The sequence below is a fragment of the Tasmannia lanceolata genome, unplaced genomic scaffold (assembly GCF_043159265.1).
Source record: "Tasmannia lanceolata isolate RefF3 unplaced genomic scaffold, GAP_Taslan_0.1 ptg000007l, whole genome shotgun sequence".
NCBI classification, from domain to species: domain Eukaryota; kingdom Viridiplantae; phylum Streptophyta; class Magnoliopsida; order Canellales; family Winteraceae; genus Tasmannia; species Tasmannia lanceolata.
In genome coordinates, this window is record NW_027518684.1 from 12,208,455 (window position 1) to 12,269,402 (window position 60,948).

Below are 60,948 nucleotides of genomic sequence, written 5' to 3' on the forward strand. Positions count from 1 at the left end.
AAACGCTCTTTATCTTTCTCCAATCACTGTCAAATCTATTCTCTGGCAATGGGAAATTCTAGGTGGGGGTCATTTTTTTTTTTGAAATGGCAAATTTTATAAAAGAAACAGAAGAGACACCCGAAAGGGAATATCCAAATTACAGAACAAAAAATAAAAACTAATTACACAATGAATATGACATCAAATAGGAAATTGATCAGACCAACTACGCCGAACTAGGTTCTTCAATTCTTATCTATCACAAGTACACATTTCAAAAGCTTTGAGATAAACACTAGTTTGCAGTAAGTCAATCAAACTGGTGGAGAGTGAAACCCGGAAAATAATGCGATTCCATATGTGTACACAATAGGCCATTGAGTAGATTAAGAGCTAGTTTCTCTAATTTCACTATTCAAGAGCTCCATAAGTCAGATTTTAAAAACTTAACTCCAACTCTCACTTTGCCAATGTGAAACAACCAACTATTAGAAAAGCTTAAGATGTTAGAGTTGGTGTTATTTAGTCATCTGTACTTCTTTTGGATTGGCTGTACACGTGGTTTTTTTTTTTTTTTTTTTTTAAGTTGTTGGGTTTTGAGCCGGAGGCAGTAGCTTTGCTACCCTGTGAAACAACTAATTAATCCAAAAGCTTACGATGTTGGGGCTGGTGTGATTTATTCATTCATACTTCAACAGCCAATAGCAAAAGCTTAAGTTAAGGCTTCATCATTACTGCTCACTGATTTCCAAGAACAAAAGCAGGTCTGACCGACCAAAGTTGACCATCTAATTGACATAGGTAATTGAAGAGAAACGTAAGTAGAAATTCAATACTCGACACCAAACCAAATCAAATCAAATCAAAGCATTGAAAGGAGAACAAAAGACAGAAGTAAAATTGGGTTTTGCTACCTTGTTAAGGTGCTTTGGAAAAGAAATTTTACACATGTTTTAATAGAAAACCTAAAAACATTTGAACAAGTCTCAAACAGTAGTGAAAATTGATTGTGAAATTTCTTTTCCAGAGCACCTTAGCTCGTTAGCAAAACCCAATAAAATTTTATCACAGTGCAAAGAAATCTTAAAATGAAAATTAACATTCTGTGAAAATTCAGCAGTAAACAACAACAAATAGGACGTAAATTCCTATTTTGACTCTAAGCATCCTCAACCCTTGATTCTTTCTAATCCAAAACATTAAACACAAACAAAGCTGAGAAAAGGTGGATGGGGAGGCATATAACTGACTTTCTAAAATTCCAACTTTACCCTTTGCTCTTCCTTAATTTCTCATCTGTCCTGAGGGGAAATTGCCATTCAGCTTATAGATTATGTTCATTTTCAAACCTTAATTACACTTTATAGTATTTCCATAGGGATTTTTTAGACAATTTTGCCGCTCACTTTTGTAGGTGAGAACAGCCACCTTAGATGTATAAAATGAATAAGACAAAATCAGCTAAAAACGTGAGCCTGTGTGGGTGTTCTCTCATGCATTCAAAGTGAGCCACAAAATGGCTTTCCGTGAAATTTCGTAGCAAATACCATTTCCAAAACTAAGGCAGTTTTAGTTTGAGAGTATTTCCACATATTTTCACTAAACCATCTTGTCTTTTCAATTTAAAGAGCTGTCAAAAAGTTTATTACATTTCCCAGAAAGCTCCCATGAGCCAATTAAGGAAGAAAAGACAACTGGGTTTGTGCAAACTATTATATCGGTTCTCTCTCTCTCTCTCTCTCTCTCTCTCTCTCTCTCTCTCTCTCAAAATAGGTGTTGCCAATTGTCAAAGCACCGTTTCTCTCTCTCAAGTTTTCCTCTCAACTATCAGAGCCTGAGGCTCTGTTCACTTGTTTTCCCGGGAAAGGAAATGAAAAGGTTTCCCGGAAATCTGACGTGGCATTAGGAAAAGAAATCCAGGGAAACTGTGGAGGAAAAGGTTTCCTGAGCCTGTTACTTGCACATGAACTGTGCAGGAAAAGGTTTCCCGAGAAACTGCTTGCCCACCTTTTTTCACTAGTTTTCCTGGGAAAGCAAATCCCACCAAAATAAAGGAAAAAGGAATCTCATACTTGTGAGAAAAGACTCATTTCCACATCATTTTTCCCAATTTTCATGTCAGATGTGACATTTTCCACTAAGCTCCTTCAAGATCCCGGAAGACAAGTGAACATGCGAATTTTAGCTTTCTCAGGAAAAAATGGGGTGTTTTCCCGGAATTTGGTCTCCTGGGAATGCGAGTGAACAGAGCCTCACAGCCCTTTTCTTGATTGCAAACAAATGTCTTTTTCTCTTCCCACCCTGTGCGGTTTCCTTTTGTAAGGTAATTTGTTCTTAAGCAAATCCTATAGCTCTTTATTAAGTGTAGCCTTTTGATTTGATAAAAGAAAAAAGGCACTGACAATGGTATGTTTTTCTTTTTTGGATCTTTTCATTTGTCGTTTCATTTCAGCGATCATCAGATTTCTGTTTCTGTAGAAACTGGATATGGTAGCACAAACTGATTTAAGGGACTGTCGGATTAGATGTAAAAGAATTTTACAAGCTAATGAATAAGTCAGTGTAAGTGTGTAACTATGATGCATGTGTTACCCTACAATCCATAATCACCATGTGTATTATAGAAAGACTTTCCCCTGGTTATTATTGATATAGATCCACGTAGACCTGCTACCTTATCTCTTGCAACTGTTGATAAAGCTCAATACCTGAAATCCCAAAAATCTTGTAACTATTGATATCACTTGAGACACTATTGAATTCACTTGAGACGCTGATAAGGACTTGATGTAATCTGTTGTAATCTCCTAAGATTTCAATCTGTTTACATTGTATCAGTGGCAGACTTGACTTCTTCGTCTGCTACTTGTTCCTAGCCTGCGGGCCCCTCATCAAGATTCAATCTCTGCGAGAACCCTTTACTAGACAACTTCATTTCTACTGTATCTTCTCTCTTCATTTATTTCTCACAAGTCCCCACCAGACCTTTATCTCACCCATCACATCAGATATAGTTTCAGCCAAACTCTCTTCTACCCACCCTACGTTTATTTCTCATAACTCCCCTTTGTTGGTAACTACACTCCATTTCTTTAACTCCTCTTATCTTTTCCATCACAAGTGCCCATCACACTTTTTCTCACTCCTCTCATCAGATCTTATTTTGAGATCACTTCTCTTCTCTCTACTAGTGTTTGCCACCTAGCCCTTGATTTTTTATCTCAAGGGCTAGGTGGTTTGCCCTTGCTATTTTGACGGTCATGCATCATATAAATTCTCAGACTATAAATACTGCTTTTCTATTCTTCCCTTTTGTCTTTCTCTTGGTAACCTATTCGTCTTCTCTCCATAGCACATCAACATTCTAGCTTTAATCTCAAATATATTCTCATGGCCTCCACAACTCCTGTCTCCTCTTCAATGTCCGCTCCACTCGCCATTGCTTCCGAGTCATCAGTTCTACCTCTCCCTCAATATGGATTGCTCACTAACATTTCCCAAATCTGTTTACAATTATTTATAACTATTCAATTGTTAAAATATTACATTACCAGGTGTTAAGATTGTATGATTTTTAGTTGGTATGAGATCTCAAGCGAGGCATATCAGATGGACGGTTCAGATCAGTCAATAATGTGCTCTCTTTTTTCTTAGATTATTTTTTAAAAGTAATGAAAACAAGAGAAATTATATGATGGGCGGCTGTACAAACCTGATATGATGGGTGGCTGTACAAACCTGAATCTTTCAATAAAGTACAGTACAGCCCACTCCATAAGATGATCCAAGCCGTCCATTTGTTGGGCCACGAAGTTGTGCCCCAAAAATCATTTAGATAGGACGAACATAACCCTCTCATCTATTGAAGTTTTCATAATGTGTAGTCCCTCTATAGATCTGAATGTTAGGATCATCCTAAGGAAATTATTTTTGGGGCACAACCTATTTACATAGTGGCCCAACAAATGGACGATTTGGACCTTGTAGTGTGCTGTGTACTTTTTGAAAACATACGGGTTTGTATGGCCACCCATCATATAATTTGTCTGAAAACATACGGGTTTGTACGGCCACCCATCATATAATTTCTTTGAAAGTAAAAGGCCGATCCACTAACTTATCTACTCTATCGGCTTAAAATACACGGAGGCCCACATGTTTGGTGATGCAAACCTTTCATTTGATAGGCTCTAACATAGATAGGGTGTGCTAAAAAAATCAGCTCCATAGAATTATCCAAACCCTTTGATTTGTGGAGGTTAAAATGGACGGGCATAAACAAATCTGTCCATTTTTACCTCCACGGTTCAAAAGGTTTGGATGATCCTATGGAGCTGATTTTTTTAGGACACCCTATCTATGTGAGGCATATCAAATGAATGATTTGGATCATCCATACAATGTAGGATGCTTCTGGCTAACGGAGTAGATTAGTTATCTACTTGATCGAGTAGATACACTTTTCTCATATATATATATATAGGGAAATGTTATCAACACTAGTATATTTTGATGAGGGCTGATCTGAATGTTAGAGGGCTGATCCGACCCCTCTATAGATCAGAGGGTTAGGATCAACCTATGGAAATGATTTTTGGGGCACAACCAATTTAGGCTGTGGCCCATCTAATGGATGGTTTGGATCATCCTATGGTGCGTGCCATACTCTACTTTTAATAAAGTGAGGAGTGCCCTCATAAAAATACATTTCCTATATTTATGAGATGTTCGGAAGGAAATAAATGATAACCATACCGTGCAAGAGAGAGGGTTTCCGAGATCAAAAGTACCTTACATAAGAGAAAAGAACACGCTCTGTTTCTCTTGAACAGAGGCATTTCCCGGAGCGGTCTAAGCCTATTTGGCTGCTCTCTCATGCAACAACCGCTCCACGAAATGCCTCCCCTGCGATGGTCCCAAGCAAATCCCAGTAAAAAATTATAGTATATACATATACAAAATCTCTACAAATACACAGTATATGCACATTTTAGAAAAATATTGAATCCTTTAAAAATTTATTTTTAAGCTACTGATATTGGCACTACCATATTTTGATAGTGGTACAGACTCTTCTTGTCTTTTATTATTTAAATAGCTGTCAAATGTCCAAAAAGTTTTCAGAAGCCAATTGGAATGGAAAAGACAACTTAAGTTTGTGCAATTATGAAAATGGCAGTGCCAATATCAATAGCCTATTTTAATATCCAAATGATACATGACACCTAGGCTTCCTTGCAACAACCCAGCTGCAAGGGCAGCCATTGGATCATGTCACCTGACCATATTTATCATTTCTTAAAGTTTGTTTTTCAGAGATATTGATATTTATGGACTACCATGTTTTGATAATGAGAGACACTCATCTTGTATTTTCCCATTTAATCAGCTGCTAAGCCTTTTGGGAATTCTAATAGCTTTCGATAACTAGTTAAATAATAAAAGACAAGGTGAGTTTGTCTCATTATCAAAACAAGGTAGTGCAAATATCAACAACCATTTTCAATGTTGTTATAAATGATGTTGGGTGATGTGGACCAAATGGGGCGCCCCTCCGGCTATGTTTTTTAAAGGCGCCCTTTAGTTTTCTCAAATCATAATATACAAGACCCAGTTTTACCACATTTAGGCCGTGTTTGTTTTGGATTTTTAGAACCGATTGTGAGTCCGAAACTGATTATTGAACTCAAAATTAAATGTAAAATTGAGTTCAATAGTCAGTTTTGGGTTGACCTGTGTGCATCAGTCCACGGATGCAGTTGGCCATCATAAATCTGGTCGATTGCTCTTATATATATATATATATATATATATATATATATATATATATATATATATATATATATATATATATATATATTTGGCCAATCGCCGTTGATCTCAATCTCATCAGATGATTCTATGCCATTGACCAAGCATGCTAAAAAATACATCTTATATCATTAAGTTATTGAATTTTGCACATCTCAATCTTGCTAATTAGACAACCATTCTGCATCAGATGTAGACCCACTTTGTCTACCTGTCATGACTTATCCGATCTCCCTGCTATGACCTATCCTAACAACGGTCCTGATTGTTAAAGATATGACATGTTTGCTTCAAATAATTTCGTTTGCAAATAAAGATGAATTTTAATTGCATTGGGAATATGAACTAAGGCCTTTAATGATATGCCTGCATGGTTTAAAATTTCGGTTTCGGTAACCGTTTCGGACCCCACCAAAAACCGAAATTTGGTAATTTGGTTTCAAATTCCGGACCCAAATTCTGAAATTTCGGCCGAAATTTTGTAACACTTTTTTTCTTAAAATAAATAATGTCATTAAATCGAAATTTCGGACCAAAATTTGGTAAATGGCGAAAAATTGAATTTCGGAAAATTTCGGATTTCGGTCGAAATTTTAAACCATGTATGACTGCAGTAATCTTCTTTTCTTTTTTTTTCTTTTTTCAAGTGAAGAATAGTATGAGCTTTGGGTGTAATGAATATGATGTCATATTTTTTTATACAGGGTCATAATTTGGAACAGTATCCATCGAAGCTTCTCTTCATTGTGATGCAGTGCTTTCTCAGCACCATCCAGTCATTTGTTTTTGCCGTCGCCTTTGAGCACAACTTTGCTCGATGGAAGCTCAGTTTCAACGTTGGGCTTCTCGCCGTCGCATATTGTGTAAGTCACTAACTCACTATAATAAACCAATTATAGATTTCTCTTAAGAAGTTGGCTGTTGGCATCTCCTCCCTGAATGCTAAACTGAAGGATGCCATTATAAAAAAAAACCATTGACAAGGGCATCCCCATTGAACAATCTAAGCAAAGTGCATTCGAGGGCGCCCTTGTAGCTGGTTTTTATTAGGATGCCCTTCAATTTACCATTTCTCCTTATGTTGATATTTGAACTCCTTTTCTGTATCTTAAACATGTCAATAGACATTGTGATAGGTCTCCGATGAGTAAAAGGGTGTGAATACTAGTCTTAGGAGAACACCTGAAATCTATCTAACTTGCAACTTATTCATGAAACTCTAATATCCTGATAGTCATTGTAAAATAGAAAATTCTCAGTACTTTCAGCGCTACTAGACCCGAAACACTATATAAATCCGAAACAATATATAAAGCTCTAGCTCGTAAGTTTGCCACTTCTTATAATCATAATTCAACTTATCGTGGTAAAAATGTAACTGGTCTTCCATCTTAGGATACCACAAGCCCTCTGTCGACACATGAAACATTACATTCCACTATAAGTAATTTTTCAAAGGGTAAAAATTCTAAGAGATGTTTTTTATGAATGCAATGGTTGTCTCACCTTCCTCTAGTCAATGAAAATTTTCTTTCTTGATACATTTTATAATGAGGACTACTACATAATGAGGACTTTTATAATGTTGAAATTTCTAATAAGTCTCATTTCAAAGGTCGTCATCCCATGAAAACTTTTTACCTCTCTAATAGTCTTATGTGTCAACTACTCTCTGGTGGCCCTTGCTTTCTCCTTGTCTGCATTAATGCCTAGGTTCTCACAATAAAACTAAAAATGCAAGACTCTCTACCATAAAACTTCATGTCTTCACATTTATGATGAGTGTTATTATTCTTCAATATCATCTCTTCACATTTATACTCAACTCAACTCAACTCAACAAAGCCTTTGTCCCAAACTAGTTGGGGTCGGCTAAATGAATTCTTTAGAAAAAATCATGAAGAAGATAAAATGAATCTACCCGGCTCTAATCCTAGTTCTAATTGGGTTCTTCTACGTGGATCATGTTCTTCGATTCTATCCTATCTAAGGTCATGTTCTATGTTATGTTCCTAGCTATCAAGTCTTTCGGTCTGCCCCTACCTCTTTTTACTCCATCAATTTGGCACGAGTTGCCTCTTCTCACTGGAGCATCCAAAGGCCTACGTTGGATATGTCCAAACCATCTTAAGCGGTGGTCTCTCATCTTCGGGTCAATTGGAGTCACCCCCACCTTTTTACGAATATCTTCATTTTTAATTCTATCTAGCCTTGTGTGGCCGCATATACATCTAAGTATTCGCATCTCCGCTACACTCATCTTATGCACATGCTGCTTCTTGGTGACCATTATTATTTTTCAATATAGTAAGCACCTCTCTCAGGTGAATGACATGTGCTTCGATCCTAGACAATACTAAAAGTCAGCATGTTGTCAAAGTCTATCATTATGCATCAACTAATGAGAATTTTATTACTTATATGGCTTTTGTTTCATCACCCTCTTGAAAGTACATAGGGTAGGTTTGACGCCCACTAGCTACTCATATGGCTTTTGTTTAGTCTTAAAGGTTATTTTTACTACCCTCTGATCTAATCTTGATTCAATGATACCCGCTCCTTAGATAAAGTTTAGAAAACATGTTGGAGGGATCCAACTTGTCGCCTAGTTCTGTATTTCAAAATAATAAAACTTAAAGCCCGATTGCCAACTAACATGCGCCAAACTCCCATCATTATTTGGTGTTAATAGTACGGAACAATACATGGGTTCATACTCTCTCGGATCATTCTCTTTCAAATCAACTATTTCATCGGGGAGTGATAAATCAACTCCCCATGTGTCTTTCTCTCTCCTCTAGGTTAGAGAGAGAAAGAGGAGAGAGATAGACACATGGGGAGTCGATTTATCCATTAGGGGAGTCGATTTATCCCTGCCCATTTCATCTTACCCTACAAGCTTTCATTTTACTTTGGACTCATGTGGTAATATAGGAAGTTAGGAAAACTAGCAACTGAGGTTAAATCAATATGGTGTTGGATGTCCCTCAGTAAATCTCTTTAAATTCTCTCTTCAATATGGTGTTATTCTACATGATCTCTTTAAATTCTCTCATCAAAGGATCTAGTTTTCTTAAGGCACTCTTATAGCCACAGCATACCCATCTTTTAGTCACTAGGGCAGAAATTTCTCATGTCCATTCATTCTTTTACAAAATTACTGTCCGCTTTAGAAGCATTGAGTTGGTTATCTCCTCTCATTGGTTTTGGGTGAATTTTTTCTGTTACTTCTGACAAAGAGGTAAATATTATCCTTACCTCCGTGAAGTGAAAATTATAAGCCATATTGTAAGTACCTCCTAAGTTGGATCTGATAGACATCCATGTTGATCTCATCACACATGAATTGAATTTATCATTATAATATTTTCCAATTAAAAAAGAAATTTTACATTTCTCAGATACCATTATTTCGTCATTATCCTATGCAAAAATAGTAATTATAGTAGTTTTATATTTAAATCTAAGTTAATGGCTTCCAATGTGACCTTAGTGTCCCATTTACAAAACAACAATCACCCAGGAAGTGACTTTTACTATGGTAAAAGCAATTTTTCAGCCCTAGAAGGAGGCATATGGGGCATGTATGTGAAATCAAGATCGTTGATCTTCCTACATAGCTTGGTTTGATCCCTGATAGACAACCTATGTATGTTAAATGCAACCATCTAACTTTTCTTGAAAAGACCCTAAACTAGCAATTGCCTTTTAGGAAGGAGCATAAAAGTAACTTTCATTTTATCATGTAAAATGTAAAACAACCTTATTTACAAATAAGAACGGATTTTGCTATTATGGCAGTGACTAACCTACAATCAATCTATAAGAGATTGAAGATAATTTCATTTGATATCAATGCTTAACAAAGTTATTTAGGCAAAAAATAATGTAATGGTTGATGACAGGGGATCGTTGTTACCAGCATAACCTTCTATTTACAAATATGGGTCATTGAAAAGAAGGGTGCACTTTTCTTGGCGATGTTTACTCCATTGTCCTTGGTGATTAACGTCATTTGCTCCATGCTTCTCTTAGGAGATGTGATTGTAAAACAGGAACTGAGGAGTAGGGAGGGATACGAGTGGAGAGAGCACGAGAAATCCCTAAAAACAGTGGAAAAATTTACTCTACTTCAAATTTGTTTTTGTCCCTGTTTTTCAGGCGACTTTCATGCTCCTCTCACTCCACCCTCTCAACCCACATCTCACAAGTGACCACACTAATATTCCATGAAATATTATTTCATGGTTACCAAATATGCCTTAAAAAACCATCACAAATCCTTTAAATAATTTGGTTGTTGTTTTAGCAGCGTTTGTGGGGCTGTGATGTTAGTTGGTGGCCTCTACCAAGGTTTTAAATTTTTCGGCCAAAATCACGAAATTTCGGTCGAAATTGGGTACTGGCCCACAAAATACCGGTTTTACAGCTGAAATTTTGGTAATTTCGGTCGAAATTTGGTAAAGTAATAAAATAATCAAAATAAAGCATTTATTTTGCCTAAATTTCCAAAATTTTGTAATTTCGGAAATTTCGGTTTCGTACCCATTTCGTTTCGGTCCCGACCGAAATCCAAAATTTCGGATTTCGGTAGAAATTTAAAACCATGGCCTCTACCTTGTCCTATATAGAGTAAGAATAAGGAAGAAGGCAGAAGTGAAACAGATCAACAAAGGCATGAGTCAAATGAAGAGGTGGTGACGGTACTAGAGTGACATTTGAGATGTGGTAGCATTTTAGCACGATTTTGTCATGGTGAAGTACTATTGATTAATGTATTGGATTGATTTGAGAAGAGGGACGTCTGGCTGCTACTGCAGCAAGGTCGAGGAGTAGGGAGGATGAAGGTAATTGCCACAAATATTGATTTCCAATTAATGTCTTGCAGACCAGATTTGAAAATCCAATTTTTTTTCACTATTGTAGCTGATTTGGAAATCTAAGGATCCAGTTCCAAATCTCAACTGCAAATGTGAGAAATCCAAATCTAAATCTTGTGGGTATCCAAACGTGGCCTAAATGTTTTGTACGATTAATCTCGATAAATTCATGATTTTGCCACCGCTATGATTTTCTCTTGTTATCCTTTTGTTTTTGGGTGCCAATGGATCCGAACATTAATGGATAGGATTTAGGCATAGCACTTAGATTCAAATTGTGCCTAATGGATCCATATCCTAAGATCTAAAATTATTTTGGATCATGACGTAGTCACAAAACCATTGGAGCATCTTGGAATGAAGAGTGCCAATATGCTAAAATACATGTGCTTTTTGTTCATATATGTCGATTAATGAAGGGTATTTTTATAATTTTTAAAAACCTTACTCAAAATGGCAAACAACGTTTGATTTGCTTGCTTTCGTTTCGATGATGATTTTCTCTCTTGATCGTCTTCCCACTTTCCTACCTTAAATCTACATCCTAACTGTGTACAACATAAATAAGACATGGGACACTCTAATGGACCCTTTGATTTGAAGTAGATAATGACCAAAACTCAGAAGGTAGGATTTGAATAGTACTATGAAAAGGATTCTATAAGGTCTGAACAAATTGTGACCAAGACATAGGCAGGGGTGTCAAAGGATCCATACACCCTCTGTCTTGGTCACGATCGTTTTTTGAGTGGGTTTGGATCCTAATTTCGAGTTCGGACTCACGATGAGTGTCCTAGGTTCTACTTAAGTTCTAGACAATTAGAGCTTAGGGTTCAAGAGTGAGAGAGAGAGAGAGAGAGAGAGCACTCCCCCTTGGGACCATCTCTTCACTCTGAAAATGGTCCAGTGGGCTGCCCTTGTTATTTGTTGTTTTAAGTAGAGTTTCTTAATGCCTACTAAGGATGGTAATACCATGTTTTAATCATTGAACTAATTCATCTTGTCTTTTATTATTTGAACAGCTGTCATGGTTATTACGGCTCAACTTATGCTATGAAAAGCCCTTTAAAAACAAGATGAGTTTTTGCAATTATTAAAACATGGTATTGCCAATAGCCTTTTTTAATGTTATATTGCAAGAAATAATTTTAGGGCAATTATAAATTTGCAGGATAATTCACTCCCCTTGTAACATAAATTGTTAGTGGTGCAACTTGGGTCGGGTCGGGTTGGGTTGGGTCAAGAGCAACCCTAACCCAACCTGAGATAGCATTCCCTCAACCCTAACCCGACCCAACCCAAGCCTCGGGTTGAGGATGGTCAACCCTAACCCAACCCGTCTACAAATCAGGCTGGGTTGGGTAAGGGTTGAGTCAGGTTGGGATTGGGTTCCTCTACGGCGAAAACAAAAAAATACAAGAAAGAAAAACATAATCCCGAGAAAATAATGATAAAATTAGAGGACGGAGGTAAAGTTTGAGTTAGGTTGCGAAGGCCTCAACCCTAGCCCAATCTGAATTTAAATTGGGTTGGTTTTTCCCAAACCAACCCGAGCGCAAATCGGGATGAACCCATTGGGTTTGGGTTGAGCCCAACCCAAGTTGCACCCCTATAAAGGGAGATGATATTTTCACTCCCCTTCATTAGGCATGCGCCCCCTTATAACGTGATTTGACGTCAAAAAGAGTTAAAGTTGCCCACAAATCACGTTATATGTGGGGCGCATGCCTAATGCAGGGGGAGTGAAAATATCATCGCCCCCAATAAATTGTGGCAGACTTTAACGCTTTTTAAGGCCAATTCACATTAGAGGGGTGCGAATTATCCTACAGGGGGTGCGAATTTTTCATTGCCCTAATTTTAAGCCATGTATGTGAATCATTTGACAACCCCTCGTTTAAAACCATGTCCATGAATCATTTGACACACTAGTATGTCGATTTCGAGATAAGGGTATTTCTAGTCATTCTCCACCCACCACAAGTTCATGATCCAAGCGTAACCACTGTCATAATTTCCCCATATCAACACACGCATCATGTGACCGAGTGAGGTAAAGTAAAAAAAAAAAAAAACCACCAGCAATCAGAAATTCCTCATCTTAAGACATCCTCTCTCCATATTCAGTTGCAGAGAGACTAAGAGGAGATTCGAATTAAAAAACGATAAGTGTTTCGTTTCATGGGAGTTTCTCGCGCGTTTCGTTTCACGGAAGCTTCTCGCGTAGCCACTAAAAACTAGAATGCATACAAAAGCCGAAAGAGGGATTCGGCTGGGCTTTTAACGGAACGGAAAAGTCAAATACATGGTTAATGAGTGTTATTATTTTGTCTCTTATCTTTCTCAAGTGGATTTAAATGAGGTTTGGAATCCGGTCTTTTTCTGAGTAAAAAGGAGATAGAATATAGTCTTTGCTAAAGCGAAGGATCTGATCTCTGGCAAGCGTATGAGAAGGTGAGGGTTTCTTTTGTTTTTTTTTTATCTCTCTTGAGTCCTCTCTTCTTTTTTTTATAGATCTGGCTTTTGATTTCGTTTATCTGTACTTTCAACTGGTTTTTGAGATTTTTCTTTGATTTTTTCTGAACTTGTGCAGAGATTTGAGGCAGATCTCTAATCTCGCTTCATTTTCATGATTTCTTTGTAGTTTTCGTGCCAAAATATTGAGAAATGTTTTAAATGTCTATTTTTTTTCAGAAATTCTCCAGTTTTTCTCAGATTATGAAGATATCCTGTCAAAGATCTTCGTGTTTGCCTCTTTTTTAGGTTTTTATTCTGATCTGTCCTAAAATTTTCTCGTTTTGCTCTATTTCTATGTAATTTTCTCTCTTTCCGTCGAAAACACGAAGATCTTTTCTCATTTAGCTAATAATTTCGTGTTAAGCTCCCTTTTTATCTCTCTCTGTCTGTTTTTTTTTGTTATTCTCTCTACTTATTCGCATTAATCAGGCAAAAATTTGTCGGTTTGCTTGTTTTCAGAGGATTCGGTTGTTTTTCTTGCAGATCTGTTGAGGAGACCTTATCTACTATAATCTATTATAAAAGACGAACACGAAAATCTCGTATTTAAAGCTCATCCGAAATAACTGTCATAGATCTCTTACAGATTTACTGAAACCTTCTCTAATCTGTTGAATTTACTGAGCTTTGATCCGTGGGAATTTTGTCCGTGGTGTTGGCACTCCGTTTGCCTTCCTGTTCCCTGCTGTTTTATCAGGTGAGACCTCTAGCCCTATTTTTTCGGTCAGGAGCGCATGTTATTTCTTTTCATTAGGTTCTAAAATAAGCCGACTGACAGGTGTGCGAGTATCTCATTGGAATCTGAAAAACTGCTAATTTTTTTGTCCTTTATTCATATATTCTCATTTAGCAGCTGTTTGTAGGTTATTCTTTCATGGGTTTCGACATAACTTGCATCATACATAAGTATGGAGCATATTTTCATTGAAAATTGCGAACTTAGGGGCCTTTTGGATAGTGCTGATTTTAGAATCCAGGTTTTTAGTTTGAAAACAGTGTAAAATATGGTTCATGATCCAGATGCTGCATGCTGTCCTGGCAGCGTTGGCAGCGTTTCTTGGATTTTAAGTAAGAAAACCAGGTTTTACAAACCTCTCCCCCATCATGAGATTTCTAAAACCGGGTTTTCTTACTTAAAATCCAAGAAGCGCTGCCAGGACAGCATGCAGCAGCTCGATCATGAACCATCTTTTACACTGTTTTCAAACTAAAAGCCTGGACTCTAAAATCCGTGTATCCGAACGGCCCCTTAGTTTTCAACATTTTCCCTGTATGAAGAGCTACTTTTATCTTTGTTTTCCTGAGGGATCTGATAAGAAATGCTTCTGTGACATTTGCTTTATGTGCAGTTTAACTTATTGATAAAAGGGTCCGTGATTACCGCCTAACCCAATTAGACTGAAAATTTATGTGCGTAAGGAGAGGTTTAATAATTGTGGTGTGACACTTCTGTTAGCTTACTGGTTTAGATGTCGTTCCGTGACTTAGTCCGTGACGTAAGAGATGGTTTTGGGAGCTTGTCGAGGCGGGGCTTCGAGGTGAGGTTGTCGGGCCATCTAAGGGGGAAGTCTCAAGGAGCAGTTCACGAGTTGCATGGCCATGACCAGGCCGTAGTAATTCAGCAGAGTCGTTGGGCTAGCCTTCCTCCGGAATTGCTTCGCGATGTGGTTAAAAGGTTGGAGGCAAGTGAAAATACCTGGCCGGCGCGCAAGCATGTTGTTGCTTGTGCTGCTGTTTGCAGGGCATGGAGGGAAATGTGTACGGAAATTGTTAGACGCCCGGAGTTTTGTGGGAAGCTGACTTTCCCTGTCTCCCTCAAGCAGGTTATCATTTTATTCTTTCAGCTTGCTTATTTGTTCTTTGTGAATTTTACTGCTTGATTTTGATTCACTACTGTGTATGGGCCATAACGACTGTGGTTAAGGGCCATAACGACTGTGGTTAAGGTTGTCTCACTTCTTTAGTTATAGGGAGACATTTTTTCATCAAAGGGGATTTTTATGATTTTGCGAATATGGTCTCTTAAATCTTCTCGTGTTTGACTTTTACAGCCAGGGCCTCGTGACGGAACTATTCAATGCTTCATTAAGAGAAATAAATCAAATTTAACTTATCACCTCTTCTTGTGTCTCAGTCCTGGTAAGCTTTTTTCTTAATATTTGGTTGCCATTTAATTGTCAGGGCACCAACGATGGTTCTTGAATTTTCTTTGTTGGGTTTCAGTGATCTTATTTATAGTTACATGAGTGCCTTGTACTAGTCGGGGATGTTTTGTTTTACATACATGGCATGCTGATTTCACAGTGATGGGGTCTTCTGGTATTTTGTTTTCTTTCTGTTGTGTAACCCAAATATGGAATTCCATCTTTCTCTTCTATTGCGCTGGTGTTTTGTCAGAAATGATTTTTAAATATTTCCATTTACCAAATTTTCACAACACTGTACAGCTTTGATTACCTTGCATAAGAGCTAGGAATTTGTTTCAAAGATTTACACTGCTATGAAACACATGTACAAAGCTTTCAGGTGCAAAACCATTACACATTATCCTCTGTTTGCATGTCTATCATAATTTCATGCTGCACACATGGCCACTGGTTGTGACATCAACATTTCTCTTTATCACCTTGTACCACCCAAATTTGAGCCAAATATGTTTTTTTGCCACTTTTGTGACTCGGTACACATGTTGATTATTGTCTGATTACAGCCACCTCCAAACTTCCTTTCTGCGAATAATCAAAACCCTGTATCAGGTGCCAACTTGGTGCCACAAAAAAACTTTTTTTTTGAAGATGACATTTAGTACCAAAAATCTGAAATTACATACAAGGGACAGATGTCCCCTAAAACATACATGTGAATGAACCACCCAAACTACACAGGAGGTAACATTAAAGTATAGTGCCACACAAAAACTAGATCCAGGCTCTTTTTTTCAATAGGATCTGGACAATTTGATGGATTTTCTTTTGTTTAAACAAAAAAAAAAAAAATGAAAACTAAATGGAAATGCTACATCAACAAACTATGAGGGATTTCCTTTCCTCTTTCATTGACCCATGTTAGTGCCGTAGTGGAGCTTTGGCTCTTGCTTCTGTCAATGCTTTATCAAGAAACTTTCATGCTCCACTAATTCTGACTGTTTTATTGTTTTTTTCTGCTATGTACTCTTTTAATCATGAAATACCTTTACCTGATATAAGCTTATTGCAAAATATGCAAATGGTTGTATTTCGTTTTTTTTTTTTTTGAAAATTAATGGATGGTATCTTTTTTGAATCCATCGCTTTGATGAATGCATTGGAAGGCGATGTTGATTGAAAAATTGAAGAAAAAACCTTGTCTTGAAGCTTCGGGTAGGGTTTTGAGAAAAAAGATAGAATTCAATGTGTTTTAACCACTCCCCCCCCTTCCCCTTCATTTGGGAGGGTTAAAAGATGCCAAGCGCTTTTCAAACATTTATCAAATTATCACTATAGAAGTCTAAATGAGGAAAATAGAAAAAAAATCCGTAAATAGAAAATCTGGAAAATTTACAGAATTCCTGCATGGTTTTTTTTCCCCTGTTTTGTGCAAAGGCATAACCAGACCGGATTCGTAAACAAAGTCTTTTGTTTTGTGTTTTTGTTTCATTTTTTGAAACAGAATGGAACGTTTCATTATTGTTAACGTTTTCAAGTCATAATTCATAACACGTGAAAATAAACCTCTTTCCAAGGCTTCCGGCATATACGGTTGTTGATATTTGGACATATGCAAATAATATTCCTTATGCCATTCAGAGTGCCATTCTTCTCTCTCCTCTATGTTCACGACATTCATTAAAATCTCCCAGCAGGCAAAAGGGCTAGTGATCTAGTCCCGAGACAGTTTAGACTCGTACTGGATCATGAACGGATCAAATTCACCACTCTCTATTTCACATCATCCATGATCCATTAGCAGCATAATTTAAATTTATTTTAGAAAACTTCCAAAAGGAATAAGCTAATTGGATGTCCATAGCATTTGGACATTAGGTACAGTGTAAGCTCTCTTTAACTTACCAAGTTCCTTGTGTTCGAGTGTTGAACATTGTGAGGTCTACCTTGGGAGGTCTTGTGGTATAGTCCTTTGTTGTTGACTGTCCTTGTCCCGAGACCTTGTGTAAATATACCAAAAACAAAAAAAAGTTCTCTTTAACTTCCAAAAATGAAAGAATAAAACCAAACCAAAATTTTCGTTACACCAAAAACAGGAACAATTCTATGTGCTTTATTTGTTCAGGTGATTTGTTGGTTCCTCACCTGTCCATAAGTACCTCTTAAGAACAGAAATTCCTCTGGTATTTCTTTGGAACTTCTGCCCAAAAAATACGTATCATACCATTGGAAGCTCCGAGGATTCAAGATCGGGTGCTGAACAAGATTTTGAGCTAAACGTAAAGAAAAAATTAGTTCCACACGAAAAAAGATAACTGAAAATGGTAAGTAAATGAGCTAAACAGATTATGCTTGTAAATTTGGAGCCTGCTTTTTTCGAATGATTATGTGGTAAGTAAATGAGCTAAACAGATTATGCTTGTAAATTTGGCGCCTGCTTTTTTCGAATGATTATGTGGTAAGTAAATGAGCTAAACAGATTATGCTTGTAAATTTGGCGCCTGCTTTTTTCTAATGATTATGTGTATGGTTTTCAAATGGAGGTATTCCCTCATTTGTTTTTGGCTTGCTGCTATTTATGTATTTAGGTATAATTTAGTTCTTCAATGTTGCAGCCTTGCTTGTTGAAAATGGGAAGTTCCTCCTCTCCGCAAAAAGAAATCGGCGAACCACTTGTACAGAGTATGTCATCTCCATGGATGCGGACAACATATCAAGATCAAGCAGCACTTACATTGGAAAACTAAGGTAATAAAAACCACATATAATTCATAACCTTCGTTTCTTTTTATTGTCTTGTATGCAGGTTCGAACTTTACCTCCTTGTATGCAAAAATTTCGATATCTTCCACACCATTCGTGTTTCAAATAAGAACATTCAGCGGCTAGGAACATAGACAACATCATTTGTTTGATACTTTTAAGATATTAGTAGTCATATTTTGAAAACCAAGTTGCATCATTCATGTTAATGCTCATTACCTCCATTTCCAGGTCAAATTTCCTAGGCACAAAGTTTATAATTTATGATACTCAGCCCCCACATGCTGGTATGGTTGTCTCTCCACCCGGTCGCTCGAGCCGTAGATTCTACTCCCGGAAAGTCTCTCCAAAACTCCCCACTGGAAGCTACAACATCGCCCAGCTCACATACGAGCTGAACGTACTAGGCACCCGAGGCCCACGTCGGATGCACTGCACCATGCACTCCATCCCTGCCTCTGCCCTTGAACCTGGCGGGTCTGTCCCCGGCCAACCCGAGCTCCTTCCCGGGTCACTTGAGGATTCTTTCAGGAGCATCTCCTTCTCAAAATCCATTGACCAGTCAATCGAATTCAGCAGTTCGCGATTCTCCGACATTTCCATTACCCGAGAAGACTACGAGGAGGGCAAAGAGAGGCCACTAGTTCTTCGTAACAAGGCGCCAAGGTGGCATGAACAGTTGCAGTGTTGGTGTTTGAATTTCCGGGGGCGAGTGACCATTGCCTCAGTTAAAAACTTCCAGCTGATTGCCGCAAATCAACCGGCCGCCGGAGCTCCGACTCCGTCTCAACCGGCCCCACCGGAGCACGATAAGATCATACTTCAGTTTGGTAAGGTTGGGAAGGATCTGTTTACCATGGATTATCGCTATCCTCTATCAGCTTTTCAGGCTTTTGCAATCTGCCTAAGCAGCTTTGACACCAAGTTGGCTTGTGAATAGGTTGAAGTAGTAAGAAAACAGAAAAAAAGTAGGTATTATTGATGGTGTAACCTAGTAACACTATGGTGCAGCAAATAACTGTGCTGGTTAGAGCCAAATCTACTTTCGTGCTTATTGAGTTTTTTTTTGAGCGATGATATTTTCACTCCCCCGGCATTACGCATGCCCCTCCCCTATAACGTGATTTGACGTCAAGAGGCGTTAAAGTTGCCCACTTTTCACTTCAAAATTCAAATAATCACGTTGTAAGGGAGCGCATGCGTAACACAGGGGGAGTGAAAATATCACCTCCCTTTTTGTTTCCCCTTTTGTCTGTTTCTTTAAAAAAGATCTTTGCATTTGATTTTTCTTTTTAATGTTGTTTATGTTCAATTGTTTTTGCAATTTCAGATCGGATCCGTGTTCTGAATGGTGACTGGAAGGTAGAGCTGATCCTTTACTTTATATTTTCAATGCGCGGTTTCAGTTCCATGCAAGTAGAACAGTCTTTTTACTGAAATTTTGCATTTTTGGCAAAGAAGACTGGCTACGAACAACTGATACAATCACACCACAGTCGATCAATTTTGGACTCAAAGTGGTTTCTCAAAATCCATAACAAACAAAAATTTATGTTTAATTTTGAATCCAATAATCAGATTTGGACTCATAATCGGTTCTTAAAATTCAAAACAATCATGTTCTTTTTAGATTTTGAGAATTGATTTTCAGTTAAAAACTTATTGGACTCAACTTCGTGTTTCATTTCGAGTCCAATACTCAATTCTCGAAGTCCATAAAGAACATGGCTAAATGTGTTTTGGTTCCATGATAATCCTCATTGTACCCTCTAATTTTGAGTCTGATAATTGGTTTTGGACTAAAAATCAACTTGAAGTCCCAAAAGATTTAGGGTCTAAATGAGTTTTGGTTCCATGGTCATCCTCATTATGCCCTCTCAAGCGAGTGGTGTGAACAGTCATATTATCATGTAACATGGTAAATTGTTGTCAAGAAAGAAACTCAGAGGTATGATCAGTGAGTTAATCTTTTTGTTGAAATGAACCACACATCAAGGTACTTGCTACCCGCTTTGATATGTACTTTGTAGAAGCTCATTTTTGTTTTGGATTTGGAGAATCGATTGGGAGTACAAAACTGATTATTAGACTCAATGTTACGTTTAAATTTGAGTCCAATAATCAGTTTTGGCCTCACAGGAATTGCAAAAGAGGACCACTAATCTGAACGGCGCTTCCATTGGAAAATCTCTCCAAAATGATTTTGTATTTTAAAAGTATAGGGTTATGTAAACAAGATCACATTTGATTACTACGACAACATTGCTTAGTAAGGTTAGGCAAGTTTTTATCACATTTGTTTTAGGGAAATGATATCAACACTCACATGTTTTAATAAGAGGCGCTCAAATCTCTCGTCTTTTAGTATTTAAAAGACACTGCAAATGTGCACTTGCATACGAATAGCTCTAAATGTGCGCTTGCATACAAAATAAAGCCGTAATGACATGCTGTACTGAAGTAGAGAATGCTATTTGCACTAGCTGTGCCGCTCCTCGCATTTTGTCTATTCTTTAGGGATATGTTCTAACCCCCACCCCCTTTTCCCTGGGACAGCCCCTTGTAGTGTAAAATACTAATCATACATACACTACAGTGGGGGTAAAGAGAGTAGGAGAGTGCGAGTTAGAGAGGGCATGAGTCAGGAGGTGGTGCTTAGTGGGTGAAAATAAGGAAAACAAAAATATATGTTATATGAAGAAAGGCCCACACCATATAGTGTAAAGAGAGTAGTCCATTATTTTTCAAAAAAGTATGGTACGGCCCACACCATGGGATGATCCAAACCGTCCATAAGATGGGACACAATCTAAATAGGGTTGTGCCCCAAAAAATCATTTCCATAGGTTGATCCTAACCCTCCGATCTATAAAGGGTTGGATCATCCTATGCTGCGGGCCGTACCGTACTTTTTATAAAATAATGGGCTATACCGCCTTTCATCATATAATTTCTTCACCATTCGCATATCTTGCATTGGTCGAGCGCATTCTTCTCATAAACGCTCTCGCTAGGGTTTCCCCAAATCTCCATATCTCACTTCTCTCAATACCAATTTCAGCCCAAATTTCATAATCTTGTGCTCGCTTTGTTAAATTTAGTCTTTTGATCATCGAATCCGTTGAATTCTAGGGTTTCTGCCTCTAAAAATCCCTAGATCTGTTGAATCCATGGTCCGATTAGGGTTTTATTTGAAAATTTTCGTTTAGTTTCTGTATTACCAATCTTTAAGATAGATGTTTGGCGATGATCGATTAATCATCTTATTTTGACGCTTTCTCCCCTGCAAAAATGCCTTCTACCGATTATCAAGGTCGCTCGATTTTGAGTATTAGACGTGATCAGATCCATGCCATGGAAGGTAATCAAGATAATGTTCCCATCCAAGAACAAGAGCTCGAATCCTTCCAAAAACAAGTCTCCGATCAGTTTCACGATCTCGCAGCAGTTACAGGTGAAGAACTCCTCTCTTTATCATGGATTCATAAACTCCTCAACGCTTTCCTTTGCTGCCAAGAGGAATTTAGGGTTATCTTGTTTAATAACAAACAACACCTATCAAAATCCCCTTTAGACCGCTTGATCACCGAGTTTTTTGAAAGGAACGTGAAAGCGTTAGATGTCTGTAACGCAATTCGCGATGGGATTGAGCAGATCAGGCATTGGCTGATACATTTGGAGATAGTTTTGTCCGCGTTGGATTCGCACAATAGGGCGATTGGGGAGGGGCAGTTTCGTAGGGCAAAGAAGGCGTTAATGGATTTGGGTTTTGCTATGTTGGATGAGAAGGATGCTTGTTCAGTCCTTTCCCAGCCGACCCGGTCATTCGGGCGCCATAACACAAGCAAGGATCATCGCCCAATTGGGCATTTTCGATCACTCTCGTGGAGTGTTTCTCGATCGTGGTCGGCGGCTAAGCAGATCCAGGCAATGGGGAGCAATTTGACTCCGCCGCGTAATAATGAGATTGTGGCGAGTAGTGGGCTTGTTGTTCCTGTTTTTACTATGAATTTGGTTCTTATGTTTGTAATGTGGGCTCTTGTTGCGGCAATCCCTTGTCAAGACCGCGGTATTCAGTTGCATTTCTCTGTACCTCGGCATTTCTCGTGGGCTACTTCGATGTTGTCCCTTCATGAGCGGATTATGGAAGAGTCGAAGAAGCGGGAGAGGAAGAATTCAAGTGGCCTGTTGAAGGAGATTCATCAGATTGAGAAATGTGCACATCACATGACAGAATTGGCAGAATCAATTCATTTCCCGTTGACGGTGGAGAGGGAGTTGGAGGTGAAGCAGGGGGTGAAGGAGTTAGCTCAGCTGTTTAATGCTATGAAGGATGGATTGGATCCGCTGGAACGCCAAGTTAGAGAAGTGTTTCATAGGATTGTCCGTAGCCGAACTGAGGGTCTTGATTCCTTGGGAAAATCTAGCAATCCTGAATAATTGAATTGGTCCATAACTAGTGGGTTCAGAATCTTCAGATGTACAATTTTACAAGTATGCAATGCGTGTTTTAGATTTTCATTTAATGGGATGCAATCTGAAAGAAAGAAATTGATCGAATGTCTCCATCAACAATAAGGTTAAGCAGGTAGCGTTCTTGTATCTACCATTATACTTTCTGTAGAAAAAAAAATGATTGGATAGGACCTTCCTGTTATCCATGTTGCTATTATTTGGCTTGTTTCATTGTTGTACAATGTCCATAATTTTTTTTTTTTTTTTTTTTTTTGGAGTTTTGTGTTGTCCAATTTTGTGTTATAAACATCTATCTGAATGTTTATTTTTTCCCATGGCATACAATTTTCTTCAAAAAATTGTGCTTGTAATATTAATAGTCATCTTGATTTATCTTGTCATCTTCATTTATTCAGTTAAATTAAGTTTTAACTGATCATATTTGTTTTTGCGAGGACCGTTAGTTTAAGGTTGATAGCTACCCGTGGGAACAGACATTCACTTTGAAAATTTGTGTTAGTTTAAGGTTGATAGCTACCCGTGGGAACAGACATTCACTTTGAAAATTTTGTGCAAATTTGGTTCGTGCGCACATAATATCCACAGTCTATTAAGTCAGGGAAGTGATATATGCGTCCCTTTTTTTACTAGGGACAGCCAGTTGCAGGGTATCCATGACTGCAGAGAGACTGATGTACTTCACATGGGAAGGATTCAAGGGACCTGATTGCCACGTACACTGCAGCTGGCTGTCCCATGTAAAGAAAAGGGGTGCATTTATCATTTCCCTTAAGTTAGTATGTGAGGCATTCATGCACACCGAGATTCTCCGTAGTTCTTGCTCCAAATGACTTCTTCTAGACATAGACCACATTTATGCCCAATACTGGCAGCATGGAGACATTAGATAATGCATAATTGAATACTTCAGGTTAGTAAATGATCACAGGCATCTTGAGAGAGTTTCCTTTCCGAGGCCATGGTTGTCTGGGCAGCCTACAATTGGATGCTTAACTTTCTAGGCAACCGCATGTGACTAGGGGAGGTGAGTGTCACCCCTAATGGGGCATAATTGACATGCCAAACCTTAGACAAAAAAAATTCCCTTTTCTGTTTTTTGCATCGGACTCTTCGTATTCTAAAAATAAAGATATATGCATAAGGTAAGATATACAAATAATTTTTTTATTTGAATGGTCAAGAACTTTAATAAAACAGACTGAGATGGTCGAAAGAAGTACAGAGAAAGAAATCGAGAACAATACAAGAGAAAAACACATAAGATCAAGAAAAGCTAGAGGAGACTCAAGGAGGAAGAAAACCAAAATGCTCCAACTCCTCCAACTGAATTCCTCTCCTAGCTAAACTATCCGCCGCCCCATTGGCCGATCTTCTAACGTGGCGAAAACATATCGACGAGGAACCTACAATATCCCGAATCTCACCGAAGAGAGCTGTAAACCGCCGAGGGCAAACTTCAGAGCTGCACAACCAACGAATCACATCAAGAGAGTCCCTTTCCACCACCACTTAATCCAAATTTTCTCCCACCAACAATTTAAAGCCTTGATGAGCCGCACAAACCTCCGCTTCATTAATGATTTAATTCATTAGTAGACTATTTGTGAGGACCGTTAGTTTGAGGTTGACAGCTACCCGTGGGAACGAGCATTCACTTTGAAAAATTATGTGTCCACACTTGGTTCCTGCGCACATAATATCCAGAGTCTATTAAGTTAGTATGTCAGGTTCCTGTGCATATAATATCCACAGAGTCTATTAAGTTAGTATGTTAGGCATTCATGCATACCTGGATTCGCTGTAGTTCTTGCTCCAAATGACGTCTTCTAGACATAGACCAGATTTATGTCCAATACTGGAAGCATGGAGACTTGAGATAGTGCATAATTGATTACTTCAGTTTAGTAAACGATCACAGGCACCCTGAGAGGGTTTCTTTTCCGAGGCCAAGGTTGTGTTGGAAACCTACAATTGGATGCTTACTTTCTAGGAGGCTAAGGCTGTGTAGGCAGCCTACAATTGGATGCTTAGCTTTCTAGGCATTGAACTCTTTGTATGCTAAATGTGATCATCATGTTCCCAATGCTCTCATGGATTGCGTTAAACAATAGAATGTTTGAGGATATCATGACGTTGGCAAGGTGAATAGACAAAGTTATGGTGATTGTCAATTCAAACTGAAGTGAGGATGGAGTCGTAGGGGGCTGTGGGATGGGATGGGATTGTGGGAGATTTCTGCTGTATATGCCCTTTGGAATGCTCGTCCTGTATTATGTAGAAGGCTGTATATTCTTTCTTTATTAAATTCTGTTACTTCTCAATAAAATAAAAAAATGGTGAGGTAAGGTGACTAGTGAGAAAGATCAAGAGCTGGGGTTATTTAGTGGGCTTCATCTAGAATGGAGTTTTGGGTGGTCAGATATCTTGCAGACAAAGAAGAAAAATAGTTGTGCAATAGAAATCTCCATTGGCAATTTATCAAACTTAATTTTTACGTGAGTATGTTAGGTAATCCAGGACCACCAGGTATGTATAGAGAGTGTCGTCGAATATTGGGGTTGAGTTATTCTACTCATTTGGGCTGCTATAGGTTTTAAGGTTCAAATGAAGTGGTGATTTGTGCTTGTGGAAAGATTTAAGGCTGTTTTCTCTTTAGCTTGAGGGAATCTTCTCATGAAGGTTTATATGTTCTTGGAAGAGATTAAGGGTCAAGTGACCGTCCAGGGGAAAAAAGGAATAGGGATCAAGCATGTGGAAACTCGGTGTTCTTTTAGTCGTATCTGTTGCCATCCAATTAGTTGGGTGTGTGGTTAGCTAGAGGAGTGACAAGCATTATTTATTGGTAATACATCCCCCCCCCCCCCCCCCCCCCCCCCCCCCGCGGCACGCTGTTCTCTTATTGTAATGTTCCTAACTTTTCTTGAGTAAATGTTAAAGCATCAAATAAGGAACCGTACTTGTTTTGTTGTTTTGTTTTGTTTTATTCTTTTTTTGTGATGACTTAATACGCCACTGACTTCTAGAAAACTGATATAAAAAGAATGTAAATCTCCAATAGAATCCTTACGTCTCTTGCAAGTCGAAGGCTTGCAAAACCAAATAGACTAGAGAAACTATATGTATACCTGCACGTTCCGAGACTTTGCAAAAGTATGTGTAGAATATCTGTACTGTTCCACCAAAACCCCCAATCCCGCGTGTCTGTTTTCATGCAGAATTCATGGAAGATTCTGAAGATAGCTGTTGGAAAACTCGTAGGGACCTAGAAGTTTGGGAAAGGTCTGATCATGCCATTTTAGCAAACTTGACCTTTATGCCTTTTTAGGGACCCAGTAGTTATGGGTATTCTTCTTTGAATTTATATTTCTTTTAAGAATGTTATTTGAACAATTTTTTCCATTGAAGAATTCAAGTTTCTCTTCTATCTCATATTAAAAATAGATGGACACCAGCAGCTATGTAGCTCCAGCAAACAACTGAGGAGGAGGTGATGCATGTTTAACATTCCAAACAAGCATATAGTAAAATGTCTTATAATCATAACATGGCCCCATTGATGCTATAGGACCCATAAACATCAAGACCTTAATTTAAATGTTGCAAACTTCTCATATCTGGATTCATGGTATGACATTTCCCAAGCAGTTTATGCTATATAGTCTAATATGAGAGTGGATTGAAAGGTAGGTAAAGCCCCTCTGAGAATACAGACATAATATAGCATCCAAAGAACAAGGGACAAGAAGCCAAAGCATGAATTCCTTCCTCGAGTTTAGGCCATCGTCCTCCAAATCTAATTTTCGGCGTTTCACCAACCTTCCATTCTTCCTTTCTTTTTTCATCTTTTCTTGATACCTTACATGAAGCTTTTTTTTTGCTAATGATCCCTTACATGAAGCATAGCCATGAAAAGGGCTCTCGAAGGCACTCTCAGATCCTTGGCCGTCTTCTCATGGATGCGGGCTTCGAGGCCCTATAAACTCAAATCTCTTATCATTTGGAAGATTAATACCACATTTCTTTTATCATTCAGACTGGCTGTAAACTCAAATCTCCGAACTTGTATGCAATTCACCGTGCCAAGGAAAGCTCGAGGAAGGAAAGCAGCAAGAAGGATTGGAAGGAAAGCAGCAAGAAGGATTTGAGACTGGGAGGCTAGGGTAGAAAAGCTCACAGGCTGGTATCAAGGTTTTAAATTTCGGTTTCGTAAAGCGTTTCGGTCCTCACCTAAACCGAAATTTTCGGCCGAAATTTCAGGCGAAATCCACGAAACCAATTGAACGGCTATTTTTTCTCCTTTTTTATTTCGAACGGCTGAAATTTCGGGATAATATTAAATAAATATAAAAAATCTGGATTTTTGGGTGAAATCCGTTAAATTTCGGGATTTAAAAATTTCATCCGAAATAAACTACCGTTTTGTGTATTTCGATTTTCGCTTTCCTTCTCAACCGAAACCCGAAATTTCGGATTTCGGTCGAAATTTAAAACCTTAGCTGGTATTCAGATCTCATGAAAGTAGACTATGCAGAGGCGGAGCTTGTATCAGCCATTTCAGATTCAGAGTTGAGGGAATGCTGCTGGGTATCTGTGGGTGAGCTCTGATTTCAATAGATGAGGAACCGGCGACAAAGCTTGAGAAGGAACCAGAATCAAAGATGGACTCCAAAGGGGAAAAAGAAAAGGAAAAAAAATGAGAGGCAGTAGTCAGAAAGAGGAAAACACTACCAAAGCAAAATGCTCCTGAAAGTAGAAACCCAGTTTTGCCGGCTGACTGGTTCTGCAATTGCGGGTAACCCGAGGTGAACACACACACAAAAAAAAGACTGTAGGAATGGAGATGAAGAAGCCTGTAAGGAAAAAAGAATTAGCCTGAAGGAGGAGACAACAAGAGTGGCGGAAGGAGCCTACTCTGCGCTTATTATCAGGGGCAAGGAACTAGAAAAAAGTGTTCAAATTCTAAAAGGATGCTTGATTGGAAAGGTGAAAAAAGAGAAGAGGGCGATTGTGAATCCAAAAATGGGCCGGGTGGTTTTGGGATCTTCCAAATCTACCTAGGGTGAGAAAACAAGGACGAGGTGCTATTCCTTTTCTAATAAGGAGACTCAGCAGAAGCAGTTTAGGGAAGAGGGGGGAGGGCTCTAGGTGATCATCTTCTTCGTCTAGAACTGTGGAATCTGGTGGAATCCGGCGATCAGAACAGGAATAAAGATTATATGGGTTAGATCCTTTGGTATGCCCTTTCATGCGTGGGCCAATCGACTGTTGAAGCCTTGGGACTGTATTGCAAGTTAAAATGTGCTGTAGAGAGGATGGCAGCATGGAATATGGAAGAGCCAAGAACTTCGCGGAGGATTGGGCATTCCTGCGATCTTCACTTCGCCTGAAAGGTAGGGAGAGATGGTTTTCTGTTGGAATGGCCGGAGAGTTTGGAACTGATGTAGGGCTGGCAGCGAAAGCATTACAGAGAGATCGCCACGGCAAACCTTTTTGAGAGCAGGTGGGAAAAAGGTCTTGTTTATTCTCTCTCTCTCTCTCTCTCTCTCTCTCTCTCTTCCATATCTCTCTCTACCAAACTCTATATTGGTAATGACACCCCTACTTTTTCTACTACTCTACGAGAGAATTGCCGTACAACCAAACATTATTTACCACTCTTACTCTAATCTCTGAGTGGAAATTCTAGACATCTCCCATGCTTGTCTACTCCCTTTTGACTACTTATTCCAGTGCTCTCCAAGCCACCTTTGAGCAACCAAACAAGACCTTAAGGTTCTCTCGGGACCGGAATGCAGCAGCTGATCCAAAGGAATTGAGTTTGGACCGTGAGAAAAGCAACAGTATACCACATGAGAAGATGGGAAGTCACAAAACTAGGGAAGGAAAGAATGCCCTGGATTTTTTTATGGATGAAGCTCCACAGGAAGTTGATCTCAGAGCCAAGCTGAAAGCTGCATTCAACCAAGAAAGTTCTGAAAGTCCTTGTGTAGAATTTTAAGAGGTTGTTGCCCATGGTTCATCCTCAAAGAAGGCCATGGTGGATACGGAATAGAATTCGGGGACAGACTGATTTGAAAAAGAAAATTATTCCAGTAGAAGATAAGGAGGATGAAGGCTTTTTGGAGTCGTCTTCTGGAGAAATTTCCATTGAAACTGAACTAGAGTCAATGTTAGGAATGTTAATGGAACTGGGAATTGCTTCGGAGGGCAATGAACTTCAATCGTGCATGATGATGCTGTGGTTTACGGTCCAGCATCAGCAAGGATGCAGAAATTCCTCTGGTCAAAACTCAAGAACATCTGAGAACTGGAAAGGTCCTTGGTAGTGGGTGGAGACTTTAACATGGTTAGATTTCTCGACAGAGAATCACAAGAAGCATGGCGAAACTTTCTGACTTTATACAGGACAGTGAATTGGCCGTGGATCTACTGTTCGAAGGAGCAGGGTTTACGTGGACCAATAATCAATCAAAAATCATCTTATGCAGATTGGACGTCATACTGCTATCAAAAGAATGGGAAGAATGTTTTCCAATGATTCTGCAAAGGGTGTTGCCTAGACCGACTTCTGACCATTGACTTGTCTTGTGAGAGCTTAAGAGGTTTGATGGTGGACCAAGACCCTTCAAATTTGACTAGTCATTGTGTGAGATACCTGGGTTTGAAGAAAACATCAAAAAATGGAGGTAGGAAATTTAAGTGAAAAAGGGTGAAGGCTTTGTTATGGGGCACAAATTGATAGGTGTAAATGGAAGCATCAAAGGTCGGCAAAAGACGGATGAAGAAGAAAAGAAATTTACAAAAGAATGTGATATAGAATATTGCTTTCCTTGAGGACTCTTTGGAACACCTTCCTGCTCATTACACTTTCATCAATTGCGGATGAATATTATTAAAGATTATCTTGGTCACTTACATCAAAAATATTGTATTGGAACGGAGTGGCGGGCCCTTTGGTGCAGTGAGTTCATCCCTTCTGGCACATTTGGAATGAGCGGAACAATTTAATCTTTCGAGGCTCCTTGAGAGGATGGGGCAAGACACTGCTTGACATCAAATCCGATCTCATAGCATGAACGGGTAAGAAGACACCCTCTTATATTATTGGAGAAATCTTTATGGTTTGTTTGGTTCGTTTTGGTGAGTGGGATTTGTTTGGAATTAGAAGTCAAACGGGAGATGAGTTGGATGTCGGTCAAAGAGGAGATAGGTGGCGTTTTTCAAAAGTGGCGTTTGGTTGTAAAGGCAAAAGGTGGAAGTTTGTTGAAAATCCCATGCCAAAATAAATGCCACCAAAAAAACTCCGATTTAGTGGTATGCAAATAGGCTCTCATTTGTATTCCACGTCAGCCGACAGTCTTCCGACAATCCCAGCAGCCAAAAGGAGTTTTGGACCCAAAAAAATCAACCAAACACCGTTCGGCTTTTCAGATCCCATGTAAATGCTACAAAAGTCCCATTTTTTTGGCAACCAAACACGTTAAGGAATTAGAGGGGGATTTCCTTCAGGGAAAAATAAATTTTCAAGCGCCCCCCCCACTCAAAATGAATGAATTAATTAATTTTGATGGAAGCTTTAAAGTGAAGCCAGGGCCGACGGCGGTTATTGGTGGGCTATTCCGAGATTCAAGTGGGTGAGTAATACTATCTTATTCCGATCAGCCGGTGTTTGTGACTCAAATGAAGCGTAGTTCAGAATGTTATTATAGGGACTGAGATGGTTTCTAGGCAATGGATCCGGCCCTCTCATCATCGAAGGTGACTTGTCAAATATTATACCGTGGACAAGCAGTAACTCAGTGGGACCATGGAACTTAGCGGACATCATCGTGGAAGCTCGAGATCTAGTTGCTTACTCTTACTTCTACAAGTAATGCAGTGGAGGTTTCTCTTCTGTTTGCTTTTGTCTGTGATGTAAATCATCACCAATGCAGTTATTGCATGTAATTTTTATGTTCGCGGCTGTAATGTGCTGGGCCTGCAAGTATTGCAGCCAGTTGAGCATACCTCTGTAGTTTCAGAATGGGACATCTTGTTCCCTCCTATGTACATGGGTTTTGACCTGAAGTTACCATTCAAAAAAAGAAGATGAAATGCTTCAAAATGTGATATTTCCCCATCAATGGCTAGCTATGAAATGCTTTGTCTAGGGCGTGGCCCAGTGGTTCTTAAGCTCCTTAGGGTTCAGAGCATATACTCATAAAATAACTGTTATCATCTTAGCTTTCTGTCATATGTTTCATTATTTCAAGGACGTCTCTGTAAGGAACTATTGTGTTGAGCTCTAAACAGATTTCATGGTCAATGGTCTGCTGGTCATTCATATACCTGATACAATAAATGTTTTTGGCCTTGGGTGATTGACCATTGTAAAATTTTAACACCAACCGAGCTTAGTGTGTATATTGGTTTCGTTATTAGTAGGTCTTTACCCTCTGCACCCCTTGCAATTTACAATAAACCCGATGTTTGATCGGACATGGCGAAGTGCTCTTTTTTGGGAAAGGGAGGGGGGAGTTGCCTCCCAATCAGGCAAATCAGTGAGGGTATTACTATTAGCAGAGTTCTTAATTACTTGGCGACCTTTAATTAAGCCAATAGTCGATGGCAAAGGAAAAGAAAAGATGGGACTTTCCTTTACTGTGAAAAATGTGCTGCTACCATTTCTTTAGGTTAATGATATTGGCACTAACATCTTTTAATAATTGCACAAACTCATCTTGTCTTCTTTTTTTAATTGGCTATTGAGCTGTTTGGAAAACTGTAAAAACCTTTTGACATCAATTTAAATACTAAAAGAAAAGATGGCTTAGTGCAATTGTCAAAACATGGTAGTGCCAATATCAGTAGTAGCCTTTCTTTAAGGTCAAAATTACATGATTTTGTTGTAGGATTCTCTCCATTAATTTTGGATCAATGTTGATGATTTGGTTATCTAAGGGTGTGATGAAACACCCTTCTTTCTTTCTTTCTTTCTTTTTTGAATGGTAACGAAGCTCATGAGTCTTGAATCCGCAACTTGTAATATAACCACAGAGACTAAAAGATATGGGTGGGTCATCCAGGGCATGGCAAAAGCTGCATTAAGAATTATATTACTAAAATATAAGTAAAAGTGTTTATATTAACATGTAGGTCAGTCAATCTGTTCTGTCATCATGGGGGGCTCTTTATTTGGGTCTTCCCTATTTTACCCATTTATCTAAAGGGGGGCAACAAGCATTGTTAAGTGAAGTGGGATAATTTATAACCTCTTAAAACCCATGTAGACAGCTATTTAATCTCTGATTTCTATGAGCAACTTTCAACATCCTCTGATAAGAAAACCACCTTCACCCATTTGGATTTTCCTTCTCCACTTTGGCTTAACTCCTTTGGCTTCCTCTCTTTACACATGAATCTGGGTTCTTGTGAAGGAATATCAGAAGAGGATAATTGGGAGGAGATACAGATATATGCCAGATGTTCCTCTACCTGTCACCTTTTAGGAAGAAAAATAAAAGAAAAGAACATTTCTCCAAATCTCATTTCTTCATGGGGTCCACCACAATCAATCTACCACTTCATAGAGCTGGTTTTCCGAAGAACACGTGGCGGTCTTTGCTTCTCTAGCACAGGGATCCGATTTTCCATGAGCTGCAAACCATTTTGACTGTTAGATTTGTATGCATTGAACTAACTACCATTACTATATCTTATTCAAAGTTAATGAATTGAATGAACAATGACCATGAAAAAAGAATAAATGTAAGAGACTATATATTGAACTGTAGAGGAAGAACTATGTCCATAGTATTAAATATGATACAGAGTTCAAACAACATAGTAAGTGAATACATACAGAGTTTGTGTTTTAGAAGAGAGGATTACAGGCAGCACCACAAGATATACAAATGTTTTTGGGTAAAAGGACACGGGCATTTCTCACACTGCAATGACCATTCATGCCAGTGACCACTTGCATAGTCCTGCTGTACTACTCGTTTTCTTTCTTTAATGTAGATATAAAATTACTGTACTATTTTGTCTCTCTTAAGGTTGGCAAGGGGCTAATCACTTTACGATTTTATCTCTCTTCAGGTTGGCAAGGGACTTACAAGAAAATTGATAACTTCAAACTATCTAGCCAATCAGACCTGAATAAAAGTTACCACTCCGAAAAAAAAGGAAAGAAGAAAAAGACATATCCTGAGGTAGATAGCCAACAGTCATGGACCCGGAAGTGAATGAGTCTATTGGCAGCAGTTTACCTACTGCAATGAGAACGGTTTATGGGGTTACGTTTGGGGGATTTATGGGTTAGGGGTTACGGATCAGTGTTTAGAGTACGCCTGTCCAATAACCAATTTGGTCCCGACTCCCTAGGTAAGGAATAACAAGTTCCACCAAAATATGCAGTCAATACAGCTAGAACCACCCATAATCCAAGTTAATTCACAAAGTTTTTTAAATCAAGCTGTGAGATGGACACGAGATACATGCAGGATCATCAAGCTGTGAGAGACAACTTGGTAGATGTTCCTTTCTGTTCCGAAGCATGACACTTAATTTTGAGTGAACTTAGTTAGAAGAACAATTTCATGATCTGCAAAACTACAAATCAACATCTCTGCCATCGTGCTAGCTCAATAGAGAGTTTGTGGGGCATACAACTTTGAGAATGATTTCCAACATCTTTAGCAGTTGATAATTTTAACAATTCCCCTGATTGAATATGTTAACTTGGCAATTCATAAGAAAGAAATACTGACTACAAACTTCCAAAACTCACGTTCAGAAAATACAATATAGCATATTTCTTTTGCTGATACTTTATTAATAATAACTTACGATTTGTGGACATGGATTGGTGTGTCGAGTGTCGACACAGATACAAGATGTCCAACATAAGAATCCCTAAAAATCTAGACACCAGGACATGTCTGTATGCGTACTTACATATAAAATTACTGATTATTAATCATAATTTATAATATAATAAATATGATATTTCGTTTAACAAACTAATAAATCTTAAGATTAAGAAACTATATGTTTCAAAAAACTACGAGACAATCAAATAAGAGCACATTCATCAATCTAAACTAGTTATCATGGGTCTCCAGTATGCATTGAGGAAGAGGGAAACCAATTGGATACAATGAATACAAAATTACTATAGTGTTTTAGGTTTAGGAGAGAGGGGGCAACAACAAATATTTCTTAAAGAATAGTTAAAAGAAGAGCTAATGATAAAATAAGAGTTAATGATAAAAGAGTAGCTAAACACAAATATTCAATAATAAATAATATTACACTTGACACAGTAAAATAAAATCTCGATGCGCCCGCATTGAGTCTGGCAGTTTTAGCAGTACGTTTACAAGTGTTGAAAGGGATGCCAATGCATGTTGACACGCATGTCTGGTGAAAATCAAAGTGTCGACTAACTCATAGATACTAACTAGCCCCCTGGAAGTTGCAAACGGCACACAGTGCCAAGGAATTGTATTTCTTTTTTTCTTTAGTAATCAAGGTGGTAAGCAATAGTGGCAAGGAATTGTATAAAATGTTATATGAAGAGAGCCTGACAAATTAGCTCAACTTTACCATATGCTGTTATCAGATTTGCAGCAGGAGGTTCAATTAAAAATGCAGAAAGAAATAAAATATCTCCATCTTGACAATCCATGTAATCCAAAAAACAACTTCAATAATAATGCAGAAATGCTGGCAAAGAACCACCATTGGGATCTGGTAAGGTCTGGTGTTCCTAAGTTTATGATTTCAGTTCACTAATCCATGTGAGGTATAAATTGAAGTTAGCAACACAATCACCTAGGTGAAACTGTATTAATTTCTTTTTAGGATTAATCATATATTTGTTAAGGGGTTAGTGTTTCTAGTCGGCCGACCAGAAAACGTTTTCTAGTCCGTCGGCTAAAAACACATGGGCCCACATTGTTTGGATTATCCAAAGCATTCATTTGAGAGGCCGGGACATAGATAGGGGGTACCCAAAAAGTCAGCTCCATAGGATCATCCTAACCCTTCAATTTGTGGAGCTAAAAAATGGACAGATTTGTGCAGGTTTAGAAACACTTTTCACTAATATATATATATATATATATATATATATATATATATATTTGTCAAACTCTTACGAGTCAACTCTCGAGTCGAGTCGAGTCGTCGGGCTTTCGAGTCGAGTCGCCCATGCGAGTCGCCTTTGTCGAAAACTCTTACGAGTCATCTGATGACTCTTACGAGTCGCTCCGAGTCAAGTAAAAAAACTATGACTCTTACGAGTCGTTGGGCCTGGGCTTTCTTGCTTTGATGGTTGAAAACTTGGAAGTAGGAACTTAAAACTTAATTATTTTTGTTCATGCAAGTTACAAGCATGTAGTTATTTATTAGTAAATGGTAGGCCACACACCATCAAAACATGAGATGTAAAATGGTGGGCTCCAGTCAAATGCATTGGTTTGGGTAGGGACGGTGGAGTGCGGACACCACATTGTCAATAACATTAGGGGTAAAATGGTGGGCCCCACTTTCTACATTGGTTTGGGTAGAGACAGTGGGCCCCACCAATCCTAGGCATGGTCATTAAATATTGGGCCCTACCCCATCATAGCATGAGGTGTAAAATAATTAGTCCAAACCATTCAAAAAAAGCTGGTCCCACGGTGTATGCATGGGTTTAGATAGAGTTTGTGGCCTCATTAGATCAAGGGTAAAATAGTGGACCCTACCCATGCTATCTTGGGTATAGAATATGGGCCCCACCCCACCCAATCAAAAGATCAAAACATGATGTAGCGGAAAATACTTTCCAGGAAAAACGTTTTCTAGAAAAGGTGAATGACATTTGGAAAGTTACGTGCTTAGTATATATTATGGATTGATGGATGGATAGATGGATATTTTTGGCTTCGTGCTTTATCTATGTGCAATTGGGTTATATATTTTTTTTACATGCTTCATCTTTTGAGATATAATGATATTTTTTTCAACTACATTTCTACTCTTTTCAAAAACTCTTACGAGTCACGAGTCATAAAATTAAGAAATCGAGTCACGCGTTGACAACTATGTATTTACATGCTTCATCTTTTGAGATATACTGATATTTTTTTCAACTACATTTCTACTCTTTTCAAAAACTCTTACGAGTCACGAGTCATAAAATTAAGAAATCGAGTCACGAGTCGAGTCACGGGTTGACAACTGTGTGTGTGTGTGTGTATTATTAAAATCAAGGACGCATGAGTAGGGGACAAGAAGTCCCCAAAACACCGCATAATTTCAAGATCACCCGAGATTCGGAGTGATGTTACAATAGTTGATCTCCCACCAGGGATGCTTCCCCAATGATGGTTACATCACGGTTTGCTTCGGCCTTAGCCAAGGCATCAGCAACAGAGTTTGCAGACCTCCGTCTATGGGTGAGCTGTAGACGGATGGAGCGAACCAAATCTCTAATTTCGTCAACCTTGGTAGCCAGCCACCAAGGTCCGCAACGCCGGTTCATGGCCCACGCAATGACATTGGTGGAATCACCTAGGAAGCATGGGTACTCTCCTGGGGCTCCCGTACCCGACATGTATGGAGTGCGAGTACCAAGGAAGCAGGATTCTTCCCTGGGAGCCTTCGATTCCCGCTTCGATTCCCGTTTCGATTCCCGCTTTCGATTCCCGCTCTGGCAACCTTTAGTAGGATTCTTCCCTGGGAGCCCTTCGATTCCCGTTTTGATTCCCGCTTTCGATTCCCGCTCTGGCAACCTTGGCGAGTACGCCCCGGGTACGCCCGGAGTACATACCCCAATTTTATTTTTTTTTAAACCAATTTTGGTTGCTAGGTGCATGTCGGGTACGCACCAACTCGTACCCGACACCTCCTGCTTCTCTTATCTGGTTTAAATCCTTCTTGTGCTTCTTCTCTCTCCTCTCCTGTACTTAGGATTTACATGTAAACCATTTAAGTAAATGTAAATAACAGAATACTCCCATTTGGATTTATTAAAAATAGTTTCAAGACCCAGATCTAAAAGGAAAAAAAAGTCAACTCTCATGTTCTAGTACAAAATCCGAAGAAAAAGGGTCAGGTCAAAATTTTAACTTTCTTAACTTCCAAACGGTGGGGTATTTTTCAAATTTTAAAAATTCATAAAATCTATCATGTCCAAACATTATTAAATCCCAAAAGTCCGGCATAAAAAATCTCATAATTTGGTCTCTAAAAATTATTCATCTTGTCAGGCACTGGTCAACACACTGGCGACAGACTTTTTTTCTAATGAATGATGTATTGACGCCTCATGTTATGAAATATGAAACTTAATCACTTATGAAAGGAAGAGTAATATTAGAATTTTCCATTTTGGTGATGTTATTGTTATTTGATTGCTCTCCAATTATTTTTTTAAAATTTTTATAAATATATAATAAAATATTAAAATATATTATTATATTTGGCGCACCTAAACGTACCCGCACCCGGGTTTTTTGGAAAATCACGTACCCGTGTCGTGTCGTACCCGTACCTGTGCTTCATAGGGAATCACCCTCCACAATCAGGGGGCTCATGTTGTGACCTTCACACCATCTTTATCCAAACAGTAAAGCCGCCGCCGCCGCCGCCTCATTCCCATTGCAGATTCCCAAAAGAACTCCCGTCAAAGTTTAGTTTGTACCAACCTTCCGTCAAAGTTTAGCCTACTCCATATATTTGATGTGCTTAAAAGTGTAGGCCCATGACCAATCCTACATTGGCTAGCTTTAAGGGCCAATTGGACTACATCAATGATTGACGGCCTTACCTGGACGAGAGAAAGAGATAATGATGGGGGAGCTAAGTAAATATGGAATATCCTCCAACTCTCCCTCCCTCCATTCGTCATGAGAAGAAGAATCTTCCAGTGTCATATCTCACCAAGAATCAATCCTAGATCGGAATGGTCTCTTTAACCAAGTATTATGTAAGAGAAGATGGTGAGTAGTAGGGGTGCAACATGGGTCAGGTTCAACCCGATTTCAGCTTTGGTTGGGTTGACATTTCCTCAGGTTGGGGTTGGGTTATGATTGGGAAGAGCCAAGCTGATTTAATTTCGGGTTGGGTTAGGGTTGAGACCTTGAGCAATCCGATCCGACCCAAACCCAACATCGATCCTCTAATTTTAGTGTGATTTTCAAAATCTTGGTGTTTTGTTTATTTCATATTTTTTCTATTTTGGCCCTAGGCTAAACCGAACCCAATCCGATTTTGGGAAAAAAAAGGTTAGACGGTTCGAGTAAGGGTTGAGAGATTTAGAAGCGGACTGGGTTAGGGTTGACCACCCTTGACCAGAGGCTCGGGTTGGGTCGAGTTAGGGGGCTCCAACACAACTTCATGCTACCCCCCATACACCACACAACTAAACAGAGATGCACCGCATGAACTAGGCGCCGCCGCACAATGAAGAATCTTTATACCACTGATAAATTGATTACAATAATCTGCAATCCCACCACTTGAATGCTACTAGACACAAAGAACGTAAAATCTTATCACTTTCTACCTTTTCCGTATAAAATGGAGTCCATCTCTGTATGTTTATTTGGCATAAAACATTGGCTTCTGCTCTAGACATTACAATTCTCACTAGGGGTGTAAACAAGCCGAGCCGAGCCGAGCTTGGCCAGGCTCAGCTCGGCTCGTTAAGCTCAAAAGCTCGGCTCGGGCTCGAACCAGGCTCGGGCTCGGCTCGGCTCGGTCAGGGTCGGCCAGGCTCGCGAGCCTTATCGAGCTTGGGTTATATTAAATTCACACCCCTCATCTTCCCTGGACAGCCCTATCTAGTGTAATTTGACTACTCTTTTTACACTACGGGGGGTGGTCCAAGCAACAAATGGGGTTCCAAAAAAAAGTGACATATTTTGCCTCCCCCTTTCACTCCCTGGACAACCCTTTTAGTGTATATATTAACATATAAGATATATATTAAAATATATTAAATTCTTAACGAGCCGAGCCGAGCCTGTTAAGGATTCGAGCCGAGCCAGAGCCAAAATTGACACCCTTAATTCTCACCATATGAAGCTCCTCAAGTAGATGTTTAAACCATATAAGTTTAGTGGTAGTCGAAGCCATAGCTCTATACTCCGCTTCTGCTCTAGACATTGCAATTGTACATTGTTTCTTGTTGGCTCAAGACGCCATGCAATTAGAGCAAGTTCTCGTAAGTCAATTGTTCCACTGCATTTACACCTTGAGGTGACCTATCCAAGTAGTTATTCCAAGGAGGTACCCTATTTTTTATTTATTTGCCGTATATTTGGTTTTCCTTTGTATCTTGTGTAATACTATCCAAAAATGAATTCAGGTACCCTATTTTCGATTTATTTACTGTATATTTGGTTTTCCTTTGTACCCTTGTAATACTATCCAAAAATGAATTCAGGGCCGAAACAGGGTTTCTTCCATTAGTTTCGTTCTAGTAGATTGAATGATCCAGCATGAGCATATGCTGCATTGGTGTCAGATCTACACAATAAAACAACTTGTATTTATTGCAAGTTAATAATATACAGTGGAGATATTAGCCGATTTAAAAAACATCTATCGGGCGTTGGTGCCAATGTAATGACTTGTAGGAAGGTCTCCCTAAATGCCAAATGGCAAATAGAGAGGGTTTTGGTGGACTACTAAACGGGAACGGACATAAATAGCAAGAAAATGGTAGGATTTGGGGGATGATTTTCTTCATTCAGATGTAATTTGTCTAACATGTCCTTTGAAACGATGTTTTTGTCGGATCCTCCATGGATTACAAAATTTTCTTCCTGAGGTAAACCTTATTTAGAAGATGTTCTTTCATTGTTATGTTTCTTCATTGATGATCTAAGGGGGCAACAAGGATGTCTTTTGAACCAATAAATTCATCTCGTATAGAATCATTTCCACTTTGATCTCTGGGAATAGAATCATCTCTACTTTGATCTCTGGTAGTAAAATCATCTCGCATAGGATCCGAACTGTAGACAAACTTTCACGCAAAATTTATCATGGAATTTATGTATTCATACCTTTATTCCTGCATCTCAATTTTGTTCTTGTGCTCAAACAAATTGATCCACATCATAATTTTGCCCCTGATTTCAATCATCACAATCTCATCCTTGAACTTTACATGTTGGAGCTCCACGTTGATGAAAAAGCAGACTCTTAATTAAGAGGAAGCATACAGGATGAGCACTCCTAAACTTGGGAAGTGAGAAGATAACTTCGGAAGCGAGCTTTGCACCCAACTAGGAAGCTTTCTGTACCCATGCATATATTACACTTTCAATTTTTATTTTGGCATGCTCTAAAACCAAAGTTAGGCTTTATTTGTGTTGATCTAAGGGTTGTAATTGACCTTATTCTAATGTTTAAGATTAAACTAAGGTTTTAAGGTGTTGACCTTATACTTTTGAGGGGTTAATGAATAATTGCATGTTTCTCCTTTTGGTTTTGGTATTTGCCCTATGTTGATCAAGTCTAGTGTCATTTCTCTCTATCTCCATCTCTTGCCAATTTGTGAAGATCTAACGGATTATTTGATTTATTGTTTACTTCTGTAGAGAGTTAGGATACTTTTGGTGGATGTCGGGTAGTTTGCTTGCATCAATAAGTTTCAAAGCAAGTTTGATTCTGGAAATCATTTGAGGATTCACTATGGCACAGAAGAAAGATAGTGATCCACATAAAATGATTGATCAAGTGAAGCAACTTCTCCAATAGGTGGGACACATTGAAAACTATTCTACTTCATCGGGCACTCAACAGCTTCCTACAGTGCACTTGCTCATCAGTCGTAACAATAACTCACTACTCTATCTATGAATGAGGCCCTGGAGAGCAGCCCACCCAACTCCAGTTACTCCCATAACCTTGGTTCCTTTCTCTGGCACCTACATTCAAAACTGGGGGCCGCGCAAAGGCTAGATCAACTCACATCAGTTGTGGAATCACCACGTGGAGAGAAACTGGGGAACAGAGTTGATGCTAATGTGGAGATGAATGATGGAGGACGCACTGAGTCACTGACGTAACCCGTTTTATGTTATGTTCTAAAAAGCAAATCAAATTGTAAAATTATAGGAGTGTTGCATTATCGTTGTGAAGGGTCATAGAATGGGATTATTATTATTATTATTATCATAATTTTTTTGAAAAGAACAATCATAGAATGGGATTATAATTTATGATTTTCTAGACAGCTAAAGAAATTTAAGAAACAATAGAAATATAAGAAAAAAAGATGAAGTCAAATCAATCCAGTGCTAACGGTTTACATCAGATTTTAACCAATTTTCAACATTCCGTGGTATTTAATTCGAGTAGGATTACAGTCACCTTCCTACTCCTAAATTATCTTGTTAAAAAACAACCACAATTACTTCCCTTTGATGATCAAGAAAATAAAATAAAATAAAATAAAGTATCTCTATGATGGTCAAGGAAGAAAAAGCGCCATCTGGTCCATATATCTCGACCTAAGATTTGGTGGGAGTGTATGTATGCTTCCCTTATGAATATTAAACTTAAAGATAGTTTTTATTTACCCTTGTTTTCCAAGAAGGGCTTGTGTTCTGCATTAGTGTACAAATACTCAAATAGAAAACCTCTAGTGTCCTTTAAATAAGAAATACTCTCCTTGGAGTTTGACCATGACTAGGTGATTATTTTTTCCTAAAAGAGTATATTTAAAACTTAAAAAGTCATCTTAAGTTTCAAATAATAGTTATAATGCAAGCCTGGGTTTCAGGGGTCAATATTTGGGAACTTAGCAGCATGAGAAATGGCATCTAATTCATATTAATAGAAACTTACATTCCTAAATCTAAATAAACAGCACATAATAATCAAAGCAGCAAGCTCCAAAACTTTAAAATTAATTCATCAATAGAATTCAACCCATCCAAGTAAAAGTTCTAACAATAGGTTCTAATCAAAAGTAAATCAACCAACTAAGCAAGGAAACCATATCAAATAACAATCTATCAACTACTAATTAATGTCTAACTACAACCCAAAAGGAGTCTAACAAGATATAAGACTAATAGGATTGATAGGTTCAGGCTTCAGGGTATGAAGTAGAAGAAACAAGATGGGAAAGATTAGGGTTAAGGTTGAGGTGAAGTCAAATAGTCAATGGAGATGAAGAAATAAAGGATCCGTACCTAGGATCGCATACTAGGCCTCGGGTGTCATCTTGTTGCAGGTCATCTCCAAGAGAGGGAAGGGGGGTAGCTAGAGTATAGAAGGATATGTTTTTACCTTCTTTTTTTTTTTTTGAATGGTGTTATAGAAGGAGATGATCTCTGCTAATACAAAGAGATTACAAAAAAAGAGAATCAATAACAAGAAAGAGAGAGAGAGTGATCAGTTTATGATCCCAATCGAGGACGGTGAGAAAGGAATGGGAGGAAAGGAGGGGAAAAGAGAAATTGAACTACAGAACAAGACAAAGAAGCAAGAGAGGAAGTGAGAGGGATGAGTGTAAGGAGGCTGGTGAGATGGATGATAGAAGGTGCCTAGAGAAAGAGAAAATGTACTGGATGAGGGGAGGAAAGAAGATAAAGGAGGGGAGAGGGGACGTACCTTGATGCAAGAGGGGCTTCCTTTCACATTTTTTCAAAGATTTTCTATTTTAGTGGATGAATGGGTATTTATAAGGTGGCGAATTGTTTTAAGTGGTGAGGCCTATAGCAGGCCAATGGGTTATAAGATTAAGTTCACTTACTGGTTAGAGATTTTAGTCAATAAGAAATAAAGTAAGTCATGGGCAAAAGGATATAAATTACGATTTTAATAAGGGTAAATGAGTGCCATTCAAAATAAAAATAAAATAAGGGTAAGTGGGCCATGGGGGCAAAGGATATGGTGCACTATGGGCTTATGTGCACATCCCCCACATCTAGTCTAAATAAAAATGCTAATAAATCAAATAAAGTAATACATAAAAGAAAAATAACAAATGTCCAATAGTCTAATAGACAAAAAAAATCTAGGCTATGGTGACTAAATCACATCAACTTTGTAGATCTTTTCCCAATAATTCAAGACTAAACCTAAATAAATAAAACATGGATAACTGCCATTAAAAAAACATGTATAACTATATGTTCCTGAAATTTGTAATTCTAGTTAGCCGTAAAGCAGTTTTTCAAAACAGGAATTTGGCGCGGAACGCGGTTAAAGAAAATCCTAGTTGACTCAGCACGACGCGGTTGAGAACTTGGTTAACACGGTCATAATTCGGTAGAGTCAAAGGAGTTTTTACTGTAAGTAAAAAGGTGGAACGCGGCAGCAAAATGCGGAGCGTGGCCGTTGTAAAAGAGAGTCGACTCGGGGGAGTCCACAATGATGCGGGGGAGTTTTAAAACTGTCGTAAAGTCTCCTTTACAACTGGTAACCCTGACCTACATTAACTCTTCCTTCCTAACCTACTTGTAACCCTAAACAATATATTCCAATGAGACTTGTTACATGCTGCGTTAACCATTCTACCGTATCTCTTTCTACACGCTTCCAATCTGGCTTATTACTTGGTACATTAACCATTCTTCCCTATCTCTTTCTACATGCATTTTTTACGAATCATAAAATAGATTCTATTAAAAGGCGACCGAGCTGGTCCAATGAGCGCTTATTAAGCAAGCAAACCTTGTTTGGATCTTTTTGAACGGTCAAAAAGATTCTATTAGCTGTTGAGTAATTCTTCCTTGTCACCACACTTTGCATATGCAAGTTGGAAGAAGAAACCTTTCTTGAATGCTTATGAATAGGGTGGTCACCGGTGGTGTTATCACCTGGAGATGTCTCAAAACGTGCTCAAACTATTGGTACAATGAACTTGGTGGGCCAGACATCATATATCAGCCCATGGATGGCCTTGTTGTAACTTGTATCCTTAGAATAATTTTATACTTTCTCTTCAAGATATATGTCGAAAATAACTTCTTAAGCAAGCAAACCTTACCTGGTTCTTGAATGAAGGAAGAATGACCACATAACCCCCTCAATCCCTCTATGGACTAAGCCACTCTTGAGATTTGGTTGGAACTTGGAACAGATTTTGATGGTTTTCATTTCGGAAATGGGAAAAACCGAAAACGTCTCATCAAAGCCAATCCCATACCTATGCATGCGTCTCTTCGCATCTAAGCATTACTTGCATCTTTCTACAATTCAATTAAGTTTATACTTGATCTGAAGTCATACTCATACTCAGCATATTGAGTGTTGGTTTTGGGGGAGGTCAAGAAGTTTTGAGTTAGTTTCCATTCCAAATTATTTGGATCGTCCTACATTAATTGAGACCAACAAGAAACGGTAGAAGCTAAATAGGCTATTGTGAGTTGTGAATCTGCCATTCAAGAAATTGTAAGTTTTGAATAATAGCTCAAAGAGACTTCAAAAAAAAAAAAAACTCAAAGAGACTTAAGAATTTGTAACACGGAAGTCTCTACGGAGGATTACCTCAACATTGCTGCTCAAGGTTAGCAACAAGCATCACCATTAAAAAAATGTTAGCAACAAGCATGCCTTCTAATTGAGGCTAGAAAAATGTCGCACATGTACCAGCTTGGGTCTGTATTAAAAATCACCTCCGCAATGATTCCCCCACTGTCCACCCACAAACTAGAACTTGGGACTTTTGCCAATCCCCAAAGGAAATGTTTAAGTTTGCAAGAATATGATTTGTTTGATATCATGTTGAAACATTTGTAACCCCTTCGAGCAATGAGCTCCAGAAATGCACAACAAAAAGAGGTCGTACGCACTTTTTGCTGTAAATCACACATATTAACCAAATATAAAAAATAACTAAGAAATTATTAACCCGTCTTTTTAATGATAAAAAAAGGTTTCAAGCCATCCTTTTTTTTTTTTGAATGGTAGGTTTCAAGCCATCTTATGTTGGAACTTCCTTAAAAGATATGAAGTTGAAATCCATTGCTCAAGTTCTAGTCATAAATCATAATAATAGAATGCCATTTTTGATAGAATAAAATTGGGAGATCTCACTCTTTAGCCATCCTCTTTTCAATAGGTTGCACTTGACTGGATTTCCGCGATTGGCACAAATCCAGTTTATCGAACTTTATGACCAATAAATTCATCTGGTTGTTTGATTCCTAGGTTTTTCCCAGCGGAGAAGTAGTTGTATTTTTTTTCCTACAGCCTCTGTGCATCACCTAGGAGATGACACTGAAAACTTTCTATCAAATCCATTGGGCGGTGAACTATTAGAGAAAACCAAAAAACGACCTTCCTTATCAGAGTCTTTGGCCAAATAAGGGAAGATGGTCCTCAGGCGGCTAAAATAAGGCATCTCTTCTTGGGTGAGATCGAAGCAGAAGCAATTTCATCTTGCAATAGTCACGGCAACATGATTGAAGTTGAATGAGTTTGATTTGAAAAGAACCAAGATGGTGATCTCAGTGAGCTGAGCCTATCGTTTGTAGAAATGCTAATTTCTCAACTTTGAGGGCAGGGAAAAGGGGGTTAGGGAGCTCTTGCATATTTGGGACTAGAAAAGAAACACTAGTCAGATCAGTAGCTCTTTGCACAACCTCTTTTATCTGAAAAAGCACCCTTCCTAACCCCTCCTTCCCAGCCTCCACGGTATGTAATTGAATCATCCACTCATACTTCTTTCACCTCCACCTACAAATGCAAGAAAGGAAGTTTGCACAATGAAGGTAATGTTGTTGCTCCCATGCCCTACGCTAAGGTTCGACTACGAGAAATTCGTGACAGCTAAGACCTACAAGGTTGTTCCAACACCATAAATGAATCCCCAAATAGTATCAGGATTCAATAAACATTTTTTCAACTCAACTGTTTTCCAAAAATCCCGTCGCCCTCCAACTTTCCCTCCTATTCCATTTTCCATATCTGCTTCTAGCCTCCTCCCAACCTCCACAACACATGATAAAAGTTCCCTCTTATATTATTATTTTAATTCCCATGTCACCCTCACCAATTCTAGGAAGTTCCATCATCCATGCCAAAATCATTGACTCCTCAACCCATGTCAGCATGCTATGACAATGAAGACCTAAAAAGGTTGCTCAAAAAAGAAGCTACTACACACAAATACCAGTTACTCAAGTACTGTTTAAAAAACAAAAAAGGAACATCAAGTGTATTTTAAACCAATTAAAAGGTTAGAAATCTAAACCTGTGTCCTAAAATACAAAAAAAGAAGTACCAAATATATGCTTTGAATGTATCAAACTTCTCATTAATGGTGAGCATACCAAAAATATACCTAGACTGATGCAAAATCATTCTTGAAACCCTTCAAGGGTGTCCTAACGACATATAAAGAAGATACTAAAAAAATTGTATACAAAAAACCTCTAGGACGTTCCAAGAACATAACAAAGAAATGTGCCCTAAATTCAAAATGCCAAAACAGTGCCCTTAACTGGTATCTAAACCTCACAGCAATTCCTAGCAACTATGTCCATTTCAAGCATGATAGCAACAAAAGCATTCCAATGTTTCAATCAATCAACCCATGAGAAATTCTTTAGGTGAAGTGCATTTCTTTAAATCGTAAATGACAAGCGCAAATACGATCAAGAAATATGATCACGAAAGTCTCTTGAAGAATTCAAAATTTTACAAATGTACGATGCTTGATTGATTGGCATTTTAATGAGAGCTAAACGAGGTATCCTAGAACTTTTGGTGTTTATCTTTCATGTTAAAATCATAGAACCTTCTAAAAAACCAGAATATTCTCTTTGACAATCTACTTCAAGATAATGGAGCACTACTTCAGTATGCAATTGTGAAAAAAATCACATACTACACATACCTGCTTGAGCCTCTTCTTAGTTTGCTCCACCTGGAAATTATGATTTTTCATTAGTTCACAATTTTATAAAAGCAACTTAACAGAATGAAAAATTAAAGAATGCCTGATTTTACGAAGCATAAAATTGCAATATGAAATGCATTCAAATCCCTTATTTTAATTATTAAGTGAACAAACCGAGCATATTTACAAAGAAGTGCAGGATCAGTACAATACATAAACAAACCCTTGTTCCATACACGAAAATTTTTTACCAAATAATCTCCAATTCTAAAATTAATATAAAAATCCATTTCTTCTAGTAGAGATTGATTCTTTGAATTGGGTGAAACCGGTACTTAACACCTTCCGGTCCAGTAACCTGACCGTGAGCATATTTGGGAGAAGTAGACCAACGTTTAAAAAGTTATTTCCCCTTCATAGGTGGCTACTCTAATCATGTTATGAGGAACCAAGGGTTAAACCCTAATTCTGACTAACAAAGACAATGCACAGGCTAGCACGTAAATTGATACCTCTCAGGAGGGGGCGGACCCCACACCTCCAATTTGGAGAACCATACCAGAGTTTCTTCTCTTCGAAATCACAATTATAAAGATTTTAAATTTCAAGTAAAGTCTCGACAGCATTTGGATTGAAGATGTGAATAAGGTTACCAACAATCAAACTTCTACGTTCAATCAAAAATCACACTTCACCATTGGCTCAAGCTAATCGGTAAAAAAAACTCCAATGATGTCAAATCCCTTTTCACCTTCTCTGTTTCCTCATAACTCTTTTTTTATTGATGAATGCTGGTAGTTGAATGATATCGACAACAAAACGTGCCAGAGATCATAGTCATATGCAAGGGACTAACCTTAATTTTTATGTGGGTTTTGCTAATGACTTACCTTAGGGCACTTGTTATGGTGCATTGGAAACATAATTTTACACACATTTCCAATGAAAAAATCACAAAACATCCTCAAAACATGTGTGAAATTATGTTTCCAATGCACCTTAGGGCACTGGTTAGCAAAACCTTTTTCATGTTTTCCATTTTTTTTTTTAAGTTTTTTATGATCAGTAAATGCAAGTGTTTAACTTCATCATTACATAAGAAAGCAACAGAAAACAGCCAAAAATCAAACAAAGACTGGCATAACTCTATGTTTATTTATGAATGCAAGCAGTTGACTGATATCAACTACAAACAGTGACAAACACCATAGTTTTTATGATCAGTAAATGCAACTCTTTAACTTCATCATTACATAAGCAACCAACCCAAAACAGCCAAAAATCAAACAGAGAGGGGGATTCATACCTGCTCCCTCACTAGCTGTGCATTTTCCTCCTCCAGCCGCATCACTAAAGATTCTAACTCTACAGTATACGCCTTAAAACAGACACACATACCACAAATCATAATCAAGAACAAAAGAAGAGATCAAACAAGAAACAAAATAAACAATATCAATAAAAAAAAAGACTATCTAACCAATGCAAACCTGTTTTCGCTCTCGTGACCTAGCCGCAGACTCTCTGTTCTTAATCATCCTCCTCTGTCTCTGCTGCGCAACCCGATCCACCGGCTCCTGCACAGCTCGCCTCTTCCCCCTTTCTCTCACACCTCCTCCTCCTCCTCCTCCTCCTTCAACTCCATTCCCAAACCCTAAAATCGACCCCTCTACTTGCTGATCCCCAAACCTATTCCCCAAATCCACCTGATAACCACCACCCTGCGCATTCGAAACCCTAACCCTAATATCCTCCTCAACCCTAACCCTAACGTCCTCCTCCGGCCCTGCTCCCGCCTTCGCCAAAAAATCCTCCAAAGTCATCTCCTCATTAAAAACCAAACCCTCAACTACTCCAATCTTCCGATCACCTGAAATCTCCTTCCAAATCTCATCTACCGTCTTGTTATTCATCGATCCTCCTCCTCCACCGTTGGATTCGAAATGCGGTAGAGTCTCAACCGTTGGATTATCAGCATACATATTCCTAATCAGCTCATCCATGTTCATACTAGCAAAAGTATTGTTTGGATCTCCAATCGAATTAGAACTCTGTAACCCTAATTCGTACATAGAAGAAGAAGATTGATGTGTCAGATCCGAATTCCCTGAAGTCTTCATCACCGAAGCCATCTGCTGATTTTTAGGGTTTGTTTGTTTTGGAGCGATTCGTTTTCTAATTTTAGAATCGGTCGAATCTCGGGCATCTGTGCATAGATTTCGGACACTTGGAGGAAGAAAATAAAAATAAAAAACCAGAATCGGATTTTTTATTTGCACCGTCTTTCGTGGATTTTGGGAAGGAGATTGGGTATTTTGAGGGACGTGAGAGTTTCTATAAATAGGAAGAGGAAAAAGACAAAGGGAGTTGGTTTTTTTAGTGGGGCCTACAGGAGACTTTGAATTCGTTTTCTTTTCTTCCTTTCCGTGCCATGCCAAGATTTTTATGCTTTTGTAGTTTAGGAAAGAGGAGAGAGGGACGTGAGTTTATTTGTCTTTGGCCGACAACATTTTGCTTATTTTCTTAAATTAAAAGAAAATGTAGCTTCTCGAATAATATCCGTTACTGAGGAGTAGGATTGAATTCTAATGATCAGAACTATGTTTTTATAAGTGGGTCCGTTGATCTAGTGGACCATCGTCAGCCAGCTCACTTTAAGGCTACCTTTCTTATTTCTTATTACTAGGATAGAGGCTACTGATGTTGGCACCACCTTATTTTAATAATTGCATTAGATCAACTTGTCTTTTACTACGTAAACAGCTGTCAAAGGTTACTGTAGCTCCTAGAAATATCTGGATGCCTACTGAAATGGAAAAGACAAGCTGTGTTTGTGCCATTATTAAAACATGGTAGTGCTGATATCAGTACCTAAACTAATATTGTAGTTTGATTTGACAAAAGATCTAGGGAAATGATAACCCCCTTCCTTTAACGGTTTCTGTAGGATGGTTCACTGTTTGAGGATAAATTCACCCCCTTTAACGTTTTTCTTTTGCCTTTAAAACTTAAACAAATAAGGTTAAAGGAGGGATTTTATCTGTCGGAGGAGAGGGGGGTATCATTCCCCAAATTCTAAACAGGGCCTTATAGATCAAGGGCTAGGATCACCGGATCAAGACCACATGCCACACGTGGGGCCCAAGGGTCCTTCTAGCAAAAAGAGTGAGAAAAGTTTTCCATGGGAAGAAAACAAATAACAGAGGAAGGGAAATGATTTGAATCCTTCCAGTATGAAGTAAATCAGTCGCTCTGCAGTCATAGCTACACCAAAGGTCGCTGTCCAAAGTAAAACAAGGGGTGGGTAGGTATATCACTTCCCCAAAGGAAATAAACATTAGTACATTTTGCTAGCATTATTGGCCAATGGCTATGCATGCGTGTTAAATAATGAGTCACACCCCATCAAAACATGAGGTGTAAAATGCTAGCCCCACAATATGCAGCTTATGTTACGTGCATAACAATCTGCTTTCGTTTGGTTGTTGGGATAAGCATGCTGATGTGGCATTTGAGATAAGCAACATGGGTTTTTGGTAGATTTTAGGATGTTCTTATCATTTTTGCAAGTTTTTAGGAAAGTTGCTATTGTGTAGGAGTTGGCACGTAAGTTGTTGGTTGCTAATGTTTAGCTACGTGTGAGTTGTTTTCTCTTTAAATAATATGTAACCAGTCGTTTTAAGGGCGAAGAAATTATTTCGGGGAACTGTGTCTTGGGCACAAGGAGGACGACTTTCCCTCGAAGCGGGTCAAGAGGTTGATCTTCCCTTTAAGAAAATCAAATCAGTTGCGAACCGATATAGGTTCGTCACAAGTGGTATCAAAGCAATCGATCTTGCGCCATGGCTACATACCACAAGATTTTGGATTCAATGCGTGGGGATATTTTCAAGTTTTTTTCAGAATTTATGGAAGAACAACGACGATTTTTGAAAGGCCTGAACAAAATTAGCATGCTGATTGAGGAAATGTGAGAAGAAAGAAAGCTAAATTTGAAAGATGCGCAAACTGATGCCGGCGAAGATGATTTGGTGGAACGACATGCCAAGGCTCATCTTGATTTTGTAGGCCCGTTTGATCATTTCATCGCTTCAATGCGCTGCAATAAAAATCATATTTTTTTTCCAGTTTGATCACAAGAGATTTTGAAGGTGGAGTTCAAAGGTTCACGGTCGTTGTTTTTTAAGGTGGAACTCCAATGTCAGATGTGTTGCTCAACAAAGTCATGCCCAATACGATTTGGGACCCGGGTGGAATCAATTTTTTCTCCAATAATCCAACCTTGGCGACAAGGTTGATTTCAAGGGGGTGGAATGTTACATGCATAACAATCTAATATCATTTGGTTGTTCGGATAAACATGCTGATGTGGCATTTGAGATAAGCAACATGGGTTTTGGGTACATTTTAGGATGTTCTTATTATTTTGCAAGTTTTTTGAAAAGTTGCTATTGTGTAGGAGTTGGCACGTAGGGTGTTGGTCTCTAATGTTTATGTACGTGTGAGTTGTTTTCTCTTTAAACAATATGTAAGGGTGAAGAAATTATTCTAGAGAACTGTGTCTTCGGCACAAGGAGGACGACCTCCCCTCGAAGCGGGTCAAGAGGTTGATCTCCCCTCTAAGATCAATCAGTTGCGAACCGATCTAGGTTCATAATAGCTTAGGTGGAGATCATGGGACCCAACCTATCAAAACATAAAGTAAATTGGTGGGGCTCATTGATGCATGGGTTTGAGTGGAATTGGTGGGACTTACACCATCAAAACATCAAAACATGGTGGGTCTCCCGCTCTCCCAAATTCATAGATTTGAATAGAGATGGTGGGCCCAATCATAGGTGTAAAATGGTGAGCCCCACCATATGCATGGGTTTAGGCAGAGATGGTGGGCCCTACTATATCAAAACATGGCTTGTAAATTAGTGGGTCCCACCCACGCTATGCATGTGTGTAAGCTGATGAGCCTCACCTTATCAAAACATGTGTTGAACAATGATGAGGCCCGGGTGTAAAAAAATCACAATGGGCCTTTCTGGCAACTATGAAAAAATATTCCATGGAATATCTGTGGGGTCAGTTGTGACTTGTGAGAGAAGGGCGAGTGTAGGAGAGAATTGAGGGGTGGGTGTGGGGAGCATAAAGTGACCTTGAAAAATAGGATACCCCCAAATATAGGAAGGGCAGCTCCATTTGGTTGCCAGTAAATTTTTTTATCCTAGGAGCTTTTTAATCTCAACAGTGAAGTCAACGGGACTTGCTAGGTTTTTTTTTTCCCTACAATTCCTAAAATTCCCTCCAAAATTTAGGGGTGTCATTACCAAATATGGGAAGGAAGGAGAGAGAGGGAAGAGAGAGAAAGAGAGATGACATCATTCCCTAGGAAGAAAAAGAGGGGACAAGGAGTCCATGTCATACTCATAAGCAATCATTACAAGAGTGGGATTAAAAAAATTCTAGTGCTAAAAGGCAACCGAACATGGGATGGGACGAAAATTTTACTAAAAACTTCCTAGGTTTTAAATTTTACTGTTTTACTGGCAACCAAACAGACCTGTTCTCCCCCGTCTCTCACAGTTGAGCCCCCACATATTCCATGGAAGATTTTTTCATGGTTGCCAAACCTGCCTTGTAAACGAAATTCAGCAAAAATTCCCAAATAAAAAAGTTCCAATAAAAATTTTCCATAGCAAGAAAACGAATGACATAGTGTAAAACGGTGGCCCCCTCCCCAAAACATGTTCTAAATAGTGGGCCCACCTTAAGCATTTTTTAAGTAGAGATGGTGGGTCCCATCTTATCAAATCATGAGGTGTACAATGGTGGATCCCCTCATTTTCTTTCCTAGGGAATGATGTCCTCTCTTTTTCTCTCTCTTCCCTCTCTCTCTCTTCCTTTCCCATATTTGGTAATGACACCCCTAAATTTTGGAGGGAATTTTAGTAATTGTAGGGAAAAAAACCCTAGTTGACTTCACTGTTTGGATTAAAAAATCCCTAGAATAAAAAAAAGTCCCAAGAATAAAAAAAAAACCTGGCAACCAAACAGAGTACTTCCTAAGAAAATCTTTTCAAGAGAACGTAGGCTCAACGTTACAAAAATGCATTTATTATTCCTTTACTTTTGAATTTTTATTCCTATTATAAATGCACTTTGGTGATGGGGATCTAATGGGGGCCCATACATCCGGTTTTAGCAAGTGCGCCCCTTGGTTAAAAGCCATAGGCCCATAGCTAAACCCTGTCATTGTTTTTTCTATTATATTCTACCATAACGATACTTTTTTCGGAGAATGATGTAATTGCTTACAAAAATTTTCAATATTATACATCAATTTTTTATTTTTTTGATGGGTAAGCTTGGGTCATGGCATGACTCCGACGAGATAAAATAATTGATAGAAAAGATACACAATAGGGGTGATTCATCATCTGAATAGAACATTCATCGGGCTCATCTTCAAAATGAAAAAGTCACCTTTCCATCAATTGGTTTGGTCTCTTAAGTGGACATATAAATGATAAATACACGACGTTGCGAAACCCTAAATGATGCTTGATCGATCAAGATGCTAGATCATCCGTTCAAGGTGGTCTCGATGGCAATTGGCTGGAGTTGTGGTTACCCATCAGATCAATGGATCCAATCATGTCCACTTGGCACTTGTGGGGTCCGAAAAGTGGTCGTTAAGAAGAGCCTAACATGCAACATATACTTAGCATTTTCCATTCAAGATTAGGCTATTATTTGCTTGATATGAAAATTCAGTATAACTAACCATTTTGAATCCTGGCAAGGCATACTTTCACATCGATCCACATCTCAATTGATCATTTATGACGTGTGGGACCATGTTGATGAGCCGGACTAACACAGGAAGTGATGTAGTCTTCCCGTTTTTACTAGATGGGGCTGTCCCAAGGGAAAAAAAATGGGGGCGAATATATCATTTCATACCTAACACTCTATCAAAAATTAATTCAGTGGGCCATGCTATATTCATTTCCAAAACATAAACCACTTTCTAAACATTTTAAATTGATATTACGAAAGGTAGAATTCGGTGTTAATGGCTGTTATAAACTTATAATACCCAAAATGCATCAACAGCCCATTATAATCTTCCCTCTGGCCATGTTTGGATTGTAGGAATTATCTCGAAAAAGTTTGAAAAGGGAAAAAATATTTCTAAAATTTCCTACCTCTTTTTTTTTTTTTTTAACCCATGCAAAAATATAGATTGAGCCAAACCTACTCAATTGTTAGTTAGAGGGACATTTGATTTAGGTAAATGATTTTTGCGCTCTAGTGTTTTGATAAACATACGCTCCACTTGTTTGTCGCGTAGCATTTAAAGGGATGTGAGATGATATTACGGTTCTCAAAAAGCTCTTAAAACCCTTTAAATGCTACACGACAGACAAGTGAGCGCATGTTTATCAAAACATAGGAGCGCTGAAATCATTTCCCTTGATTTATGAGTATATTCATCTAAATTATTAATGATTAATTGGGGGCGAGGTTTCTGATGTATCGCGCAGCCTGAGCAAGCCACTATAAATACACCATCTCCATCTAATTTGACTCATCCAACCCATTCATTATACATGACCTCACATAGATATGGTGTTCCTAAGAAACCATCTTCATACCATAATCCTAACCATTCGATCTATAAGAGCCTAATTTCCTAGCCTTCCATTTCAAAACCTCCACAAATCATAATCATAACCCATAATCCTAACCATAACCATAACCATAATCCTACCTATAACTTACAGAATGAATGGGTTGGGTGAGTCAAACAACTATGGGAGATGGTGTATTTAGAGGGCTGCTCAGGCCCTGCGAAACCTAAGAAACATTTTCTTGTAATTATATAATTTCTCTCTAAATCTTGGAAAGAAAAAATAAATTTTGAGAAAATATTTTCCATCAGAAATGTTTTTCTTGCAATCCAAACAAGTAAAAGAGAGTAGTGTGATTATCAAGACAAGGGAATGCCAATATTATTTCCATCTCCATGATAAATGATGGGCGATGATAAACAAGGGAATGCTGATCTTCTAGGGTTTACTAGGTTCTACTCTCATGTTCTTCGGAAAACGACCTTCGGATTCTGATAGACTTGAAACTTTCTGTGCATCTTACACTGTTTTTTCCAAAGGTTTGGAGTTTTCGACAGCTAGTTAGGATTTCTATTTAGGTTTCAGTTGATGGACGAGGATGATTCTAGGGTTTATTGGAGGTTTTGAGTTGAAAAACTGTCTAAGGCCTCTTTCATGTGTAAAAAGTGTATTTAGCTGTCGGTATGCGTTATGTTCTTTTAATTTTGCTTATACCTGATTTTAATATATTCTCTATGAGAATGTTTACTTTGTTGATGTTATGTAGGGTTAAGATGCTTATCTTAATCACAAGATCTAACCATAATTTGTAGAGGGGCTTTCACAGATTCTTAACAGGGCATATAGACCTTGGGAGTTTATTGATGCAACCAAAATTGCTCCTTATTTGCAAATAAAATTGCATTTTAAACTGCATCAACTTGCTAATTCCTACTTTATAACAGTCTGCTTGCTGTGAGATGGGTTACTTATCAAATATAAATACTTTCTTTTTATCCAAAAATTTATCAAAATTTTCCAATGCTTCCCATTGTTCATTGATAAGCACTTCTCTCAATAAATCAGTGCCAAGATTGAAAATATCCATGTTTGTAGTTGGAACTAGAGGAGATGTTCAGCCTTTTCTCGCTGTTGCAAAGAGACTTTAGGCATGTTAAGAGTAGATTGTTTAATTTCATCTTTATTTTGATCTCATTGTTGTTCTGTTCTTCTAATGTTCTCTATACCTTCCGCAAGCATGTTCAACTTCTAATGTGGAATATATATTTAGAAATTACTGCATTGTTCAATGCAAAATTTCCTCATCAAATGGTTGAGATTTGTATGCTCAATTCTACGTTCACCATATCCTTGATACACGTTAATTCCTGTTGTTGAGATATTTATAAGCTGGTAAAGCAGCATTTCTTCTTCTTCTTCTTTTTTTCTCTCTTTTTTTTTTGGATGGCAAATCAGTATTTCTTTTTGTTATGCCTCTAAAAAAGTATGATTGTTAATGGATTATGCAGTTTCTATTGAATAACATTGGAAACATAACTATAATCCATAATAAATACTCAGTTGAGATTACCATTTTTGAGGTGCTTTATTCAGTATCGATTGAGCATAAATATATTATGAACTGTACAAACAATTTATTTTAGTGATCTTAAATATTATTTATGAGAGTTTCATGCACTTTTGTCTAGTAATTGCCATGTTTCAAATGGTGTGCTTACTAAAATATAAGGCTTTAATGAATTTATCAGTTTGTTCTGGGATTAGTTTTTCTGTGATCAGGATTAAGTATTAAATGTCTGCGTGTGGGCAGCCAAATTCCAAACCTATGGTTCATGTCCATGAGAACTTGTATGGGAATCCAATGAGTGATAAGTGCTGAAAAATTTGGTATCCCCGAGGGAATGCAATTCTTTGATGTTCCCTTAATGTAAATTCTACATCAAAACTAAACAAAATATAAACATGATAGAAATGATTGATTTTTTTTTTTGGAATGGTGTGATAAATATGATTGATATATGCTTAAAGTTTGACGAGTGCTCGTTTACCAATACATCATGAAGGAAACTCAAATGCTGACATGATAGCTAACTTTGGAGTGTCTTGCAATTGTACAGAGCTGGTTATGTGCACTATATGCCACATCTGTAATTTTTTTTTCACATTTTTTATTTTTGTTTTTCTGGCTATGCTGGCCAGTTCGCTCTGGATCATTTTCTTCTTCTAATGAGTTTTCAGTTAAAAAAGGTAATAAATTAAAAGTACAAATACATGGAAGTTTGTCTGAACCTTATTTGATGTTCGTAATATCTTATTTAGTGTTAATGAAACTCAAAGCAAACCTTTCATTCTTCTTGAGTTTATATATCACATCAGAGCCTATACATAGGATTTTTCTATGGTTTCTGTTTCTTTTCATACTCGTATTATTACACTTAAGTGGTTTTTTCTAGTTTGTGTATGATATTTTCTGAGGTCCTTTGGGATGATGCCGGACTTATAGCAAGTGCTTTTTTTTCTTGCATCATGTACTTATACCTGATTTGTGACCAATGCTGATATAGCATGTCATTGCAGGAGTTTGGTCATCATGTGTTAGCTACTCATCCTAACTTCCGCTCTTGCTGAGGTCGGCTGGTATAAATTTTTTACCCCTTGGGTGGTGATCCTCGGATTTTGGCTGGATGTAAGAGGGCCCAATTCTGGAACATAATTCTTTTAGTTTGCATGTATCAAACTTGTTCAAATTGTTAGCATGGTGGAATTTGGTTCAATGGTCCACTTATGGCCTTTATTTTTGGGTAATTCCTCTTCTTTGTTGATATTCTTAACATTTAATAAAGTGAATGGTCTTTAATCCTTCCTATCAAATGTTAAATAGACATGGTATGGTCATTTTTCAACTCAAGTTGACTCTTCCATCCTTGTTAATCAAAGATTGTTTATCAGCCCTTTCAATTTAATCCGTCGGAGAATTGATTGGGGCTACTTCTACATGCAGATAATGTGATGGTGAGGTCGATTTCTCTTTGAAATTGCATTATAAAGACATTGACAGAGGGATGACCCCATCCGTATGACTTGGAAAGCTGGATGGTTCATTCGGGCGTGTGAAGGGAGAGATGTTTGTGACTATTATTGTAGTTCATGAAGTAATTTTGAAGCTACTATTGGAGTAGGATGTTGAGCTTCAATTTGGGCTTCAGGATTTCCATTCAGTGAAGTGGAGAAGTGGCACCAATACTTGGGACTCAATTCACAGGATGTATGGTGGGAGATTAGAGGGGCTCTACTCCATGCTTTCTTTCTTTTTTTGGTAAGATTCTTCCTTCCACCATGTCCTTGAGAACATTGACCCATGAAGGCCATGTTTTGACATCTAATCATCCCAAACCCTTTATTGTGCATGTTTCCCATGCTTTATGACCCTGTTTCTTTGTAAGACGGAATGAGGAGCTTAAGCAAAGTGACCATAAATGACTTTTAGCCAGAGCCTAAGCCATTCAAGAGAAAGAAAACTTTGTGATGCAGTGCAGGCCATATCAGATGCTTATATAGAGGAACATAACCTTCAAAAGCAACTTCAGTGGAGCAAGAGGCTGTGGGGATGCTTTCGCAACATTGAGGTACCTACATGCATGCAAAAACTACTTCAACCATAACTTTTCTGACTGTTGCATCGGGGTGAAATTTATATCAGTTTGGGGCTACTCGGGACGAAGACCATTGATCTGACATCATTCGATAGGAGGTTTTTTTTTTTTTTTTTACATCATTAAGTTTCAGGAGTATTTTAGTCTCCTGTAGTTTTTTGCAACTCGAATAAATGTCTGGATGTTAACCCTATTTTAGGAACTTTTGATATTTCATTTAAGAAGGATTTGTGGAGATTAGCCTAGGAATTTTGGTTTCTCTTTTCGTATCCTTTGGTTTCTTTAGACCTTGGGTCAATCTTCCATCAGATTGGTATCGGAGCCAGGTTACCACCTCAAGCACAACATGCCGCCATGAAGGAGGGTTTGTATGATTGGGATGGAAAACCTGGGTCAGAGGGAAGTAGCGAAACTTTGTCAGCGATTGAATCCCTAACCCAATGTTATCAGTTTTGGAAAATCCACGATAAAAGGATGAGGAATGCATACCATGAAGTGACTCCAAGATGACCGAAGCAAGAGAGATGGTCAACCGAGACTAAAAGGCAGAATGTACGCTGGTATTACATTTACCGTCGTTCATGAATGCCGGTAATATGTGTTGCAGAAATTAGTACAAAAAGTTAGTAAGCGGCCCCTCAATGACCAATGCAGGCAAAGTGTAAATTAGTCCAGCCACGCCCCCCCCCAAGTGTAAAATCCTTGCTCCGCCCCTGTCTCCGGATGGTAATCTCTTCTTCCAGCTCTCTTGGAATTCAGTGAGATTCCCTTCCAATTTCTGGTGGCATAACTTTGTTTGGACTTTGGAATAAATTCATTTTCCCCAAGGGTCTCTTTTCTTTATTGTAGTGCTTTGCTCAATCACACCCCGACTGACTTGAGGCTCAACTCGGGGCAGTTTTAGCTGGCCTCTAGGTGCTATTTGTGCAACAGAAATGAGGAATCTGAAGTACATCTCTTCTCACGTCTCATTGCTGGATCCATTTGGGCCTTGAGAACTGGTTTAGAATACATTGTCTCCCAGCTTATAGTTTCTCGATCTCTTTTGCAATTAGTCCTGGCAAAACCTTTGTTTTTGCGTCTCTGTTATGTTACTGCGTGGGGATCCAGACTTGATTCCAAGTTCCATGGCATCAAGATCTCTAGATTCAAAATCATCTACACTAATAAACAGTGGTGGACTGCTATGATCAGATCTCACCATGATTTCTGGTCCAAAGATCCCAAGTTTAGTTCACTCGTTGCCAAGAAACTCAAAACCCTTATCTGAAAGCTCCTAAGATTGATCCAGTGCATTCATCTCCAAACAGCTTAATATTGAATATCTAGCTATTCTCAGAAGAATTAGACGGAAAATTACTCAATTCATTTCATTGTATTCTTCTCTTTTCTTTATAAAGCTTTGCATTGGTTCGCAAAAAAAAAGAAAAGTCTTATTGGTGATCTTGATTTTTTGTTATAGGTGAAGTCAAGGGCGATAGAATTAGCGAAACAAATAGAGAATGAATATGGGGTTGCCGCGGCATCAACATTTATCTTCAGAATTACCAATTCCCAAAGCCTCAGATGAACCTTCAGAGCCAAACCCTTTCCAGTGGTTGCTTCTGGCGATAGTGAAATGGTGTTAGTCTTCCTTGGGTATCATAGCAATTTTCTCAATACTTTGCATGTGTATATAATTTTGTTACCAGTTCTTTAGGTGAGCTCTAGTCTTGATAGGTTGTATTATTGGTTTACACATGCTTGATTAATAAAAAGAAATTCAAATATGTTAGTTGTTTTAGCCAGTCCTCTCTTTTCAAAAACACCCATGAAAACTGAAAACTGCAAGTAGAAAGCAAGAAAAAATTGCAATATCTACAAAACTGCTAAGGATTATGAGTTTAGTTAACTGTATTGATGAGAGCATCCTTCTGTTTGGATTCGAGGTTGACATCATCACATCAACTGTAGAATGGACTAAAAAAAAAATTAATGGTTTAGCTTGTCTTAATTTAACCTTAAACAAAAGGGTGATGAATCAAGTTGGCTGGGGTTCATCCGGTGAAGGTAGAATCAACATAAAAGAAATGTGAATATGCAACCATTTGTCTTTATAGTATAAAAAAACAGGTATTATGATATTATTCAGATGGTTCAAGAGTTCAAGCATGTCTTACATAACATGGTCTTCTTTCATGTGTTTGTCTCTTTCCATTCATCTGATCTTCCATCATTTCTCCTGTAGCAATCAATTTCTCACGTTGCTGTGTTTTGTATTTTGTTGTTGGTGTGTTTTGTATTTTTTGTTACAGGGTGGGTTTCAAAAGGGATCAATCCCGTGACCAAAACCATGACGTTGGGCATATTTGGCAACCAAGGAAAATTTATTCCATGGAATATTCTTGGGCTCAATTGTGAAAGAAGAGCTGAGAAGCAGGGAGTGGGGAGAGATTTGAGAGTAGGGCTGCACATGGTTCGGTCCGGTTCGGTTTAAGGGAATTTCTTAAACCAAACCGATCCCATCGGTTTGGATTTTTTCCAAACTGTAACCGAACCGATTGGCAGTTGAACCAAACCAAACCGAACCGGTTTTGACCGGTTTGGTTTGGTTCAGTTCACGGTTTATCTGTATTTTACCTATAAGCAATGGGCAGTCATAAATAGAAAAAGACATAATGGATTACTATTGGACGAACCGTTTGATTTTGGGCATAATGGACAACTTTGGACCATATGATTTTGGGGATAATGGACGAACCGTTTGAAGTTTGAAGTTGAACGGCAAAAAATACTAAAAAGAGATATCTGAACCGGTTCGGTTCGGTTTTGTGGATTAATATTTTCTGAACCGTGAACCGAACCGATTGGATCGGTTTTGTGAAAATTGTAACCGCGACCGAACCGGTAGATATAAAAACCGAACCGAACCGAATGGCCCGGTTCGGTTCGGTTTGAGCGGTTTTGTTGTGCAGCCCTATTTGAGAGGGCCTACTGGAGAGAGCATGGAGACAGCATGAGAAATTCATAAAAACCACTGAAAATAATACACTATTCAAATTCGTTTTTTTTCTTCCTGTTTTTAGAGGGGCTTTTCATGCTCTCCTCAATCCCTTCCAGTAAGTATCTCCCTCTCTGCTCATCTCTCACAACCAGCCCTACCAGTTTTCTATGGAATATTTTTTCTTAGTTACCAAACATGGCCTAGGTAACAAAGTATTTTCGGATGAGTCATTTTCAATTAAAAGGCTAAAAAAAAAAAAAAAGGGAAATGAT

At 38.4% G+C, this 60,948-nt stretch overlaps 2 protein-coding genes, 1 long non-coding RNA gene and 1 pseudogene across 5 annotated transcripts; 3 read left to right on the plus strand and 1 right to left on the minus strand.

The window, feature by feature from the left end:
- The first annotated feature begins 12,820 nt into the window (after positions 1–12,820).
- On the plus strand, positions 12,821–19,393 carry LOC143881918 (tubby-like F-box protein 8). Of its 2 annotated transcripts, XM_077385259.1 has the most exons (6): positions 12,821–13,127; positions 13,674–13,887; positions 14,540–15,013; positions 15,242–15,329; positions 17,950–18,082; positions 18,329–19,393. In XM_077385259.1, exons 3-6 carry the CDS (start codon positions 14,660–14,662, stop codon positions 19,035–19,037), a joined length of 1,284 nt encoding a protein of 427 aa, XP_077241374.1. In that variant the 5' UTR covers positions 12,821–13,127; positions 13,674–13,887; positions 14,540–14,659; the 3' UTR covers positions 19,038–19,393. The 2 variants fall into 2 exon arrangements, with proteins under 2 accessions (XP_077241374.1, XP_077241375.1); XM_077385260.1 differs by lacking the exon at positions 12,821–13,127 and having other exon boundaries at positions 13,653–13,887.
- Positions 19,394–20,752: 1,359 nt separating this feature from the next.
- Positions 20,753–22,955, plus strand: LOC143881919 (protein BYPASS1-LIKE pseudogene; annotated as a pseudogene).
- An 8,687-nt stretch (positions 22,956–31,642) lies between these two features.
- LOC143881920 (bZIP transcription factor 12-like) lies at positions 31,643–48,743 on the minus strand. Its single transcript, XM_077385261.1, has 4 exons — positions 47,906–48,743; positions 47,722–47,793; positions 46,413–46,442; positions 31,643–32,209 (listed from the first exon to the last, which is right to left on the minus strand). The coding sequence occupies exons 1-4, from the start codon at positions 48,545–48,547 to the stop codon at positions 32,129–32,131; spliced, it is 825 nt and encodes a 274-aa protein (XP_077241376.1). The 5' UTR covers positions 48,548–48,743; the 3' UTR covers positions 31,643–32,128.
- Positions 48,744–54,407: 5,664 nt separating this feature from the next.
- Positions 54,408–59,462, plus strand: LOC143881921 (uncharacterized). 2 transcript variants are annotated; one of them, XR_013252042.1, is made up of 4 exons: positions 54,408–54,721; positions 56,618–56,841; positions 57,042–57,666; positions 59,156–59,462. It is a non-coding gene; the product is annotated as an uncharacterized LOC143881921 (long non-coding RNA). The 2 variants fall into 2 exon arrangements; XR_013252043.1 differs by having other exon boundaries at positions 54,408–54,579.
- Positions 59,463–60,948: the final 1,486 nt, after the last annotated feature.

What these genes read in the sequence shown, in the direction of transcription:
- LOC143881918 (XM_077385259.1), top strand. Translation starts at nt 14,660, where the DNA reads ATGTCGTTCCGTGACTTAGTCCGTGACGTAAGAGATGGTTTTGGGAGC. An exon ending in TCCCTGTCTCCCTCAAGCAG is followed by an intron (nt 15,014 to 15,241) that starts GTTATCATTTTA and finishes TGACTTTTACAG; the next exon opens with CCAGGGCCTCGTGACGGAAC. An exon ending in CTTCTTGTGTCTCAGTCCTG is followed by an intron (nt 15,330 to 17,949) that starts GTAAGCTTTTTT and finishes TCAATGTTGCAG; the next exon opens with CCTTGCTTGTTGAAAATGGG.
- LOC143881920 (XM_077385261.1), bottom strand. Translation starts at nt 48,547, where the DNA reads ATGGCTTCGGTGATGAAGACTTCAGGGAATTCGGATCTGACACATCAA. An exon ending in GGTCACGAGAGCGAAAACAG is followed by an intron (nt 47,794 to 47,905) that starts GTTTGCATTGGT and finishes GTCTGTTTTAAG; the next exon opens with GCGTATACTGTAGAGTTAGA. An exon ending in CACAGCTAGTGAGGGAGCAG is followed by an intron (nt 46,443 to 47,721) that starts GTATGAATCCCC and finishes CATAATTTCCAG; the next exon opens with GTGGAGCAAACTAAGAAGAG.